The following is a 60,948-nucleotide window of genomic DNA, read 5'->3' as shown; positions in this document are numbered from 1 at the left end:
ATGGCAGGGACTCCTCCACGCAGATAACAGGCCCCAGCTGATGTGAAACCAGAAGGAGTTTCACAATCCGATGCTTACGTGGGTTGCAGAGCGAAGCGGCGTGCACGGGAAATGAGGCGCTCTCTTCCCACCCTAGACAGGTTTATCACAGAGATAAATGCAATCGGAGCGCAAACTGGTGGGTGCTAGTTGGCGAATGTGTGTCCGTGCATGGAGAGTTGGAGAAAATGGCAATAAAAACTGACAGGCAGCGATGATAGCTGGAGCAAACCTCCCTGGAGACTGTGGGACGACTTGCCGGGAAGCCTCTGATGATATATCTCTGCTTTCTGTCAAATGTTGGGAAGTTTTTGAAGTATAGGCAGGTTTTTGTGACCCAGCACCCCGAAATCCTGGCAATGATTGTTGGTTACCCTTTGTGTGACAGCTTTGGGTATCGCAGGGAGGAAGGAGAATTTGTGGTTGGATCAAAAGACCTTTTTCTGGATTTCTCCTTAGTACTTCTGAAGATCAGAGACCCGGGATATTCTGCTGAAATTTCCAACCTATGTTTTGCTGATGCAGAGGTTGCTTATCATTAAATACCACCATGGCTTTCTACTATAAAAGCAAGTGGGATTTGTTTTGGAAAGTCACGACCCCAAGTTGAAAAGGAGACTGTGACTCACGAACCAGACTCCACCGAGGACTGTGACGTGCTGCAAAAATCCCAGCTGCAGAAAATGGTCTACGCTGCTACCATTTCTCTAAAGGCTTTTTTAGCTCTGTATTCAAAGAACATTTATGGCTAACTCACATCCTACTATTATTAGAATATTATGATTTATTTTTTTTTAATTTACATCGATTCTACTTGAAAAGTACATTTATTTAAGTCATGCATGATTTAATCCTGTTCTCTGGGCAACTATCAGCAGAATTCTTTAATGTCATTCAATGCAAGGGTGGGAAATAGGCCCTCCTTTTTCTAACTCTTACTGAAATTATTCACTTCTTCCATTTGCTTTTTGTTATTGTTGTGTGTTTTTTTTTCCCCCCACATCTGATACCAGTTTTATTTTTTTTCGTTTAAATAAACTAAAAAGAAACTTGTAACTTTGTAATTTATTATGAACTTGACTGCATAGCTTCCTTTGGCTGCTCATTTTTCACCCTCTACTTAATATTCGTCTTTGACACCTTACTGTATTAATGGGGAAAATACTTTTTGGACACTCATCACAACTACAAGGGCTCTGCAAAGCTCAAATGTGGAGCACACCTTCCTTTTGGTACATCAGAATCCAGATTATCTGCCAGTAATAGACTAATGAGGGGTTCCCTAATGAGGCAGCTGATTAAAGACAATCCTATTCCCTCAGAGCTCTAATGCCAGCTTTTCCTGCTGTCTTGCACAGAGGAAGAACAGATCAATGCTTCTCCCCTGTCCTTGTGCTCCACCACCAGAAGATCATCTCCTGCTTTTACTGTTCAAGTAAAGAATTGTAAAATGCTGCTGTGGTGTGGGAGAAAAGAAGGTGGTAGAACAATGTCAGTACCATTTGTAAGCAATTGCTGGAAGAAGAGGCAACCAAATCTGCCCCTCTGAGGGGAGCACTGGCTCATTTATTAAACATTTTTAGATAGGGAAGCACTTTCAGGAGCATTTTTTGACTCTCTTCCCAGTAAAATAGATCAAAACTTTATTATTCCTTAGTTTCTGAGTCTCCTTCTCTCCCTATCCCCACTTAAGACCCTCAGTAGTTCTCCCCAAGCACACGATCCTTCATTTGCCTGCCCCATAGCAGTGGGTCCGCACTGTTCTGCCCAGCTTCATGCCTGTCCCCCAAACACATTTCTGTCCGCTGGCAAGCTGATAACCTAATGCTACAGGGGGACGGAGAGTTTCCATGTGGCCAGCCAACACTGATGGATGTGGGAAGTGGAAAAAAACGTAAAATGCTGGTATGGTGTGGAGGGAAGAAGGGTGGTGGACTGGATTCACTGCCTTTGCAGGCAACTAACTGCTGGGAACACAGTCTGCTAAAGTAGGTCATTTACAGGGAAAACCAAAGATATACTCTTCTGCTGAATGTGCAGGGAGCAAGTGTACTTTCAGACACAGCGTTCAATTTCGAGCAAAATAAATCTGAGTTTTACTCTCCTTGGTTTTATCGTTGTTGTCGTCGTTGTTTTTCCCTTGCATTTCCCTCCACCTCCAAGCTGATTCAGACCCTCTCTAGCATGACCTTCGTGCTAGATGGCAATTTGAGGAACTACTTTTGCCTTCATATACATAAATACAAAACAGCTAATAAAGTGCCAGCCTAAAACGCGCTCCTGTTTTATATCCAATGGAAAATTTCTGCCTAATTGCTCTGGGCATCACCTGGTGTAACTGTAACTGGCCAGAGAGAGATTGCAGAGCAGTTGCTCTGCGGTGTTTATTTCGTCCTGGCTGCAGGGAACATTCCTCTAAGATGCGACTATTGAAGCACACAACGGATAAGATGGGCAAAAAGCAATCACTCTGTGTTTAGTATTGCACCAGCCAGCAGCATCCAAGCCCTTGTGTGTGTTACGACAGCACTTGGCCTTATGTTTTTTCTCTTCTTGTACCTTTGTTTCAGGCGGTTTTTGTTGCAGAAGTGCTGACCGGCAAAGAGTGCAAGAGGACAGAGCAGTCCAGGACCACAGAACCACCCATCAGTCTACGGAGCTGTATTTGGAAGTGCAAGTCGATAGTCAGCCCTCTTGGGAAGGGCTCAGTTCATGATTCATTAATCAATCTGCTCTTATCCCTCGTAAGCAAGTAGCAGAAGACTGAAAATGTTGCAATTCTCCCTAAATTTTTTTTTTTAAAGGAATGAAAATGTTTTCCCCGCAGTTATAATGACAGATTCATGAGGTCTGATGGCATTACCTGAGGAACAAGAGCTCTCTGTCACGTGCAGACCCTATCCAGAATGGGGGCTGCAGGGTTAATTGTCAAGTTGGCAAAACTAGGATAAGCTCAGAAGGAAAAGTGCAAAGGCAAACATGTGTGAAAGTTTCCCCAGTACAAGTGCTGTGTGCCACAGCTGGGACAGTCCAAACGGACAGCTTTATCACAGGGATATATCGAGGGATTGCTGGAGAGCCGTGTTTTCTGCGTCTGCCTTGCGTTCTACGAGGACAGTACACAAGACGATGTCCAACGATTCCTGATCTAACACTAACCACAGCTAAACACGAAGGCTTTTCTGACCGTGTTTTATATCCACTGCCTGTGCTTTCTGCCATGATATAAGTTAAACATTTGGATGAGATGCTAGAGCCTACAGTTCTGCTGGCAGCGATCTGGCCACAAATACCTCCAGCCCCGTGGCGGACAGGTTTTGCTTTTGTCACACGTGGTGACAAATGAAGGCAATGTAAAGAGAGCTCAGTGAACCCCGGGTGCAGCACACGCTTCTCCAGACACCCACTCACCTACATCACTTCCAATGTTTCACAAAAAAAAAAAAAATAAAAGCAACTGCAGAGCTGAGTGTACCGGCAGCACAAGAGCAAAGTGTTCCGTGTCGAATTCCACTGGCCACGCCATAATCTTTCCCTGATGGAGTTTTTGCTGTGTTTTGCCACGCACAGTGAGCACAAACAGCAAAGGGACACGCCGCTCCACGTGGGGATGCAGGGTCGGGGGGCCGGGCAGCTGCTGGCGAGCCGGGTGATGCAAAATCAGGGCTTGTTTGCATTCAGGTCTCCCCTCGGTACCTCTGAGTAATTTCCACGTGCACTGATGAATGTGCATGACTTTGGGAAATGCTCCTGGCTCTTTGAGGGTGGGCTCAGGAGGTCCCTGAAAATCCTCATGAAAGATGCAAGGGGACAACAAAACCAAAGGGGGAAGAAAGCGGGCATATTTCAATGGAAGAATTTCATACAGGTCCACTATCTATCCACTAGACAGGGTTTAATCGAGGCATAAAAATGTAGAGGTCTGCACTGTAAGTGCTGGGCAGCAACCAGAGGTTCTTCCCCTCTGCAGCTTGATCACGTGGAACAGAGGAGAATGGCACTGTGAAGCAAAATGCTCTTTCCTCTGCCCAGAAGTGAAATTTTTCAGACTTCCTAAGTGCAAGGCGAGGGACAGTCACCAGTTCATTTTGGGGGGGAAGAGGGGAAAAAGGAGGGGGCAGTAGAATAACAAGGAGTTTGTTAAAATAAGGGAAAACTGTAGGCATTTTCCATAATCTTCTATGTAACTGGTGCTATGCCTACCGAGTAGTTTGTAGATGTTTATTATTCTTTCTCTGTTAATCAAGAAGTAATTTCCACATTTGTTAGAAGCGTCACCCAGGGGCATACATTACGGCTTTGGATTTACTCTTTTTTTCTTCTGCCAAGGACTTATGAGATGATAAAAATTTAAGGAGCAGGCACTTGTTTTATGGCACATACACCATATATTCATCTCTCCTAATAAACTACGGGCAGAATCAGCACTACACTGCCCAGACTTTGTGCCCGCTAGTGCTCATACATCTTTTCCAGTGACAGCATGCTGCTGGAGCAACACTCAGCGTGTGGCCAGGTGTTTTGGCAAGCCCTTGCTAGTGAAAAGGAATAGGAGCAGAAACAGGAGTCAAGCCCTCGTTACTGAAGGGGTACAGCAGAAATGGGAGCTAGTTGTGCAGTTCAGAAAACTGAGTGCAGTGACTTGGAAGCTGACAGAGAAAAACAGGATTGTATAAATTAGATTTGAAAAACAACAACAGTAATATTCTTACTTGTGATGCAATTGTAAAATAACATTCGGATATCTTATTCCAAAGAATCATTTTGTCCAGCAGGGAGTCAGCTGCATTTTGCAGACAGAGAACATCATACATTTACAGCATTTTATGCATTAATGAGACGTGTCATTTTTAAAACATCATCGATTCTAATAGCATTTGCTTGAAAAACTGAGGTGGAAGGGCACTTATTATTATGTGTTTTTCCACTTTCCTGTTTTCATCTTGTACGACCCAAATGTGTTTGTTTTACTGGCAATGCTAAGCCAATCATATGATTTCAAGTAAGTCTTTTGAGCCTGTTTGTAAGTTTTTGCTTTTCTGCATGTCTGCTTCCTCCCAGCTGGGGGCTGGCTGTTGTATGGAAAGGCCAGCCACGTCACGGAAAAGCCCTGTCTCTGATCAGATGGGCTTAATATAAACCAGGTTTGCCGAGAGGGAATTAAAGAGGCAGCCCGTAAGCGGGAGAGGATTTACTTGGGCAGAGCAGCGCGGTGTAGCACGGTCTACGGGGAGAGGAGGGCAGCGCGAGCCGCGGACCCGACTGCGAGCAGGAGCCAGGCGCAAGTAAGACACTGTTGGACGAGGTGCCCTGGGTCTCGTGCAGTGTGTGGTGGCTGCTTTGATAGATCCCAACAGCTACGAGCAGCTTGTGGCACCAAAACCAGCCTGCACTCGGACCGCGATGTGCAGTCGTGCCTTATAAGCCTTGGTCTCGCTAGGATTTGCTTAGCAAGGGATGATAGTTTGCTGGAGGAGAAATCATTAGATGTTCGTGAGCGAGGCTGTTTGGGGATTGTTTATTGAAGGTTATCTTTAGGCGCTGTAGTTTGAATTGGAGCTGGCTTTTCTCATCTGATCTTTTAAATGGGGAAACTCCAAGAAAAAAAAAATTTAAATTGTGGTTAATATTTCCCTTCATTTGTGAAGCAGTCTTTGCTTGCTGCCTGGTCTCCAGTTAGATCTAATTTTGCCTCTAAGCACTGTGCATCGCAGAGAAAATATCGCATGTGTTGTAATAAGTTCAGATAGAGTTTGCTTTTTGTTGGTTTGTTCTCTGACCTGCCGTGTGTTTTTTCTAAGAAGTTTTCAGATAGTGTTGTGTGAAGCGGACTAGTGACTTGTACATGTCGTTTTGATGTGTTGCTGTACTTTTTTTTTTCATTCACCATTTATTATTCAAGTTTGGAAGTGATCTAGTGAATTTTATGGGCAGTTATCCTGCCTACTAATACGGAGAAGAGAGCTGAGAAACTTCAGATATAAAAAAATAAAACACACACACACACACAAACAAAAAAAAAACACAGAAAAATGTCTAAATAACTGTCACTTTGGGAACTGGAATGCATCAAAGTAACTTTCCTAAAAATGGAAGCTGTTGGCCAGTGAGAATGACATCACTGTCCTCTGACTCCAACCAAGGCAAAATAGAGTTTGCTAAATAAAATGTAATTAAGAGCCATGCTTAGACAGGAAGAGCTAACCTATTTAGCCAATTGTGCAGTAAATGAAGTTGTTGATTTAATATCTTTAAATTTATGAGCTTCTCTCCCAGTGCTACCTCCTGTAGTAGCTCAAACCTGTACCTCCTCAGAAAAGCCATTGGGCTTGGCTGTGTCCCTCCTTTTAGCAGCCAGAAAGCCACCACCTGAAGCAGCCGTTGTCCTGCCGTAGGGGAGACCCAAATCCACCCCATCACAGCAAGGCTTGCTTGCTTGGCTTTCTTTTCTTAAGAGTGTTGTCTAAGTTTGTGGGGTGGAGGCAGCTGGGACTGGTCCCTCTGTTTGCCCCCAGGCGACCACGCAGGGTAGGGACCGGTGCCTGCAGGGCTGTCCCAGCAGGGATACAGCAGTGTGCGTGCTCTGGCCCTCCCCATGCCTCCCCCGGGCTGGGCTGCACCTAGCATGGCAGTGAGCTTGTAAAGGATAGGATTTAGCATGTGAGGGTGGCATCATCCCTAGGAAAAAGCCTCTGACTCACTAACTACAAATATTTCTTTGCATACCAGTAACTGCGAAAGAGTGCAAAGCCTCAATTTTCTTCTGTTGTATACTGGATACAAGAGCAGGACGCGCTGCCTTGAGTTAATACGAGGGTGCTAGTGCATTTGCAACTGTTTTGTGGGTAACAAGTGTGATTTCCGTATTTCTCACCAGGGGTAAAAAAATGACCCTCAACAACGTTACCATGCGTCGCACCCACACCAGCAGCCTGCAGCAGCAGCAGCAGCGGTGGAGCATCCCCGCTGACGGCAAGAACCTGCTGGTCCAGAAGGACTCCAACGAGTACAACGCACAGAAGCGATACACCATCAGCCCTGACGAGTACTACAGAAGGAGCTGGTCCTCGGAGTCGTCCGACTCCGTCATCTCCTCTGAGTCCGGCAGCAATTGCTACCGGGTGGTGCTGATCGGGGAGCACGGCGTAGGCAAGTCGTCGCTGGCCAACATCTTCGCGGGGGTACACGACAGCATCGACAGCGACTGCGAGGTGCTGGGAGGTAGGTCATTGTGCTCTGAGGTGTTTGGGTTTGCTTGCAATTGGTCCTGTCGCCAGAAATTGGCACAGAAAATCAGAGAGGCCATTTAAACTAAAATTGATGCAGCGAATGTTTGAATCTAATTGTCAAAAAGTAGATCAAGCTACACAGAGTAAGATGCTCTCCAACAGCACTCTAAAGCCTCTGAAAGAGAACAGTACAGATTCTCATGCTCTTTAGTTTCAAAATACCTGTTGGAAGGCGTTCAGCTTTCATGCTGGTCCAACCCTTGTGTCATCACAGGCTCCATGGGGTCGTCTTCAGCTTTCTATAGGCCAGAGAAAGCCATTGGAAGTCCCCATGGTCTATGAGAGTGCAGTGCTTAGAAATAATACGTAATGCAAAATAAAAATAAAAAACCTGCCCAGTCTTTTAATCACCTTGAAAACATTTGCCGTTAGAAGTCATCTCAGTCTTATGTATAAATGTGTTGCCTCAGTGTAGGCTGTATGGAGTTTGAGTAAATATGCCCACCCCTCCTTCATGCTCCTCGCACAGGTTGGGTTCCCCCAGGAAAAAATAAATAAAGATGCTTCAGCACTGTAGGGAAATTCCTGTTGCCCAAACCAGGGGAAAAGTCAGAAGCTGTAGGGTTTTTTTTAATGCTTCCCCCTTGCTATTCTCCTCTGTGTTGGTGAGGATTGTGAAACCTTCCTTAGTCCCAAAGAGCAGCTAATGCAGAAAGAGGGGTCATGGCACCCAGCTGTAAGGCATACTGTGTAGGGGATGTGGTGGGAGAAGGGTTGTGCCATGACAGAAGTCTGCTGTGGCCCTAAAGACACAGGTGCTGTCACCTTGGGAGGACTTGCAAATTGCTGGGTGGTTTTGCTGGTCAACACATTGGAGTTTTCTCTTCTCTCCTGTATCCTTTCCTGGTGTGTCAGTGCCTGTGCTAGCACAGAGAGTTTCTGGGCTTCTCTTCCAGTCTTCAGTGGAGCAAAAACGCACTGCTTTTTTTGTCTTTATGCTAGGACTTAACACAGTTGGGATTTAATATAGCCCAGGGCTAGGAAGGTAGGAGCCACCTTCTTGCTTGCTCTCGCAGACTGGAGGTACAGATCTTTGTGCCTTTGGGGAATCCGAAGCTCCCCACAGTGCAGTGACCCTGGGTCACTAAAAGCAGGCTTTGCCTTCACCTTCCACTGACTTTTTCTGAAAATCCATCAGCTTCTCAGCCTGGAATATCTCTGATAAAACCTTTCCTAGTGCTGCTCCAGTGACCTGGTTAGGACCCTTGGGCAATCATTCAGAAAACACAGCTGATTTACTTTGCACACTTGTCAGATGGTTTCCTTCTCCTCCATGCAAAGCAGTGTGGTTTCCTCCTTCACTTGCACTCCCAGAACTATTGCTTGGAGTGTAGCCATGACAGATTTTCAAGGTCAGCTCATTGGAGGTATCAGACAACTTGCTGTTGTTGTATTTCTCCTTTTTTTTTTTAGTGTCAGCTTCAAAATAAGTATGAGATGAACTAATTGTTCACTTTCAGTGTGTTTTATATCCTATAGAAGTTCCTTAGGATTGTCCGAGGTGCAAATCACTGCTGAGTATGACCATTTGGGGCACAACATTTTCAAGTACTGTGGTTACATATTTGTAGCCTCTCCTTGTGTCACAGAACAGAGAAGTAGTCCTCTAAATGTTGTCCTCTGGTGCATATGGAGTTTGTTCCCATGCAGATGTTTGATCAGTTGAAGAAACTCCAAACTTTAGCTTGCAAACTGGAAATATTATTACAAGAGTTGACGGTTTCAGGACAGCCAATTCACAGAGGGAATACAGCTGCTTTTGTGGAGTAGTTTTGCTACTGGCAGCGAGATTAATCAAACTCACAAACACAAGTGTCATGCTCTTGGCCTACAATGGAAAGGGCTCCCCTTGATTAGCTTTGTATTTTGAATCCCTCCACTTTAAGCTGTGCCAAACCTGTGCTCTTGTTTACAAAGTTTGATTTTATTTTAAATGTGGAATATTTTTGGCTGATTCTTCTGCATGGATGTAGATTCCTGGCTTTGAGGAAAGCCTGTGATTACAATTTAGGGGAAAGTTCACTCTGCTAATACCCAGCAGAATTTTTATGAGGCAAGAGTTAAGACATGGTTCTATCTACAAACGTGGTTGGGACAGATCCCTGACACAGTGCCATGAAAGGTGTGGTATGCTCAGAAACCCTAAGCCAAACATTTTTCACTGACCAGCAACACAGGACTCAGGATAGGTCCAAACCCCATACTGCTCATCGAAATGTCCCTGGATTTGGGGGAGAAGAAGGAAGATCAGTATTTGAAGCAGAAGCTAGACTGAGATTTAACATCACGGATTGATCGTGATTGAGTGGGAACAGCCACACACACACACACACAAACAATGATCTAAGCAGAACTTAGTCATGTGGTGTTTATAATCTAGATATGAGTTTTTGTGGTTTCGGCACAAAATAATTATCTTCTGTGGTTTGTTGACTCCTTTGCTTTTTGACATCAAAGGTAATGTGGGAAACTGTGAAATAGGAAAGAAATGGGACGCAGCAGTCATTTCAGTCTCCCTAAAACTCAACAGCTCCTGTCTCACAACCCCCTGTCCTCTTTGCTTGGTAGGCTGTTAACTGTATTGCTCTCAGCAGCAGTGACTGTTCACCCGTAAACTGTCCCTGCTAAAGAGAAAGCAAATATTTTCCATTACTCAGCCTCACTGGACTCCGCTGCTCCCATGGGGCAAATGTTCAGCCTTTGGTTATTTCTTCCACTGGTTCTATTTTCTCTCTCCCACATAAGATAAAGAGAATATCGACCTAAATAATGAACATTTCGTTTCCTGATCTTTCTGTCTCCTTCATATATCATGGAAAGTTAGACAACCAGTAATGAGCAGAGGGCAGGTTTAATGCTGATGGAAATGAGGAAAGGACTGAATGTGAGCCAGCACAAAACTTGGCTCAATAACTTGAACTGTGGACAAATTATACATAGTCAACTATTTGTTTTTTGTAATGTACATGATGCCACAAAATAATATATTACCAACATTTCTGATTTTCTTTCCAGAAGACACGTATGAAAGAACCCTGATGGTGGATGGGGAGAGTGCAACCATTATACTGCTCGACATGTGGGATAATAAGGTACTTTTATTTATGTATGCCAATCACATGCTAAAAGAAGAATTGCATATAAATGTGTTAATAGAAAAAATAGGTATCTTTTCCTAAAAAAAGTAGGTGTTTTCCATAATTCAGCATCAGGGAAAATACAGGATAAATTCCCTCCCTGAACCAAGCCAAGCATGCCTAATAGCTCTGTAGTGTGAGCCTGAGAAGAACAAGCCTTTATTTTTTTAATGATAAAACAAAACATTCAAGCCATTTTCCAGACCATGTTCATTCCAGCCTAAATCCAGCACAATGAATTATCTGGGGCAAGTTTTACCCTCCTTTATGATGAAGTATTCATATGGTCACCACTTTGGAATGGCTTTTAGTACAACTGTGATTCAAACCATACCCAGTGCAGCTACAGCAGGAATGTGTTTGGATTCGCTAACATTATATTTTCTAAGTAAAACCTGTTCAGGGCATAACAATGTCTGACCATTTTGTTCGAACAGCGTGAAGGAGAATGGATTCGAGACCACTGCATGAAAGTGGGAGATGCATACTTGATTGTCTACTCCATCACAGACCGAGCAAGCTTTGAGAAGGCCTCTGAACTCAGAATAGAGCTCCGCAGAGCTCGCCAGAAAGAAGATATTCCCATTATTTTGGTTGGCAACAAAAGCGACCTTGTCAGGTGCCGCGAAGTTTCAGTGGCAGGTAAGGAGAACAATGAGGGTAAAAACTATGTAAAATTTAAGAGTCACATAAGAGCTTTTGAACAACATAGGGAGCTCTGGCTGCGTACACTGTGATCAGGACTAGGCAGTAAGAGCAATAAAGCAACAGAGGGCTGGAACAGCGGACAGAGGACTGGGGAGGGTCTGCCATTTTTTTCAGCCTCCATTGGTCAACGGTGTTACATGTTGGATAATCCCTTTCCGAAATTTAAGTTCCATCATACAAGCAGCTTGATTTTTTTCCCTTCCAGCTCCTAGCATAAAACCACTGCAAAATGAGATTGCTCTGGTAGCTAGGAACCCTTTGGGTTTCCAATACATATTTATGCAAAAACCCTTTTTTTCTGCTGCCAAATATCCTCTCTTTGTTTAAGGAGTTCCTTATCCTCTCTGACATTTTACTTCCAGATGAATTAAAATTCCCTCTCACCTTTCATTTCACTAACCTGGGCAGGTATTGCACAGCCTCCTTGGTGCCTTGCTCTGGGATGCTACAGCAGCCCTCCTTCTGCTGCATGTAGGGGGATAAATAAACAGCCTGTGCCCTGCACCCAAAGCACGGGGAGTCCTAAGCCCATAAAAAGGAACAGAGAGACCACCTGGAAAGCTGCTGCCAACCCTCAAGCTCTTCAGTCAGTAAAATCTCTTCTTAGACAGTCCTCCCTGAGGTTTAGGTGGCTTAACACATAGCAGTGCATTAGATAATCTCGTCTTGGCCAGAGCCAACAAGAAACATGGGTTCCTCAGCTCAGCATTCTTCTCTCTGCAGCTGTTCCACTTTTTTATTTCCCAGTTGAACTAGGCTTTTGTTTCACTGGGGATATGCACTCTAGCCCCTGTCACAATTGCTCTAAGTGAAGAGTTTGAGCTGAGGTAGGTCTTTGGGAGCCCAGAGGTGACTGTTTTCCTTCTCATGCCTCTCTGGCCCACTTGAAAAATCCTTTGAAAGACGGCAGATGGATTCATGTCATTTTAGTCATCCTGGCGATGAGTTCACAGCAAGTCAGAAGACAGCGTAAATTGACTTGCATGTGAAAGACAGCTGCTAGGGTTAGTGTGTGTTCTCTTATGTTAAGGATAAGGACTGTGATTTCATATGTACCTCTGAATTTATGGGCATAGTTTTGCCTTTATTTAAGGACTTTTGTACATGCTCACACCAAAACTGATACCGTCTGAAGACCCTGGTTTATACACACAACCTGTGGAGGGGATAGGGTCCTGCCCCCTGTGGTAACAAGAGATGTGCTGTACACACGAACAGCACTGCCACCATCCTTTAAGGTGACCTGGGGCGGTCTGCACACGAGGTGACCAGGTGATTTTGAGTCATGGCTGAGCTCTTCCCCCTCGATGTCTCAGCGTGTCAGTTAGCCCCAGCTCTCTCCCTTCACAGCCGATGACAAGGGCCGGGCTTCTCCAGGGGGAGACTGACCCCCCTCGCTGCGAAGGGAGTGTGACACAGACCAGATGAATCATGGCCTACCAGGCAGCATTAGATGATTAAAGACTTATCCCCGGCTATATTAGGCTTGAGGAATTCCCCCGGTGGTGCTGGCTCCCCGCACGTGGCAGCCCGCAGCTGTGTTGTCTCCCTCCCAGGCTCGTGACATCTCATGACATGTCCCTGTTGCGATTTTGCAGAGGGCCGAGCATGCGCCGTTGTGTTCGACTGCAAGTTCATCGAGACCTCGGCAGCTGTGCAGCACAACGTGAAGGAGCTCTTTGAAGGCATCGTGAGGCAAGTCCGGCTCCGGAGGGACAGCAAGGAAAAGAACGAGAAGCGACTGGCTTACCAGAAGCGGAGGGAGAGCATCCCGAAGAAAGCCAGGCGGTTCTGGGGCAAAATAGTTGCCAAGAACAACAAGAATATGGCCTTCAAACTCAAGTCCAAGTCTTGCCACGACCTATCGGTACTTTAAGAACATTGGACTCTGCCAGAGCTTGTGGCATTTTGTGGACATTATCTAACGATGTTGTGGGGAATAATCAATCTATATTAGATTGGGCTATGAAAATGACTTAGATTCACAGTTGTGATTGTGATGATATGTGCTGGCATAAGAACAGCACAGTGCATGGAAATATCTCTCTTTCTTTTTTTTTTTTTTGTTGTTGTTTTTTTGTTGGTAGTTTTAAAAGTATAGACCAGAACGACCCAAAGTTATGCTGGGAAGTGTTCTGGAATATACCTATTGCTTCTCCTCTTGGCTTTGTATAATAGCTTAAGAACCTCAAGCTGTCATCACTTGGGAAGTAAATACTGCTTTCTTTACTCTTTCTCACTGTCGTTATTCTTTTCTTTCTTTCTCTCTCTTTTTTTTTTTTTTTAAATTGTGTAAAGAGTTGAGGAACTGACCAGGAATTGGTCCTCTGCCAATTGGCTGGTCAGGTTTGAGCACCCACAGCTAAAAAATTTGCATTTCTGTAGAATAGCCACCAAGACACTTGTTTTTATTATTTCAAGGATTGGTTTCAATCAGTTTACACATCTCTTACTTTGAAAATATTTAAAGGCAAAATCCTGTAATCAAACAAATTTTCCTCTCATATTTCCATATTATGGGACTGTTTAAAAACCATGGTAAAGATAAAATTAAAGCACAAGTTGTATCAAAGTACATCAAATGCAAGATGCCAAACCTTTATAAATCACCTGAGCTTTTTTAAGAAACCACATGGACTTCTTGTACCTAGTCTTGGCTTTTCTCTATGCTAGAGCTATGCTGTATTTATTGTCGTGCAAAATAACAAGCATTTTAATGTTGAGGGGAAATGTATTTATTACCAAGTTTCTTAAAACAATAATGTTAATTTTATTACTGTTTTCTATCTAGTATCTTTTTTTTTCAGATATGCAAGTTTTTACTTACATGCCTTGGTATAAAATAAATAAAATATATGACTGCCTTTGAGCCTCAGCAGGAAATCCCTGAGAATTTTTTCAACTTGAGAAAATATTTTGGATGCTTGTGAAGATAGCTGCACCACAACTACCAGGAGGATTCCTTGTGTCTCTGAACACAGAGGCTACTTAGCAACCTAAATCATAAAGCAAGAATCACCCACAGCCTGAAAGTGATTTGTGTACGGTGTCCCTTATGAGCAATTGAGATAAAAATAAGTCATTCTTAAAAAAGGTATCTGGCCCTGAGTCTGAAAACACGTCAGAAATGTAGTTAAGTACCATTGTCCCTATTTTGGAGACAAAATGAAGTGAAATGTTATGTTCAAGGACAGAAAACATCAGCTGGCACGGCATGCCCTAAACCTCAATTTATGTTGGAAATAATGATGTTAGCATAGATTTTCCTCCTGACTATATTGGTTTATGTGGGCACATCTCAGAGTTCCAGGTAAATGTAGAGTCATTTCATTTTGCCAACAGATAGCTTAGAAAAAGCAAAGCTCCAGCCGGGCAGCTTGTCTTCCTTGCTGATGAATGTGAGAACAGGAGACACTTTAAGACAAGAACTGCCTTCCACATCTCTGACTGTGCAGCTTTTATCTACCAAACACTCTGGAAAGGAATGAGCTTGTTGAGTGTTTGCCCAAAACTGCCTCTGCCGAGACGATGATTAAAGGGGCAGGAAAAGAGTTTTAGGGGTAGAAAAAGAGCTTTAGGAGTTCTCCAGGGGTAAAATATCACATTGCAGGGTGGCTCTATGCATGTGCAGCATTCAGATCTCTCTGGAAGCGAATTCCTGATCTAGAATAAATAACAGAAAGCAATATTTTGAATACTGCATAGACAAGTTTCCTGTTATTGGATGTTGATTGAGCACTTCTGAGTTGTCAGCATGCAACTTCAGGTCAATCCAGAGCAGTCTGGAGAATGCAGGGCTCTCCAGTACAAGATTTCAGAACTTTTTAGCTATCAAAACTTGTTGCCTGTTCATGAACAGAAATAAAATGGCACAAATTAAACAGATGTATTTTCAAGAACTGAAAGTGTAGCTGAACACAAGGAGGACAATTCCTTAGCCTGTTCTGTATCTGTCAGCCTATGGACCCTACAGTTCTAAATCAAGCAGGTTTTGAAGAAATATAAAATGTCCACGTTGATCATATAACCACTCATGTTCACAGCATTGCTTCATGCATAGCAGGTATCCATAAAAATTTGGAGTTACCTAGTAAGTTTTCATGGCCTTGTCTCTGACCCACAATAATGAAATTTCTTTTTAAAACCTGTAGGCTCCTGGATTGTCCTAAATTTTTGGGAAGAGTTTCTGAGCATGGGGGAAGCTGTGGGGTAAAGAACCACCAGAAGCAGCATCCCCTCCAGGGAGCTGTTCCTTCAGCTTGCTCAGACACCATCGGGGTATGTTAGTGCCTGACCTTGGGATGTGGAGCGAGAGGGATGGTGCTGAGCATCCACACTCTGCACACTTCAGGGCTTTTCTTGCTATGGATCAGGCCTAGTCTGGTCCTGTGGACCAAATGCCCACCTGGGACTGCGATGCCTTAGCTGCATGAAAGACACCATGTGTTTCACCTGAAAGGGACCCCTGTCACCTGTGAGGTGGGCAGGGGGGAAGGGTCAGGGCTTTCTTCTGCAGTGTAGGAGATGAATTTGATTTACAGTTTTAGCTGATAATCACCAGATTATCACATACAGAAATACTCACTCTATATAATAGCCAGTGTACATGGAATGGCTAATTAATACTAATTTAATCTGTAATGCTGACATTTCAAACCCTAAATATCCACAGGCCATCTGTTCATCTCAGATGTGAGTGTCCAAAACCATGGAACGGATCAATCAGTGATTCTAATCACTGCTCTATTTATTAAGTCGGAGCTGCAATGACAGGTCCTAACGTGATAATTACAATGTCGGCCTCAGAGATCTGGCAGTAGCTGTGGAATACGTGAGTCACAGCAGTGAGTGCACCAAGGCCAAAATGGCAAAACTCAGAGAGTCCAAACAGCATAAAACAAATAGAGAGAGAGAAAAAAAAAGTCTAAGACTAAGAACACGAGAAATACCAATTATAGTGTAATAGCTCTTATAAAAAGCTCTTTTTAGGAAGACGGACCTGATCAGCAAGAGGAAGCAAGGAGCATGTCCAGCTTTAATTAATTTAATCATGACAGATTTACTGCAAGAAGAAAGGTTTGCTTGTGCTTTGGTACAAAACTACACTAAGGAACTATTATTATTATTTACAAGTCTTACAAGGAGCGGCTGAGGGAGATGGGATTGTTCAGCCTGGAGAAGAGGAGGCTCAGGGGCGACCTTATCGCTCTCTATAGGTACCTTAAAGGAGGCTGTAGCAAGGTAGGGGTTGTCTATTCTCCCACGTGCCTGGTGACAGAATGGGCTGAAGTTGCACCAGGGGAGATTTAGGTTGGATATTAGGAAGAACTTCTTTACTGAAAGGGTTGTTAGACATTGGAATGGGCTGCCCAGGGAAGTGGTTGAGTCACCATCCCTGGAGGTCTTTAAGAGACGTTTAGATGTTGAACTTAGTGATATGGTTTAGTGGAGGACTTGTTAGTGTTAGGTCAGAGGTTGGACTAGGTGATCTTGGAGGTCTCTTCCAACCTAGACGATTCTGTGATTCTGTGATTATTACAACACTATATGTATTTGCAGGGTGCTATGTGCATTCAGATTTGGGAGAATTATTGACAAAATTTTGTCAAGTACAAGAACAGTGTTTTCAATAAAATCAACAGATACAGTGTGAATTTAACCTTCACATACACAAGTTTTTCAACATCAGTTCCTTGGAAGGCATTAACCAGAGTTAGCTCACTTGGGCTGCTATGGATCGTAGATATAACTGGGAGAAAGGGCTCCTGACAGCAGCAGTCCTGGTGATGATGATGATGATGGGATCTACAGAGGGCTGCAGCAGAGGAAGGAAGCAGGTTATTTCTATGCACTATTACCTCTAGGATCAGCTACAGCCCTTCTTTCTCTCTGGAAAGACTTCCTGGAGAAAGCACCCAGGGAAGAGATAAGATGGTAAGGAGGGTAAGTGCCGGGTGCTGCGCTTGGGTCATGACAGCCCCATGCAGTGGTGTAGGCTTGAGGAAGTGGCTGGAAAGCTGCCCAGAAGAAAGGACCTGGGAGTGCTGGTTGATGGCCAGCTGGACATGAACCAGCGGCATGCCCAGATGGCCAAGAAGGCCAACAGCTTCCTGGCTTATATCAGAAAGAGTGTGGCCAGCAGGACCCGGGAAGTGATTGCCACTTTGTGTGTGGCACCAGTGAGACCGTACCGAGAGCACTGTGTTCAGTTTTGGGCCCCTCACTACAAAAAAAAAAATAAATAAAAAAAATATTGAGTTGCTTGGGGGTGTTCAGAGGAGAGCAACAAAGCTGGTGAAGGAACTAGAAACAAGACATATGAGGAATGGCTGAGGGAACTGGGACTGTTCACTTTGGAGAAGAGGAGGCTGAGGGGAGACTTCTTCACTCTCTGCAACCACCTGAGCTGTGAGGAGGGTGTCGGTCTCTTTTCTCAGGTGACAAGCGATAGGACACGAGGAAAAGGTATCAAGTTGTGCCAGGGGAGGTTTAGATTGGTTATCAGGAATAATTTCTTCACAGAGAGGGTGGTCAAGCACTGGAATGGGCTGCCCAGGGAAGTAGTGGAGTCTCCATCCCTGGAGTTATTTAAGAAACGTGTGGATGTGGCACTGAGGGACATGGTTGAGTGGTGGAACTCGGTAGGTCAAGTTGATGGTTGGTCTTTTCCAACTTAAATGATTCTGTGATTCTATGAGCACTAATATTGTTTTAATGGCAAGTTCCCCAGACTAATAAATTCTTGGATCTCCAAAAGTGCACCCTGCACGCATTCCTTGCAACATCTCTGAAGACTGCATAGCTGAACATATGACATAAATCATTCCCACATCTGACCCACAAATGTTTTCACTTACACAGGAGATAAGAGTCAGTGAGAGCTGCACAGCTGCTTCTTCTCTGGGTCTTTTCTGGACTCACCAGAGATCATTGCTCAGTCAGGAGCTTCAGGTTGGGTGGTGTTCAGCACACTGCTGGAGCTCAACAGGTTGGCCTTCCACATGCACAAAATAATATTTAATAAGACTAGTCCACCTTGCCCGCAGTCCCCCTCTGTTCTAGTTCAGTGGGATAGCACAGGACAGGACATAACATGGTTTCTTTGGTGGTTGTCTACTCGTTGGACCCAGGCGGTATTAAGTGTGTAGTAGCACCACATGTGGCATCCTGTGTTAAAGTTATGCTAAATATCGCAGTGCTGGCCATACTCCAGAAGCACTTTTAAATGTGGGAGTCTCTGTGGGATATTTACACATTGACCTTTAGGCTTGTAAATGTGGCCTCCTCCAGTTAAAACAGGCATATTATGTCCTTCACTATGTTCCAGAAAACCTGGAGACATTGAAATTCAGTGTATTAATTGTGATTTTAGCTGTCAGACAGTGGAAGGACAATGCACCCACATGACAGCACACCAGTCCTGTGTAGCTTGCTTTGCTGCGCCAGCACTGTCTCGTCACCTGGTTAATAATTTGCTGAGAAAATGGTTAGTGTAGCACACTTCCTCTAAGTTTTGAAAATTATGCCTGAGTAATTTTACAATCAAATGATTTTCTCATTTCTGCAGTGCTCCAATGCAGTGTGAAGGGAGCTCAGTGGCTGCCTCTGTGGAGGTAGGACCTCCAGCTGCACTGAGCTCCGACACTGTATGATTTTTGCTGTATTAATAGTTTGACTTCCACTGAAGTCATAAGTGACCTCCCAATAGTTTTCACATGGCCAGGATGATATTTTTGTATCTAAATTCCTCGTGTCCAACGTGACTTTCAATGCAGTGTGCATATTTCTCTGATTCACAGTTTTGCTCTGAAGGTGCTTGGGATATATTCCCCCTCTAAACACTGTTCCATCACTGAGTGATGCCCAGTTGGATATTTGCAAGCCTTGCCACCATATCATTTTAGTCACTTTTTTGGTTATATTTTTGGTCTTCTGTGCTATCAGATTTTCCTCCTCCCCTTGATGCGATCTTGTAGCATGAACAACTGCATCTGCTTCTCTCCACTTGCTGCTGGGGCTGGAATGCTTCCTTAGTGCTCATGGCAGCATTTTTGCCACCACTGGTACTAGTGTCCCAAACTTTTAATGTCTTCCCTAGGCCAGCTGCTCCAGCCCCTTACCCATGATTTTTTGCCTTTCTCTGTCCCTTCTTTAACAGTATCCCACCTCAGAGGCAAAGGCCACAGCAGTATGTGCTACTCAAGATGCTAGGTTTTAGATAGCAACAAAACATCTTTTTATTTCCTGCTTTCAGTACCCTTTCTGATTAGACCCCAAGGTGTTTTGTTTTGTTTTGTTTTGTTTTTTGTCATTTTGGGCTGCTGTTTTATACAGAGACAATTATTTCAGTCAATGATGATGTGTCACCTAACATCTTTTTGCCCACTCGCTTAGATTTTTCAAAATCCTTCATCACAAAAAATATTTTTAATGTAAATTATACTCTATTTAAATGTACTGTGCAGTTCTTTCATGCATTACTTTGAAAACAACTAGGCAGTTTGTACTGTACGGTTCTTGTCCTAACCAGAGGCCTAAATATATATATGTTTGGTTGCAGGATACAACTCCTGTATTCTAGGTAAAATAAAACTTGTGTTCATAAGGATTATTGTATCAAAACCTTCTTGCAGATAAAAATCTTATATGGAAACCTGAAAAGAATTGTCAAGTTGGTAAAAGACAGCTCTTTCAGTCCTACTAGTGTCTGGCATTATGTCATACATGGAGCATAAAGAGGGATGCCTGCAGCTAGTGTTTGCAATGTTTGCTTAAGCAAGTAGTCCAGCTGATGTAACTCACACTAGTGGTATCCAGAAAACTAGACTGTGTCCTTTCAGGGACAGGATCTGTTATTTCACATGTGTGAGTAAAATGTTATGTCATTCTCCCACAGGAATAGGAAATATGTCATGGTTTCACATGGTTCATCAGATACTTTCATTACGTGTGCTCTTATCTCTGTTGGGTGGGACCTGGAAATGCTCTGCACTTTGGCGCATGCTGAAACAAGATATTGTATTGAAATGAAACACAGACTTCTCTCTAAACGGCTCATAGCTGGAAACATGTTGGATGGAGAAAAAATTACATGTGCAAGTATAATTTTCCATTCAGGTTGTATGGGCAATCTCTTCTCAGCAATAGCTTGCTGTCCAGATTACAAAAAGCTATTTAAAATGCCTAGAAGCCATGAAATAGCATGCAGATATGCTAGTCGACTCACATTTGCTTTGAAAGAGTAATTTCATGCACAGAGTTTGGTTGGAAAGAGGTCTGTCTGAGGCTACAGTGACCTCAGGGTTAAGGACGACATCTTAATTTTATTCTTGATCCTATCCTTTCCTTCAGATCCAATTATAGCCAGACCACAGAAACATGTATCTAAGTTTGCTCTCTGCAGAGAGCAATATTAGAAATATTGCTTTAATTTCTAACCTATATGGTTGAAAGATGTCGTTTCGAATGTCTTTGCAGGACTCGGTGCTACCTGCTGCCTTTTGGCAGAAGCAGTAGGTGGTCTCCGGCCCTGCCAGCCCCCCTATGCAGCACAGTGCCCCTGCTCTCCAGGAACTGAAGGATGATAAAAAACATGGGCTCTGTAACAGGGAGGCTGAGAACTTCTGGGTCTACCAGCTGGGAGAGATCCAAAAAAACTTGCCCATGGTCCAGCTCCATATCCAAAGGGCACTACTTCAATAGCTCCTACCTGCAGAATTTCATCAGCATGGTGATTGAGCACTTCTATTTAAGTAGAAGAGAGAAATGGACATAGTGCTTCAAATGCATAAAGGGCCTCTTGCTGGCTATAAATACTTGGCTCTAGAAGGTGGGATTTGCTGGGAGTACAATACAGACTGTGTGGAACATCTGCATCCCTGATAGATGGCACCTGCTGCAAATACAAGATAATAATGACATATTTTTGCTTTCTAGAGTGGTAACCTGGAGAGGAAAGATGCATATTTCAAGGCCTGCTGTGGGAATCAGAAAATTTTTGTTACAATAGTCTAGACTGATGTATCACATATATAGAGAGGAAACAGTTTGGCAGAACTACAGCCTCAGACACTGTTCAGGCTCCATCATTGTCCATTTACCACAGTGATTTTGGCTATGTTTGGCAAAGTCTTTGCCAAAGTTTACTGAAATACAAGTAAACTAACAAATGATCTCTTCCTTCTTTAATTAAAAAAAGTTTGCATGACTGCAGGCCATTGTATTTAAGATACATACATATATAGAATTGAGAATTTTGACCCCTGAAATTGCATGTCTACAGAAGCCACATCATTGACTGCATGCAATGTGTATTTAAAGCAGTTACAAAAATATTAACCACATTTACAGAAGTAGAATATTATAGTCAGCTATTGACGCATGAGCTAATGTCAATCATAAAAAAACAGTCCACCTATAGAAAGTGAAACAACTTCAAATCTAACTAAGAAAAAAATAGTGTTTTAAAAGGACTGTTCATAGATCTGCAAGGGTTTTAGCATAGGAGCAAACAGCAGAAGCATCCCTGCACAGCACCTTTGACAACCCCTGAGGACACAACCCACAGCCACCACCCAGCTCTGCCTGGTGAGCTCTTGCCTCCCTGAGGTGTGTAAGTAACACCAATGCCTCTCCCTTCCTATTGCTTCTCCCTCCGTTGTGGTCTTTGCTATTTTGCAACAGGACTTTGCATCAAGTTATCGGCAAAGAACATGCAGCCAAAGGTGCTGCCCGGCTGCCAGGCCACCACCTAGGTGGCCTGATGCCAGCCCTAATGGTCTAATGGCAACTGTAATGGTCAGCTGGAAGATGCTCCCTGCTGGTCCCTGCCTGCTCAGTGAGCAGGGCATATAAGTAAATGATTACAGTCTCCTTGTCAAACTGGTGAGCAAGCAAGGATCTTGAGGGCATACAAGATGTACTGCTGTGTTTGGAAAGAAAAATGAAGGAGTGAGCCAGCGACCTGTTGGCTTTGAATTCTCCCAAGCCAGTATAATTAAAGCCCTTGAGAACTTTGTATTTTCTTTCCTTTCTTTTGCTTTTGCCTTTTCTTGCCTTTCTCTTGTGAGTCTTCCCTTTCTGAGTGCATGTAAATGACAGATGTGTCTTGGAACCCTGAAGTACCCAGTCAGAAATTTTCCTTTATGCCTATAACAATAGTAACACAATGATAGAAGTGATATAAATTATTTGAATTAGTAGCAACACACAGGGCCAGCATCTGGCTCAGAAATTATATGGCAGCAGCAGCAGATGAAGGGGACAGCAGACTTGCTCCATGCCAGAAACCCGCTTAGCTCGGCCATGCTGGCTCCTGTGGGTGACAACAGTGCCCAGGATCCCACCCATACGGCTGGTCCCTCATGTTCCTCCTCAAAGCCCTCTTGTCCTCACAGCTAAATTCTCTTTCTCATAAAATAATGTATCAGTCATGTATCCAGAAAGTTTTTTCCTCCTCTTAAATAGCTTTATTATTCAAAAAAAACCTGCCATGTTTTTGATTGTACCAACCAAGAGAACATCCCCAATGATCAACTAAACTCCAGCTTTCAACAATCAGAAGAAACCACCATAAGTCTTGATAGCAGTTGTAATCTGCTTGGGCTTCATGGAAATTCATGCTTTTGCGTAGATCCTCACATAATAGTCACCGTTGTCTAAATACAGAAACAAAAGTCAGCTACAGAAATTCCCAATGCCGTGAAAATATATTTCTGGGGAACTTATGATAAAAGCTTTGTTGTGCTCTTTCTTAGATTGGGTAAAAATTAACAACAAAAATTTAGAACACTACCCTACACGTATTGAATTTTGTTAAAGATAAGAAGTAAAGTGTTGATATTAACCATATAGAGAACTAACACAAATAGATTAAGATCCCTTGCACTTACACATTATACAAAGACCTTGACTATTTATAACAAAGACAATAAAGGTATGCTATTTAAATAGAAGTTATTTAACATTTCCGTAGCACTCCCTCTCATGTGTCAGTCACAGCATTTCTATTATGTCAAATACTTGTGATTGCTCAACAAACTGCTTTCTATTCTGCAAATAACCCGGAGGATGTCTACATAAAAATATACACACATAACTTCCATAGTAGCTAAATATTAAAAGCAAAGAAAAACAAACCTAAAAACATCAAAGTTGACCTTCATTCTTGGAGTACGGCAGAAAGTCTGCAAATGTGGCATATTTCAAACTGGATTCCATTATCAGCCAAAAAATAAAGAACAAAAACTAAATAAGGAAAATAAATTTGCTTGTCTCATCCTCATTAAGGTTAATTTAATAAAAAATTTCAGTGATATGAGGTAAGAATAAATAGTACTTTGCAGGAATTAACTACAAAAATTCTGTTATAGTCAAACTTGTATATAACTCAGAAGTCTAGCTTTTATATTCACCTAAAATGCTATAGCATTCTCAAAACCTGCTTCTTTTGGTATGCCTGTTTTCAATACATAACCAGAATATAAAATACTATGAATGTCTCATGTTCGCATATTGCTTTTCAAGTTAAGATGTTTCTGGAAGCAAAAGGGCTCTTACTTAATGGGGATTTAAAATTACCTAATTTGCATTTTTAAAGTAAAGATAATTCCATTCTTATTTAAAAAATAAAAAAAAAAAATAAATCAAGATAGAATTAATAAAAGTGTCAGTGTCTGACAAAGGTGGTCTCTCAGTTGACGCTGTTGCAGTTTCAGAAAGGATTCCTCCTCAGCTGCCCACTCCACTGGTAATTGCTCTCTTCACAGCAGAGCACAGGGAACATGTCCAAATGTCTCAGACTGTGTGGCACAAAATGCTGCATAGTGCTGTAAATGAAGATGACATGTACATAAAATGACAGTGTTTGCCCTTAAAGCAGCTGAGGCTTAAAGGGAACACCCTGCCTCCAGCGCAGCTAGCTGAGATGAGGAGGGTGCACACAGGCACTCACCTGGGAGTGACTCCCTAAAACACTACCCAGACGTGATGGGGCATTCCTCCTAGTCAGCTTTTCTCAATTTCTAAATATGGGAAGTAAAATATTTGTTAGAGACATTTGCACAGGTAATGAACAAACAAAATGTTTCCAGAATAAATAGAAATATAGTTAAACATAGTTTGGGCAACAAAGAACCACCACTCCCAACTTTTTTAAAAAAAAAGAAACAACCAGCTACCACAAAGAGCAATGCCCTATACTCCTTCCACCTTTCCTCTCTGTGATCTTGTCACAGTAGATTGCACAAGTATCAAAGCTGGACGTGCATTGCTTCTCTTTCTACATTAGATGTTCACTCTGCTCTTTAATTTAGCAACAAAATTGATTCATAAAAATTTACTACTGGTACTACTGTTTCATGAATGCAACTCAAAGTCCTTAGACTGATAACATTTTTTTATCCTTTAGATTACCTAAAAATAGCAGCTCTGTAGTTCCAATCAGTATGCTAATTCATTTGAAGAATACATGGACAGTTCAGACAAAGCTGTATTTTTTTCTTTCAGCACACTGTGTTGAAACAATCTTACTTTTTGTTTTACAGCTCCTACAATTCTATGAATATGTGAAGTTTCCTTTTGTTCAAAAAATTTTAAACTTCATAACTGTAAAGACACCTTATGCATTACACAGCAAAAGGAGAATACAAAGACACTCATTCGTGTTGTTCTTATTAAGACCTTTTTAAACCTATCATTGTATTTTGGACCTGAATTAAATTTTTTGAATTCCTGGAATTTGTGAAAGGGAGATCACTTTTCTTAAAGATATATTAATCCAAGTCTGCAACATGCTTGGAACTCCTAAAATGCATAATCTAAATGTGAATGTACTACTAACCATTAACTGATATAATTTCACCAGTATTCCAAGAACTGTTGTGTCCACTCAGCATTTACAGGTGATACATAGAAAACAAGAAGTTCAAAGTGGCAAACTATTCCTCTCAGGCAAACTATTCCTCAGCAACTTTGTTTTATTGAAGTGCTGCTGAAGTGTGCTGGTCTCCCTTTGGACTGGGAGGAGATTACACGCCACGGCAGTGAGCTTGCTAGGCGCCGGGCACTTGTTTGTTCAGCCCTACCCTCCTGTACCTGTGCTGTGGGAAGTAGCTGTATAGAAAGGAAATGCAAATCTGAAACAGACGAGAGATGATGCTGTGACCTGAGCTGATTGCAACACTTTGCTGGAGCCTTTGGGTTAAAGGAAACAGCTTTGCACTTTTGTTTCTTCATTGAAACTTTTAACCCTGTGGCTTGGCTCCTTTGAAAGAAGTCTGAGTTGCCTTTCTTTTGTCTTTGACCATGAAATTAACCCCTGAATGCAGAACATTTCATTCTTTGCAGCTTTGGTGGTCCTGTATTGCTGTGGTCTGGGTTGTATGTTGACACTGGCACCCTAGGCCAGCACCATTTCAACTCTGCTCACACGCATTGCAATGTTAAAAGTATGGTTTATCGTGTGGCTGTGCTAAGCTTGAGATGCAATAAAGCCAGATATAGCTCTAAACTCATGGATTTATCCTACTGACTGCCCTTTTAACTTGAAAGTTAATGAGACGTGCAAGTTTGAGACTGGGGAAGAGCATTAAGTCATACTATTTCGTAGAAGAGTCAAGCAAGCAGAGGTGTATATTCAGGGAGGCATTTCCATATAAGTCACAAATGAGGTAGGGAAAGAGCTAAAATGGTTGCACTGCAATCTTCAAAATTATGGAAGAACTGAACATGAAGTACATAAACTGATAGCCCAATACCGCAGCTATTTAGTCACAGAAGTAGTCCCCTGGGGTCCCAGCTTGCGTATGGCGTGCCAAGGAAAGCTAGTTATCCACTGCTGGCAGAAGTAAAAATTATGTGGTATTTATGGCATTTTCTATTCTAAGCAGAGGAATTAGTACTTTAAATAATGTTCATCGTAGGTGGCTGCAACACAAAATGTGCACGGTCCTCTTTTGCAGACAGTAGGCCTTATCTTCTGGTGGCTCATCCATGTGACTTGGCCTTGATCACAAAAGTAGGCAACTGAAATAAATGAGATTATGTATGTTTGGCTTGGCCTCTAATGCATGTAAAATTTCCAATGGATACAAGCGAGTTTCAGCATTGATTCAGGTTGGTGATCTGTGCCATATATTTTGACTCTGAAATGAAATTGTCAGATCCCTAAAAGGCTCGTCTCCTTCTAGCACCTTTTTGGGAGTTCATAATACTTTTAGTGGAAGGCACTGATGCGGCTAGACCTTGTGGTCCTGCTGAAATGAGAGTAAAAGAACTTATTTGTGGCATTTTTTCCAGCAGGAATTACATTTATGCCCATCTGGCAATTCCTACTGAGAGATGTGCACTAAAATGAACCTTGAATTTAGACATAACGTACCTTCACTGCTACTCAAAATCAATGCAAATATTCAATCCCTAGCTACAAACTCCTGCTCTTTTCAAAGTCTTTATGGAAGCCAATTTAGCATTAGAAATGCTGGTATTATTTAGGGAAACATACTCTGGGAGCTCAACATCACTAGCTCTTGATGAGCTGAAGTTTGCTGCTTTTCTCCCTGTTACAGTTGCTGGTACTAATATGTATGAGAGATACTGTGCTCAAGGTACCAACTAGCATCTTATCAGGCTGTAAAAGTCCCACCCAGTAATGTAAAGCAGTGTCTTTCTGAATACTGCATACACAGAGGAAAGAAGGGCTAAAACCAAGGGAAAATGAGCCAGGATTACCTGATCCATGTTTAGGGAAAGAGTGTGATTTTTTTAACCCATCCCAGAAGAACAAAGCTGGTTATAAAGAATAAAGCTGAAGCAGTTCTGTTTTCACTGGTCAAACAGTCAGTTTCTTACATTTGTATTAGCATGGCAACAATAAAACCCACCAGTTAGATGACCCATCAAACTTGAGGTGAGGGTGTCGGACTGATCCCCTTGCTGCTTATACAGCCTGGGCAAGGTGAGAATCTGTGAAGTCTGGGAGGCAGAAACTCATTTTGTATTCAAGGGTGTGCAAGTGGAGGAAAGAGAGAAAAACGACATCAGCTTCCAGCTGCAGAACCAGGGCCCGGTTGCTTGTGCTGGTGTTTGAAAGATGTTTTCATTCAAAGGACAGGTTTTCAGGCTTCCAGATGAGCTGTGGAACATGTGGCTGTCCGGCCACTGCAGACGTGTGTGTGTAGTAGAGTGTATTTCGGTTTGGTTTAGCTTCGTACATCAGTCAGCACAGGATATGGTGATAGTGGTTTTTTCAAGAGGTTGAGAACCAGACATAACATTTCTGAGGACCTGAAAAGGGAGCTGAAGAGCACCTAGGTCCTGCTTCAGTTTGCAGAGTGGAGTCTTGGCATCTGGGCTCTGCTCCCGGATTTATTTCTGTTTTTTATGAAGTGGTTGCTATCTGTAACATCCAGACAGCAGTGTATGTGATCACAGTGATAAACACAGCCCTAGAGACTAGATTGTTTTATCGTGCTCATTTCAGTGTCCTACAGGTGGGCATATTCATTCAGGTGACTGAGTGCTCTCAGACCTTCTGCTTCATGGGTCCTAAGGCCACCTGCATTCACATATGTGTTTGAATAAGCAAAAAATTTTGTCAGCCTGCCAGTTTAGTGGTTGTTTCTTGTCATAATATTGTCTTGCTGTTTTCTAAACAGAGTATAGCTGAGAAAGGACTCTGGTTTCCTACTTGTTTTTGACACAATGTTATGCTTTGTATTACATTTTGAGCCTTGCAAATTGTGGATGTGTCTTTGTATGTATTGAGTAATGACCAAAAGATTTTTTTAAAAATTCTTTCTTCAACATTTATAGCAAAAAAATCTAATTTTGAAAAATGCAGGTCATAACTTCGAATGTACATGCCACTCCAAGTCCCCTTGAAAGAGGACACCATCATTCTGGAAAAACATGAATTTCCCTGTGCTTCAGTATGGAGTGCAAGTTTTAAACTCCTTTGGAGGTCTTGCAATGAGTAGTGTAAACACAAGTAATCTCTAGAATATGCATTGTTTATTCCAGAAGAGCTATTTGGTTCCATTATGTCATTGCTTGCATGAAGAAAAAGGGAAACTAAAATCTATCATCTTGACCTGGGCAAGTTTAATAGCCCAGGAGTTTAACAGCATTAGCTCAGCAACTAACAGGGGCCAGGGCCTGACAGCAACAAACAGAATTTCACAATGGGCCCCCTGTTAGCGGTGAAGATGTCAAGCTCATGTGCTCGGTCTGTGTGCTGAGGGAGAGGTCAGACATCTGTGCCTGGTGAGGTGGGGATGTAGCTGGGATCACAACACGTCCGGGGCAACAGCTGCAGAGCTTGGGCTGACTGATACCTTCAAGGGGACACTCCAGGAACAAAGGTGGGGATGTGCTGCCTCATCAGAGACGGGCATGCTGCTGATTCGGCTTCCACCTACTTTATTGGTGGCCACATGTACTTATAAATGAAACCAGCTTCAGATATCTCCACCCATGTCATGGCTGGGATTTACTCAACTGCAGTGTATCATCAGTATCAGGGTGAGCTGGGAACAAGACACTGCATGGGTGAAGGGCTGCAGGAGGAGGTGGTTAGGCTGAGACACAATGGTGGCCAGGAGAATTTAACCAAAGTAGCAGCCATGGAGTCCTCCAAGGACAGGCAAATGAAGGTGTTGGAGACATACAGCAGCATCAGCGAGGACAGAACAAGCCCCTCAGTGTGGTAGAAACAGGCTGCCAGCTCCCTTATGAAGGAAGGACAAAGCCTACATTTCCCAGAAGATGGGCAATTCACGTAGACAGCTCCAAAGAAGAAGGAAAGCAGAAGACATCTCTGTTTCTGAGATGGGAGGGCTTGGAGGGGTGGGGACACGACCCTTTTAGGTACCTCACCTGAGCTCCAGGTGGTCGGTTACCAGCTGTCCCAAACAGGCACTAAGGGTCTGGCCAAGAGCTACGGGGCGCAGTTCAGAACTGACTACTGACTTCAGGGAATAGGGATGATCCAGGTAAGGTTTTCATCATCTGAGGCACAGGCATTATTCAAGGGCTAGTCAGAAGGATATACCTACACGGCCTGTCGTTTTGGTTCTTTTCATTCATTTCAGTGAAAAGCGGTTACTACACACTCTCTGAAATTCTAAATTGAAAAAGTTTATGGAAAGCATCCTCAACTGATGAGAACATTGCAGGATTTTTTAAAAAATGTTTATTCAGTAATTTGCAGTTTGCTGAAAGGCATACTTTATCACTTAAATCAAGTCAGCAGTCTCTTTCTCAGTTATCAAGTACTTTGTAACTGTGAATCTCATGTGACATTTTTCATAGTGTATACTGAACCTTTTACTAGTACATTAGATCAAGTTACTCATAAACTGCAGTTGAAAATCTCAATAAATACATATTTCTGTGTTTTTGTTGGCTAAGCTAGCAAGAAGAACTTAAACTAGGATGAAACTGAGGTGATAGTGAAACCTCACAGTACAAAAACTACACTGAAAACTTGCTGAACAGTCAGTGCTGTCCTTTGTTCCTATCCCGACATGTGCCTACATAGTTAGCCCCCCTTATTTCCTTTACCATGTTGCCTCTTGTTAGAGATTAGATGTTAGAAAAGTCTCACTCAGAGGGTGGTGAGGCCCTGGCACAGGCTGCCCAGAGAAGCTGTGGATGCCCCATCCCTGGGGGTGCTCAAGGCCAGGCTGGATGGGGCTTTGGGCAACCTGGGCTGGTGGGAGGTGTCCCTGCCCATGGCAGGGGGCTGGAACTGGGTGGGCTTTAAGGTCCCTTCCAACCCAAACCATTCGGTGATGCTGTGTGATTCTGCGGATGACTTAGCTCATTGCTTACAATACTGTCCATCTGATCTTCCCAGTTAGTGTTTTTTGTCCAAGTTCCCTTTCCTCAGCGTTGTATCCTGTACCATCTTATAAACATAAATTATCACTATGTAGACAGGGATCTAAACAGTAGAAAGGGCAAGGCTGTGCAAACAGAGTGAGGGATATAAAAGGAAGGCCTGAAGAGCATCTTAAATGCAAGTAATGCACAGCCCCGGAACTCTTAATATGTTCTGAGGATTATGAAAAGCATGGAGACTTGGCTGAATAATATGAGACTGGACTGTTTGTATAGAAGGGTAAAGTGCTTCAGAAAGAACTGTTAGGAAAAGAAGTGAAATGTTCATGGGGATGAATATATTTATTTTGAAGTCCAGAGTACAGAAGATAGGGGTGATGTAAGTGTCTGGTAATTATAACATGATGAGAGTCCACAATCCTTGTAAACGGAGAGAGGGAACAGGAAAAAATAACAATGAACTTGAAAAAATAAGATTTCTATAAAATAAGATTATTGATAAGAAGGATTTCATAGGAAACAAGTCTATGAAGAGCATTAGTAGGAATGACTATGTCTCTGTATAAATGAAATAAAGGGCATAATATGTTCCAAAGAAGAAATAGTATTAGGAAGGGAAGTAAGAATAACCTACTCGGTTAAACCAGAGATCTTCAGTGACCTCAAGCTCTCAAAGGAAGCACAAAGACAGTCATAAGAAGGTTACACTACTAAAAGTGAGCAGATAGCACAAGCAAATGCAGGCAAAATTGGAATTACTGAGGTGCAACTACCAGTGCAGTGAATATACCATTAAAAGTGTTATAACCAAAACATAAGTGCTTCGGTGAGAGTTGCATTGCTCAGGGAATATTGTTTGTAGGAGCCTGTCCTCAGCAGCATCGGGAAGTCTTGCCTGGACAATCTGGGGCACAGCTCATCAGGAAAGGTGGAGAGGATTGAGCAGAGGACAATGATATGCATAAGCAGATATCTGGAAGTGCCTCAGTGGATTACCTATAGAGACTAGGCGTGGCTATTGTTTGCATTTTTTACAATCAGGGAGGTTCTGGGTGTAGCTGGTTCTGCTTCTAGAGAAGTGAAGGAACTAGATGACTAGAAACTTGAGATCCTTTCAAGCATTATTTTTCTACACTTCTTTTTCCTACACTAGTGCATTTTGACACGTATTGATGATGATGTGAAATTATCATGCCCTAAAAGATTAATAAAAAAACCACACATTTTCTAAACAAGCAGGAAGGGAAAGCAGCTGAGGTCAGGGAGTTCTCGTTTTGGAAACTGAAGTACATGGAGAGACATGAGGTGAATCAAAACAAAGAGTAAAAGTAAAAAGAAGGCAAAATGAAAAAGGAAAGAAGGAGGGATGTCAATGCTGATAAATGGGAAGAGTAAAAAGGATGTGACTAATGAAATGGGAAGAGTTGTTTCTGGAAAAACTGACTCGTTGAACAATGATTCACACAATAAACACCTGGACACTTGCCTTCTTTTCATCAGATTTACTCAGAGAAGCAGCTGGCTCAAGGAACCAATCTCAGTGCTCAGTTTCTTCTTGTGATTTTATCTGTGGCACCATGTTATGACTGTTGTAAAGCCTTAAGTGCTTCTGGACTTTGTAATGCTTTTGACATAGGAGATTTTTCTTTTCTGTGTGGCTACAACCTGTAAGCAGTTGCTCCACAGCTGGGAAATTATTTCACCCAGAGAAGGATGCTCAGGGAGAGCAGGCTCACCTCTTCCAGGAGCTTTAAAAAATGTATGCATTCAATTAAGCATATTAGGTATCTTAAATCTGTATTTAAAGTACCTCACTGCACTTCTCAATAACAGCACATCCAAGTAGACTCTAACATTTTAAAGACAAACGTTAAACTTGTTTATGTGACTCTGACTTAATATATGTGACTTGACTCAGCATTTTTTAATGAAAAAGAGGGCTAAAAATGATGTTCAGAACCTGTTTATGTGATTTTTTTTTACTTTAGGCTTAATTTTGAAATGATTGGTCATTCATGTTCAAATAATATACAATTAATCTGCATGTAAGTCACTTAAAGTCAACATATTTCCAAGAAAGTCCAATTCCCTCCCACTTATTATATTTGCTTTGAAATCATTAACAATGACTTCTACTGCTTTAATGGAAACTGTTGTTTTTGAGCTGTGCTCCAAAGATAACTCACTGCTTTCAGGCAGCTTTTGAGAATGTCTGAATCACTCTGAGTACGTGAGCAAATGGAGAACAGTTGTGTTTGAAAGCATGCTGAAAGCACTGTCTAGATGTTTTGTTTTTTTTTTTTTTTCCTACAGAAACAAATACTGTTTTCAACAGAAAAGTGTGATCTGTAGTAGAAACAGAAAGCTCACCCTTCCCAGAATTTACACCTTCCAGCTGTAATTGACTCTAACCGCTTCTTTCTTTGGATGCATAATCCAGAAAACGCTTAATGCACTGCACAGATAATTAAACAATGTTCAAGAGTAATTTAACATACTTAGGAAATTGAAGGCAGAAGTTAGAACCTGGATAAAAATTAACATTTGATGAGAGAATAGGTCTGTTCAAAGCATTTGAAATAAGCATGATATTACAAAGTGAGTTAGTAGAAAGCAAAGCATCATAAGGATTACTATTTTTAAAAAACTTCTATTTATTTCCATATATGATTTAAGTGTAATGTATTTTATTTTATTTTAATTTCATTTCATTTCATTTTATTTTATTTCATTTTATTTTATTTTTACCACAGCCCTTTACAATCCAATTGATTTCAGTTCCCCTTACTATAGGTACTGTAATGCACAGAGTAGCAGGCATTGGTTACCCTGAAGGGCTGAAAACCTAAACAGACATGAAAGATGACACACGAGGGAAAGGTATTATTACATCCTTAATAGAGGAGCATCTGGAAATGGGAAAACAGAGTGATTTGCCCAAAGTTACCTAAAGTAGATTTGCTGCAGAGCTCAGGCAGAATTTGAGCTCTCTGAGACCACGACTGAAGAATTATTCTTACAAACAGGCCGAGTCCTCCCCACGCACAGGTCTGCTGTGAAAACAAGTCACGTTTATGTCCAAAACCTTGTCTTCCACATGCAAACTATCCCTGTGACTGGCAAGCAGCAGACATCTCCACCTGAGGCCCATGCCGTCTCCTTGCCACCTCCTGTCCAAAAGGACAACTTTCGCCCTGCGGCTCCAACCTGCACCCTGCGTGTTTGTTCCTTGAAACCCCGCTGAAAAACTGGATTCAGAGAGAAAACCCCAAAGGACGTAAAAAATACTGAAGGCTGTAAATTATCTCAGAGCTACACTGCTTCCTTCCGTGGCTGCCATTTCATACCACACCTAGTCATTAAGAATCAATAATTCTCCATGCTGTTAATGTTTGAGCCACTGAACCTCTAGGGCGAGTCTCAGAAACTATAAACTGTGTGGAGAAGCACAGACAGACACTGCCAACCTGCACAAAGGTGAACCCCACAGATGAAAGAAAGAAGTATTTTTTAGACCAAAACAAGCTTTTCGTGTTACAGGTAAGGGATGATCTAGCTGTCATTTCACTGCAAAATTGTAAAAGCTGAAGCAAGGGGTTTGCTGAAGGCTTTGCTGGCAATGTTAGAAACTCAGCTGTCCTTGTAAAATGGATGACTGCTGTGCTAAGGCTTAGTCTGGTTTGTATTTCATTTGGATCAATTTCCTCTGTTTTCGCTTTACTGAATTTTAACATCTGAAATCAATCATTTAAAGAAAATTAACTTTTTTTTTTTTACTTTTTTTTTTACTTTTTTTTTTACTTTTTTTTTTTTCCCATGGAACCAAATACTTTTGATTGTTCCTGATCTTCAACCTCTGGGAATATTCTTTGTTCTCTGAAAGTTTATTATTGAAAGTCGCTGGGATATGTGTATGCTGGCTATGCTAGAGATTTCTGTTCAGGCAGAGGAATCAGAAGGGATTATTAGGGATATAGCAGTGAAATGAAACAGAGAGATGAAGGGGAAAATATGGGTCCCGTCCTCAGCCAGATCTCAGGCTGCTTTTAGTTAAGTGAAGCCTATTCTAATCCTGAAACTGTCTATTGTTGAAAACTTTTGTATGAGTTTATATATACTGAAACTCTATTCTGAGTGACGGAGGAGCATGCAGTTCAGGGCTCTGGTCCTTGGCAGTGCCATGACTCGGTGGAAGCTTCCAGCCGTACAGCAGTGGGCACTGAAAACACCCCAGACATTTGGGGTTCAGCTCAAGGGCTGATCAAGCCACTCATCATGGCCATACAATAGGCACTGTAAAGGGCACAATATTAGGGCATGATATTTATATTCAAAGTGGAACTGTAAAGGCACTTCACCCACAACCCAAGAAATGGCTGTATTTCCACTGCTGCGCTTTGTAGTCAGTTTTGGGCGGAGACTCCTGGCCAAGACACAGCACAGATGGACAGCCACATGAAGGAGTGCATTTTCCAAAATTTTCTGTCCCCTGCACTAGGGCCGGACATGTCCCATCTATAAATTTTCTCCTAACCACAGTAGGTCTTACTGCTCCTGTTTTCCCGAAATCTGGACTATGGTATCCCCAGACCTCCCCATACCCTTTTTGCTAGCCTCTTGCCCTTCTTCCCCCACTACTCTCAATTCCCATGTGTCCCACCACTGCTAGCTGGCCAAGGGGCACATATGGATATGTATCTCCCAGAGGGTCAGATGAAACTACTCAGCTAATCTCTGGGTGCATACTGCAGCCTTACGCAAAGAGGGCATGGCTTTGGGTCTTCTGTCCCACCTGCCACCCCAGATCAACAAAGAATTAGTTTTTCAAGGTTTCTGCCCGCTATCAAAGGTAGTTGAAACTGGCCAATGTATTCAGAAGGTGCCAGGAGGAGAGGGGAGGTTGTGAGACAGACAGGAAAAGAACAAACCTCCATACGCTATCTAACTTCAATATCAGCAACAGTTCAAAGTGTCATCTCAGGTGGTTCAAAATGTCTTCTCTACCTCTCAGTCCTGTTTCTGCCAGATCCCAGTTCCTCTGGCTGCAGGCAGGGTGGTGAGGGACCTGACCAACAGCAGCAGTGCCAGGCAAATGCAAGGATTTCCCCTTCAGCCCTACTGTCCAGACAAATATAACAATCTTCCTCATCCCCGCTGGTTTCAAAGGAGTGCCATTTTATTTTCCTCCGGTACCCACTCAGGTAGCTGCTGCCCATGTAATTTCAAAGGGCTTGATTGCCCTTGATGAAGACCTGCTCGAAATGGGATTTGCAAGACAAGGTCCCGTGTCACATACTAAAACGAGTGCTAGAGAAAACAGCAATGTGGGCAACATTTTCTATATTTGCAGGTCCTATTTTTGGTCAGCCATTGAGGAAAGAAAAGTTAAAAAGAAAAGATATGCTGGAAAGCCCAAGCAGGTGGGCATCTAGAGAGAGCTGTGCCTCCACACTGTTCACACTGTTGTTTTTTTTCTCTGTGAGTGCCTCCATGGGCTCCAGGGGCTTTGGTGGCTGAAGGATACCTGTAGGTGTGAGCCAGCTAGCACGGAGCACCATGGAAGACATCAGCACTGTACACCAACCTCACCTCTCTCCAGAACCCGCCTCAACCTTTTTGTTAAAATATAGAAGTAACGAGAAAGCAAGACTTAATTTCTGAGGAACCCATTTTGTTTGCAGGAGGATGCAATATCAGTCACTGCACTGTGTGCTCAGCCTTTTTTTTTTTTTTTCTGAAAATCAGGTTCCCTTGAGGTAGGCAGTGCCCCTTGGACTTGGAAATTTCATTTCCAGTAGCTGGGTTGTTGTAAGGGGTGCAGAGGCCTACTCCCTCTGCCTCTGCAAGCCTCACAGAAGGGATATTTTTCATAATCAGAAGATGGGGGCTTCAGGATGGCTTCCACAAGACCTTCAGCTTCCTGTGGTTATAATGTTCCCTGTGAAAGTGTCGTTGCTTTCAGTAAAGCAGAAATGAAAGCAGGGCTTGTGTGACACTGGTCAGCTAAGCAGCGAGGCCGCATGACTTGAAGTTTCGTGCCGGCTTTAACTTCTTTTTGACAGCAGCTGAGGCTCTCACGGGACCTCTGGCAGCCTAGGGGACAGGCCTGATGGGCACAGCCACCCAGGACACCAGTTCTGTACCCACTCCTGCTGCCCTAGCAAAGGGCAGCCGGTTCTCCAATTTTGGGAAAATTTAGCTGTAACCTCTACGCACGGAGTTGGCCAACTCTATAAGGATTAACTTGACTTTCACATCTTCTTTGCAGGTGCTAAAGCAAAGCATATTCCAGTATGTTCAAGCTGCGTGGACTTCAGTTTCTGCTTGTCATTCAGTGGGTGAGTTGCAGTTTTTCCTTCATTTATCTAGGAGCAAACAGCAAAGGTTGCCCAGGAGCCTCTGAGCTCCAACCTTGAAGGTGCCTGGCAAAGCGGCTGTAACCCTGGGTGCAGGAGGACATCCCAGCCATGTGCATGGTCCCACGGCCAAAAGTTAGGCAGCCATGTCAATCATTAGAAAAAAAAAATAAGAAGAAACCAATTTATCTATTTTGACTCTTGTAGTTCCTCCTTAGATACTACTTTTTTTTCAATAGATATGTTTCACGCTAATTACAATTTTAAAATACTGCAACAAATCACCAAAAAATGAGGACATCTGCATCATCCTAGTGCATTGTTCTGCTTTATGACCCATACATGTGCTGCCATATTAAATACATTCTAGATCATATAATGGCATATGGTTTAAACCATGCATATTAATTATTTAACCTCATTATTCCATGTATGTGAATCCCTTCTCAGAGGATTTTCTCAAACTGAAATGTATTAATTATGCTATTTATGGACCTCGTCTATTAAATTCAGTAGATTTACAGATGTTTCTAAAGGCTTCAGTGACAGCTCCTGCTTTATAATTGAAATCAACAGCAAAGATAAAAAATGAGTCAAATTCAATTCTATGGAAAGAATGCCTTAAAATACGGAGGAGCTGGGACTGGGGCTGATGGGCAGCAGCGAGCACCTCTGTGCCTGGCAGTGCCAGTCCCCATGAAGCCGCACCACAGCCATTACAGCTGTCTTCAACTGAGCTGTCAGCCAGATACAGGCCAAGGGGTAAACCTTAATTCCCCTTCAGGCCCCTGAGGAGTGATTCATGCTGTAGACATACGTTTGGAAATATTTATGGTCCACATAAAGTAATTTTAATTGACAGGAAGAGATATCTTTTACTTGCTTCACAGCCTGCACTTTGAACCTGGTTTTACGGTGTCAGCCTTTGTTCCTCCATGGCGGGACAACTCCCCCTGTCAAACATGACCAAGAAAAACCTCTCCACAAAATGGCCCTGGGAAAAAACTCCAGGAGATTTGTCCTCCTCCAGGAGCCAGGCTGTGCCCACCAGTGCCACATGGGTCAGATCCAGGGTCCTGCTAACCTTGTATCTTGACCCTGGCAGAGATGAGCTGTCAACATTTAGCGAAAAAGCAAAGGGTAGCCATAAAGTACACTTTTCTGGTACGCATAGCTATTACAGGGCTTTTGGGGGTATTCTTCTACTGTCATTAGCATTCACTAGCATCCTTCCCCCTCCCCTCGCATCTCTTTCCCCAGTTCTCACAATGTTCTAGTTTTCCCGTTTGCAGAAAGAATCACAAACCCTTGCAGGCAAAGAGGGCAAAATCTCTGGCTATTAATAAGCAAAATCTGGCATTATTCAAACGCAGCTTGTGACACACACACACACACAGAGCAGTGCTTTAGGGTAAATTGTGCTGAACTTAGCTATGTTTTTGTCATAGCTGGAATTAAGTTTTCCCTTGGTGATATGTAAGCTGTGCTTTTCTGCGAGAGGCCAAATAACTGTCTCAGCAGCAGCAGGACCAAATCCAGGGGAAAAGTCATGCAGCAGAGAACAGGCACTTCCAGAGCCTGACTCCATAGTGTAGTGGACAGTGTGACAATGGCTCTCGGGATCCATACAGCAGAATAAACTCATTTTTCCTCTGGAAGAAAGGGAGGAAAACCCTGTAAGATTCTCAGCAGAGGGTTTTATCTCTGCTGCCTAATGACGGAGCCCTAATTCTGGCAGGTGGCTCTTCAGCATTTCCAAGACCTCAGGGACCAGGAGAGAACAGTAGATGTTTGAGAGATTTTGGTTTTGCCGTTTCAGAAGCAGGCAGATTGTTTGAACTGTAGGCTGAATTGTCTTGTATGCAAGAGCTGCTCTAGGAAACTTATTTTTGCCTTTCTTTTTTCATTTGGAAGCAAGAACCGCCCTGTAACACCAGGGCTTTTAAGAGTGTGTCTGGAGGTCTTCGGGCCCTAGGGAGGGGTTGGCTATAAAACACATGAAAAATTTGCCAGAAAAAACAGCCTGTGAAGGCAGTGCCAGCTGGAGATCAGTAGGACAGCAGTAGAAATTACAAGGGGTGCATCTGCAAGTCCTCCCCTTCTCCAGGTGGGGTGCTGGGTGTTCCAACAGACTGGTGGCCACAGGATTGCACAGCTCCTGGATGGGACGTGGGAGTGGTCCGGAAACGCTTCCGTGAATTTCCTCTTGCTCTTAGTCTACCTTCAGCTCTTCGGTGTGTCTGTCTGCTCTTGAAAGTAGATCAAAACATAGCAGTTAGAAAAGGGCAGGACACAAATGTGTTTTTTTAAATTAACCTAAAAATAACACTGCCTTTAAAAATGGATGCATGTTAAAGAACTATGAGATGTTCAGTGCAAATGCCTCTACCGTTACACCAGAGCAAAATAACTTGCAAGAGGCTCACTAATGGAGAGTTGCTGTGTGTGTGTGACAACAACAGACATTCCTCAGCTGCTCTTCTCCACCGTTCTCTCTCTTTCTCTCTCACAGGCTATGTGCCAGAATCTTGGGGACCTGAATTTAGCTGGGCCTCTGAAAGACATGAATTTCTCTATTCCAGAAGGTGCAGGAGTACGCCCCATTTACCAGGTAATCAGCATCTCTTGGTATCCACTCCATTCAAATTCAAGTCTCTACATGCGAAAAACAGGAGACAAGCCCATCTCTCAAACACAGTTTAGGGGCAAAACAGAGATTAATAGTTTAGGGGTAAAACAGAGATTAACAGCATTCCTTGAGAATGGGTTTCCATGCAACTTGTGTCATCATTTTCCTTAGTCTCTGAGGTTTTCTTCCCAAAACCTTAACCACAGAAGGACAGATCCAGCTCCTAGGCAAATGGAGGATGTGTGTCATTTTTTTTCCGTTCCCATGCTCAGACAAAGTCTTGTCCTAAGCAGACGTTTTCTTTGGAAAGAAACCGCAGTTGGGATTTCCTGCAGCATTCAGGAAATAATGTGAAAAGTTCTCTGTTGCAGACCAGAAGACAGCAGAATTGTTTCAGCAGGCTCTTGCAATATCATTCCTCCAGCCAAATGCACTGTTGGCAACAGGCTTTAAAAGACACAAAAACAAAAAAATTCTTTAGATTATGGTGATAATGCTGAAAAAAAATAATGATTTTTCCCTCTGATTTTTCCCTATACTAGTTCATATCTGAGTCACCTGTGATTTTCAGAGCAACTGGTGAAAAAGATGGAATAATTGACATTGTGCCAAAGACAGGAATGCTGTATCTCAATGGATCTCTGGACTGGGAGACTAAAGCCGTGCACAGGCTGCAGGTAAAAACTCAACGAAAAATAGAAAGGAAAGGTTTTTCATATTCATCTTGCTAGTTATTCCTGAAGACTGGTAGGGTGAATTCCATGGCTAGAATGTGAAAATAAACTATTGTCATCTATTTAGAAAGGTTATAATCTATTTAGTGACAAATGATGTAACTAGATGACATTTAGACACAGAAGTACAGACCTAGCCTCTGTTAGATAGCAGCAGAAAGCTGTTTGGAGATATCAGGGACTATGTGCTTGTCCTGTTACTATATTCTTTCAATGAAGATCTTAGCATGAGCACTGCTGGGAGTGGGACAGCAGGTACGCAGTATTTTTGCCTCAGTACAGCCTTGTGCTCTTCTTCTGTGTCAAGAACGGCATTGCCTTTTTTTCTGAGGCACCACCAACTGAGAAGGAAATGATCATGAGAGGATCAGTGTCTGAACAGACAAAGGACACGATAATGTTTTAGTTAGCCTTAGTTATCTTTCTAAAGAACAAGATGTCTAGCGCTTCAGGTTTAGTAGTTTCACGTTCTCAGCTCTAAAGCACACTTGGATTGGTGAAGTATTAGAGAGGACAATTTCCTAGCCCCAGAAGTTAACTCTAAACTTGGGAGTCCTTTACAGACAAGAAGAAACAATGACAGAACTGAAAAATTATCCTTGGTTAGGCATAAATAATCATGATTTGATCTATTGTGTGCAAACAAAAGAAAGTCCAACAGACATAGTATATACTTGATGCTTTAAAGTCAATCAACTGAAAAATGAGAAGTCTCATTATTCGGAACAAAAATGTCATCAGAACTAAGGATTAAGTTTTATTAACAAACCTTTGGATCAGCCTGCTCTTCTGGTTGATGTTAACAACAGTACGCTTGAGTCCTCTATATCATGTCGGGTTTTCTCCTTTTTCTTTAGAAAGTATCTATTTCTATTTAAAGGAGATCTTGAGGCCTAAGCTATGCAAGAGTACAGGTAGTCTGCTGAGTCTGGAAGTTAGAAATTGCCCTCTGAAAAATGTCAGTAAATGCAGGAATAGGTTATTCTGCTTTGTTGACGTTACATACTATGGTGAATCATCATCAGTGAGCTACTGTGGTAAATTTGTTCTTGTAGATGGAGCCACCCAGTGATGGCTCTCACCAGATTTGTGTGACAGTAGAAATTACTTTGTATTTGACAATCATTTGATTGTCATTTTCATTTAGGTCTTTACATCTCAAATTTATCTATGAGAAAATAATTATTTGTTGTTCCTTCTTTTTTCAAATCAAGGTGGAATGTCTGGATGAAAATGGAGACGTAGTGAAAGGTCCGTATACTGTGACAATATATGTTGAGGATATCAATGACAACCCACCAAAATTTGACCAGCCAACTTACACTGGAGTGGTGAGGCAAAACTCCCGTGCAGGTAATCATTGCAACAATTAAATTCTTTAGTTAACAGGAAGTTAGATAGATTAGTTAAACAGTAAGATAAATTGGATGCTATACTTCAACAAGCTGAAAAAAAAGAACAGTTTTCCCTCCCACAGGATTGTTCTAAATAAAGGTACAAACATGTACAACAGAAATGAAAGTGCAAACAGGTGACCACTGTGTGGTGTAAAGGGATGACTATATTTAGAAATATTTCATAGTACTTCTTGCTTAGGAAGTACTGCTTAATAGAGAAATATAGCTGCCCTCTCCATTGCAAAAAAAACAACAAACAAACAAACAAAAAACCTGCTTGAAGAAGTTTAAAATTTAAAGGTTGCCAAAGATAATACAGACAGACAATGTCAAGAACATGTAAGTCCTTGCACATCAGTGAAATAAAAAGCCAGTGCATAAGTGAGCTATGTGTTTATGACCGATGGTTCTCAGAACCTGGGGTAAACATTAGTATTTACCAGAGAGGCCTGGGTTATGGATTGCAGTAATCCATTCCAGACATAAGGAAGTATCAAAAAGCAGTTTGAGACCTACATCTTGGAAGTGAAACGAAGAACTCAGCCAGATGTTATCACTGTGACCATGGAATCAAGAAGAAACTTTCACTAAAAAATGTGCATATAAGGCTCCATGAGGCCAGAAAATCATTCTGCAATATTTTGCCATGTACTTCAAATGCATCCAAGTTGAAAAGATTTTGAATGTTACATGGGTGCTGAAAAGGCAAAAATGTGGTTATTTTACCGTGCATCTCTATTTATTTTTTTTCATTGTGTGACTGTTCCTTTATTTACAAGTGTGCCACAACTGTGCATTTTTCTCAAGGTGCTCTGTGTTGAACTGCCTTGTATAAGGACTGTGAAGTGTCTTTAAAGTAGTAAGAAACACCAGGTGTGGGCACTCTGGCTAGTAGGTAGCTGCTCTCTGAGTTAGCTCTGCCACTCCTGCGTCTACTGTTTTTCACCCCTATTGTGATCCTATTAAACAGAGAAAATGGACCCGTGGGATGGCACACAGGCTATGTAACCCCCATGCACAAGTATGTCTTACCACAAGAGCTGTGTTATGAAACAACAGCAGCTCACTGTAAGATGACTTCCCTGCTTGTGAGCTCTGCTCAAATGGGCTATGTGTTGAGGTTTCAGTCATTTCTTACAACTGTTTCTTCTCTAATCCAAACAGGCAAACCCTTCATGTATGTCCACGCCACTGACCTAGATGATCCTACAACCCCCCACGCACAGCTGACATACAGCATTCTCCACCATTTTCCCAACCCTTATCCAGAAATGCTTTTCCAGATTGATAGTGTAACTGGAGCAATCTCACCAAGTAGGACAGGTAAGTCAAATTACTCATCTGTCAAAAAACAAACATGAGTTTGGGGGTATACATAGGAAAGAAACAACAACTCTGATGTTAAATCCTAAATAAACTCAGTCAGTGGGACATACTCCACAGAGACCCTGGTTTTGGTGAAGTTTCTTTATGTTTCCCACCAAATTCAAGAGGAGTTAGAAGAAATGGAGAAATTCAGGATCTGAAAATATGTTGAGAAGACAGATAGATCCTCTGACCCTCTGGACTACACTGAGTTAGATCCTGGGGTTAGTTCTCTTCCTTGAAATCTAGAAAACCAGAAGCATTAATGTGAAAAACATAGAGAAAGGTCAGCCAGCTGCATAATCCCACATAAACTGCAATAATTTTAAAAATATATGTATATAGCTTCTGCTAGGCCTACTATGTTGTGCTGCATTGTTCAGAGAAGCCAGATTGTTGAGATTTGGCACAGAGGTCTATCTAAGGAGTGATCCCCGAGCAGATGTAGAAGCAAGATACGTGTAGGAGGCAATGGGCAGGTGAAACATCTCCCCAGGCTCTGCTTCATTTTCTCACAGCTCTTTGCTCTGTCTCTAGGCTCCTATTACTTAGACCCCCAAAAGCAGGACACCTTCACACTTGTTGTCACCGTGAAGGATATGGCAGGGATGACAACAAACGCTTTCACCAGCAGCGCCGATGTGATCATCAATGTGAAGGAGAGCCTGTGGAAGGCTCCCGCCACTGTCTACATTCAGGAAAACTCGACCAAAACCCACCCTGTGAACATCAGCCAGGTAGGGCCCTTGGCCACAGTCCCTGCAATGCTCCTCAGTGCCGCAGTTATTTTCTCTTTTCTCACGGCATTCAGCAATGGATTCTCCAGAAGGACTTTGGCACCTCCCAGTTATTTTCCGTATGGTATCCTTGGGAAATGATTTTTAGGACAGGCCTCATTAACATATTGTTAGGATGAAATAAACAGTTTGACGGGAATAGATTGAGCCAATATAAGCATTAGAGTGACTAGACTTTGCCTTTCAGTTTGGAGAGGCTGGTGGCATCACCTGTGTACAATAATATTCCATGGACAGAGGAAATTTTGGAAAAGGTCATTTAGGTTAGCTTCTTCTGTCTACAGAAGAGCTTGTCAGGTGTCCAGCTCCACTGCAACCCTGTTGTGAGTAGCTCCCCTTACTCAGAAACATCTTCTGTGGCCAGTTTTGTGTGGCACAGTGAACCTGTCATGTCAAAAGTACCTAGGAAAGATTTGAATAGCCTCCTGCAGCTTCCTGCTTTCCCATGGTATTTCTCTTCCTCTGTTATTTCATTGGGCAAACACGAAACGTTTTGCCTGTACCTGGAGAGTGGGAGTGATGTATGTACCAGTAAATATTAACCAACAGGCCAACAGCCTTTCAGAAATGTTTGACTTTGAAAACCACCTTGGCACTGGCACCCCCAGTGCTGTGATCTCCTGAGCATGGCGGGGTTCCTTCATTAATTCGGCAGCCTGTACTACACTTAATTTTATATCTCAAGTATCCCACTGACGATTCCCTGTCACAGACTTTGGGGCATATAAAGAGCTTCCACACACATATGTGCACATAGGTTCTGGATTTTTGTTTTGCTGTTCCACATCACAGAATTAGATAAAGAAAAAAAGAAAAGAGGGATAGGCAGTGTAAGGAGATGGAATAAGTTAGTGTCAGGACATTCAAATAGTAATTCCTTCTCCTTTACCACCATTTACCTTCACAAAACCCTTCCACAAAAAGATAGGCATAATAGCCCATCCTTGACAGCTGGAGAAACTGAGATAAAACGGCTTCACCACAACGGTTCAGAGAGCAGGGATGGATTATTGGTCTGGTTTTCTGAGGTTTATCCCAAGAGTCTGCCAAACTGTTAATTTTCTGGTTTATGAAGCTAACAGGAATGCAGTCTTTTCTGTTTGTGGCCCAGAAATGATCCCTGTTAAATCTCAGTCCACACTTGTGACTTCCTATCCTGACTTATTTTTGTGTTTTTTAGGTGCACTCAAATGAGGCAGATGTAATTTATGAGCTTCTTGAAAAAGAAAAGCTGGCCAGATTCCCATTTTCCATTGATCAGAATGGGGTTATTTATGTGACTGAGCCATTGGACAGGGAAGAAAAGGATGCTGTAAGTAAACATGTACACCCTAACCGATGGGAGGGAGCAGCCAGCTGATTACTGCTGTGGGAGTAAACACAAGAAAGCTATAGAGGATAGAGGGGGGGAAAAAAGAAAAGTTTTGTTTCTTAATAGATATGAAAGTACATTCATAAATGTAAACAGTTTTCAGTTTGCTACCCTAAAATATTTCTCCACGGGTCTGGTGTAGCAATCACCACCCATAATGTTATGCATAACGTGCTACACAGAACACACCGTGCCGGGGTTGTAGGTGCATAAGCAGAGGGCAGGAACTTTGCACATTTTAAACCTAGTTCAGATCCCAGGGACTGCAGCAGAGGAGGAGTTCAAGTTGCAGCTGGAATTTTAAAGTTACACTGAAGCCCTCCATGCTGGGGGCTTCTATGCAGAAAACCCTCTGTCGTTTTTTTCTTGGAGGAAATTTGGGGACAGGAAGGCCAAGAATCAGCTATGCTGGAGGAATCGCATCTTTGTATGTGACAGATTCGTTTGCAAAGTGACAAAAATGAAATGTTCCTGCTTTTCGTGATGTTTTGAGAGAGTAAGTTCACAGGACAGAGGTTTGTTCAGGACTTTTCAGTTCTTTTGAGAACTCAGACCTCAGGCACAAAGGCATCATGGAAAATCTCTGACATAAACAGAGGGAAAATACTGAGCAGACGAATGAGAATATTTCATTTGCATGGAAGGCTCCCATGGTTATCCATTTAAATGCAAAAATGTCACTGTGGACATTCAACACACCTAATCTTGCTACCCTCTTTGCAGTATTCATTCTTTGCGGTCACAAAAGATACAGTGGGAGAACTGGTGGACAAGCCTCTGCAAATTCACGTTATTGTGACAGACATTAATGACAATCCCCCTGTGTGCGAGAATGCCCTTACTATAATTGAAGTTCAAGAAAATGAAGGTGGAGGTAAGAAAACAGCTTCTACTCATTTATACACATCATTCTAGTCCTCTTACTGTTTCCAGCTGGGTGCAAACAGCTAGAATTTCTTAACCCAAAGGGTAAAATACAGCTATCCTGGAGGAACATTCTTCTGTGCCAACAGCCCTGTTGTTTTTGTTCTGAGAATTCATGTGGAAATGATATCAGTAAACTGAGGAGGACAGACCCCAAACCAGTATTTAATAAAATGGTGTTCAATTTAAAACATAGATTTGCATTTTCCCGTAATTGGACTAATGCTTAGAATGTAAAAAAAACAAACAAACAAAAAAAAACTTTTATTATCATTTCAGTTGCTATCATTTCAAGAAATACCATTCTAAAAGTGGCTTGAGCCCTTTTCTACCCATGCCCGTGCTTCTCCAGTGTAACGCCTTTGACTTCAGTCAGCCATTACTGAAACCTATCCCTATGTCTTCACATCAGTTATTTGGTTTCAAAGATGAAAGTGCCTTCTTCAAAAGCACAGTCCTCTTGCACTGCCCCAAGTCCAAACCATCTGTTTGGGATGTTAAAGGAAAAAACTCTAAGAAGTCAAATGATTGTGTCCATCACAGTGCTTTCCACACAGCTGTGTTCTAATCACCACCCTACTTGCATCGGTGTCACTGTCATCACTGTGCACCTCTGTGGAGAAATAAATGGGTACCCTGCATTATCCGGCTGACTCTGATTTCTCCTCTGCCACAGGCAGTACTATTGGCACCCTGCATGCTACAGACATGGATGAGAAGGACACCCTTAATTCTCGCCTGAAGTTCAATATTGAGAGTCAGGTTCCTGCTGTTCCTGCAAGTAATATGTTCTTTGTTCAGCAAGACACTGGGATTTTGCAGTTAAGGGGTCATTCGTTAAACAAGCGAATTGCAGCCAACTATTCCTTGAAGGTGATGGTGACAGATGCAGGTACGTAATGCCTGAAGTTATATGTTGAAGTAGTTTTGTTCATGCTGACATCTCTGATGCTCAGTGTCCAAGGGACAAGAGGAGTCCTAGGGAATTCTAGTATCTGGAGATATTCAAGGCCCGTCTGGACGCTTACCTGGGCAACCTGCTCTAGGGAATGTGCTTTGTCAGGGGGGTTGGACCTGATGATCTCCTGAGGTCCCTTCCAACCCCTACAATTCTGTGATTCTGTGAATTCACTGGAAGCAGCACAGGGATCTGGCTTGTTCTAGAATTGCCCTTCCTTGTTCTCAAGGTGCAGAGACATTAATTGTGATTCATAATGCAAGTATGGAAGGAAACCAGCTCTAGGGCAGTGCATGGTTCAACTGGGCTTGTTCGTTAACAAGCAGATCTCTCTGGTAAGATATTTCCTTTCACAGGGGAAAAAATAAAGAGATCATATGATTGATTGTTTAGATATTGCATTTTCCCCCCTAAAATCTCTCAAAGAGACTCACTGAAATAGCTGAAGTTATTAAACGCAGCTGCCTAGAGAGTCTAGATGATGCATTTAAAAAGATTAAGAGCTGAACTTTATCTTCAAAAAACAGTCTTGTCCATTAGGCAAGTTCCCAGGAGTCCTTTGTCGTTCACTGAATGGAAAGGAAATCAAACTCCTTATTAAAGCTTAGAGCTTTGTGCTGGAGTCCTCAGTCAGGCAAAATTTGTGCTTGGAGGAACTTGCTAGTACATAAAGCAGTGTGATGTATCCCTTAATGAAACAGCATCACTTAGATATGAAAACCTCGCTGGGGGAGAAGCCAGTGAATTGTTTGGGATGCTTGTTTGAATTCCATCCAAATGTTTTTAACTTTCAGCTTATGGAGCACACATGGAAAACACTAAAACTAAAACACTAAAATCCATCTACATTGCAATATCACACAGACAGAGAGAGTATGGTTTCAAAATCACAATTCCCTTGCTATGGTGCCCCTGCTCAGGGAGTGAATAGATTTATGCAGATCTGAGGTTTAAGTTTGGCTACAATGAAAATGAAGGTGCTGTCTGATGGCCCACTGAGAGGACACAGTAGAGTAACATCCAGAGTGTTAGTTTTTATACGTAAAAGTGATGTTGAGAAAGATAACACAGTTCATAGCCAGGATGTGGTTAAAAAAAAGTGAGGGAAATGAAACGAAAGAGGATGGTTCAATGTTCAGAAAACTGGGAAAGTGAATAGTAAGAGAGAGTGAGCTTTTCACTGGTTACAAGATACTGGAAATTGAGTCATTCTTACAGTAGCAGGGCTTTGCTTGATTCAAGCAATTTGACAGGGCTCACTTTTGCACATAGTGAACCCTTCTGAAGCAAAGTTATTTTTGGCAGAAGGGCTGCTGTGACATTGCTTGTTCTTTTACCATGCAGATTTCCAGACAATCTGTGAAGTGCAAGTACATGTCATTGACATCAACGACCAGATTCCCATCTTTGAAAAATCAGATGTGAGTATTTTTAACACTGTCTTTGATGTTCCTAACAAACTTTTGACAAATGTTTGAGCATGCACTCAATGTCTACAGAAGTCAATGGAAAACTAACCATTTACAGAACAGGTAACAGAGCAAACCGCTAGTGAAACTAAGGGCAAGGTATTGCTGGAAAGCCTGCTTATGAGGTCTGTCTAGACAATAAACAGTGGGATTAATTCAAAGTTAATTATGAAATGCAAGATAATTTGCTGTGCAAAAAACGACGTGTATAGAAATAAATTATTCTGTTAAAGCAGTTTATTCCAGAAGTGTACATTCTGGAGGGAAAAGGGGAAAGAAGAGGTTTAAAATTAATTAAAATAGCTAAATGGGCAAAAGCTAACAACTCCCAAGTTCACTTCCAATTATAGTACTAATGCACCCAGAAAACCCCAAAGATGAAATGTACTTTTAGCTGAATGGAAATATAACAGTATTTTCTTTAACCAGAAACAGTTGTCCAGCCATCCATGCCCAAACACAGACCTGCTAGCCCTTGGTTCAAGAGCAGGTGTCAGGCTCTTGCCTCCTGCTCTGGTGTAGGTGCTGAAGCCTGGCAGAGATCTGCAGACCCTCCCTGACTTCTGTCAGCTGGCCCAAATCTCACTGCAGCGGCTGTCATGCCTACATTTAGGTGCTTAAGCTCCCACTGAGCTCAGAAAAGCTGTCCAGCCCGTCAGGCGTAGGTGGCCTCTTGGGGAAGCTGTATTGGTTTTGGGGCTGTTGACTTTCTCATCAGAAGGTCTCAGTTCAGGACCTGGTCTCAAAATGAGATTGCTGGGTTAAGGCATACATCAAATAGCGTAAATTAGGTCTGCTAATATGGCAATATCCCACAGTGCATGGAGCAATTAGATATTTAAGAGTCTCAGTGCCTGGGGTGCTCGGTGGGGACAGAGGTGACCTCTGTGCTGTCCCTGCTGCTGTGAGCATTGCACGTACATGGAGTGGTTCCACCAGAAGAGGTAAAAGCTGCTCCAAATGGTCTGTGACTGCTGCTGTACTAGTAGCTTACCCACTGACAGAGATCCTGTCACCTTCGCTAAATGTACAGCTAAGAAAGGGGATATAGTTTTGCTCTAGTGCCCTTCTTGCAGCTCTAGGTTCCCCCGTGCAGCGAGGTAGCTCGCCTCTACTGCTGAGCTTGTAGCACTCAGCTTTTTATCTGCAGATGGTGCTAGGTGTGTTATGTTTCAATGATCTCTCTCTCCTCAGTATCACAATGTGACTGTTGCAGAAAGTATCCCAGTAGGAACAGTGATATTAGAAATTCAAGCTACTGATATGGATGAGCCTGCCACAGGGAGCTCCTACATCATTTACCAAGTGGAGGAAGGAGATCCAGACAACAAGTTCATCATAGAGACAGACCCTGGAACAAACCGAGGGTTTGTCAAGATTAACAAGGTGAGTAGATGGGTTTATTCTCTTCTCTCTCCCTCTACATGTACATAATTTGCCATATACAGTACTTCATTGGTGCAGTGCTCAGGCACACCTATCCTCCTGCCTTTGTTGTTCCCCACCTGCCTTCTGCTGCTGGCCCCTGCTCTGGGCTCTGGCCGATGAAGGAGCTCTTTATGCACCATGGGGAAAAATGGCATTACTGAGTTTTACTTGAGTGATGTAGATTTTCCTTCCTGCTGGTGATCTGGGCCACTGGTGGTTTTTGCCACCAAGTGCAAGTGAAACTAACTTGTCTCAGTGCCAGCACAGTGAGGAAGTTTGTTCCTGCTGAGGCCAACATTGACTGTGACAAAGCCAAGGTCAATGTGTGCTGAGGTGGGTGACAAATCCCACATGCTGAGCGTTGGAATCAGAAACACAAGGAACGTTTTCCGTTGCATCCATGCGTTTCAGTATAAAAAGGGTCCTCCCTTTGAAATTAGCATTCTTGGAGGCACGTGAACTATGGGTCTGGAAAAATGATCACTCATTTTCCAAGGAGTTACACATAGTTTGCATCAAGTTCATGTGCCACTAGCCAGGCCATGGGTAGTTATCAGTGGATTATCTTTGGGCTCAACCTCGACATCATTTTTTCCCGAAGATGCAATTGTGAGAAACTCCGTGGTGTAACAACCCTTGCAAGCAATTCTGTCAGCCAGAGATCATCCAAGGCCTTCTAGTACAGAACTATAAATACTATTGCTGTAAACAGGATATAGTTATTAAACTTAGGCAGGTGGCAACATTATTAGGAAATGCAGTTGCTGAGGAAGCCTCCAAATGGGCATATGGTTTCACTTACACTGACTGTTCTCAGTGTCATTTTACTCTTGACAGCTCTCTCCTATTTCCTTTATATCTTCCTTGGGAAGAAGAGGATTTTGCCATTTCTCATGGCCAGAAAGGCAGGGATGCTCTCCTCTGCCATCCAGCAGGGACACTGGGGTCTCTGCCTGTGGGTTGCTGCCCCATCACGGGTCAGGCACGCTCAGGTGGGCTACAGATGGGAAATGAGAACACCCTCACATCTGCCTGGTGCTTGCTGAAGCAGACAGCGGTACCATTGCTTAAAACACTTTTTTTTTTCTTTCTTTTTTTTTTTTTTTTTCTGATTTACCCAGGCTCTTGATTTTGAAACAGCTGAAGTGCATAACCTGGTGATCAACGCCACAAACCCCGAGCCTCTGGTGTCAGGAGTGCAGTACAATGCCAGCTCCCGTACCCTCTTCAAAGTTTTTGTAACCAACGAGGATGAGCCACCTGTCTTTCAAAAGCAAGTTTACACAGCAAACGCATCTGAAGACATTCCTGTAAACACTCTGCTAGTAAAAGTGGAGGCCTATGATCCTGAGGGGAATAATGTAAGGTAAAAGAGAGTGACCAAGATTTATTTATTGTATTTAAGATTTAGAATTTTTTCCTAATAGGGGTACAAGGAAAACGTACACAATATTTGGCATAGAGGAAAAGTTTTTTTTAGAAAAGCTTGCCTATGCTTAACTTCTGGTAGAAAATCTGGTGTGGTTGGGTGGTGGCTGGTGACTTACCCACAGCCGACTGCTGGGCAGTGCCTTTCTAATCATCTTTCTGTCTGTGTCGTGACAAGCATCACCAGTGGGGCCCTTGAACAAGGAATCTAAAAGTGAGAAAGCCCAATGTATGTCTCCAGGAAAAAGTCAGAGCAGGTTTGAGAATAACAAGGTTTCCAAATACATCTTACCAAATGCCTTTAAGAAATTAAGCATGTACTGAAATGCTCTCAGGAACCAATAGAGCAGTAGCCAACTTTCACATCATTCAGGACACCGCAAAGGGCTTTTATCCACCAAAACACACAACTAATAGCGAAGCTCAAGTTCGTGACAGATAATTCATTCAGTTACTTTTCTGTCAGAGACTAAAGGTCTACCTCCACCATGGATGCAAAGCGCTGTGCAAGCCAACTCCTGTGCTTGTGAGCGGGATACAAAACCTCAAACTGGCTCATTAGGTGGACCAACACTTTGTCATAAGGTCACCATGAGCCTCTGCCAGAGCACTGATCCATGCAGGAAGTTGTGCAGCATGGTATAAATGTATCTTTCCCAGTAGTGTCAGACAGAATTGTTTGTGGTTCTTGCTGCATGATTCCCAGCTAGAATGCTGAACAGATCAATCCAAAGCAAACCGTCCTTGAGATTTAACTAAAATTCAACAAAACACCAAGTAGTTAATGGAGTTGCAGAATATGACCATTAGGCCGCCTGTGGATTTTTATTCCCAGAGGTTTCTCATCTACTTCCCCCTAACTTTTGGGAACTTAGCATGTTTGGCCTTCTGTCAAGCTGGTTAAACAGTGAGCCACATAGTCCAGAAGCTCTGGGAGATGATGACAGAGACAGATGACAGAAATTCATGTTTACATAAACCACATCTATGCTAAAAAATAGGTTAAAAGAAGTATAATAAAAATTATAAAAAGTAAAAATTTACAAGCATGTCAGCATGCTGTTTTAATGCAATGGGTACTGAAAGAGCAAAAGAATGAAAAAGGTCACATATAGTCAATAAATGGCTTTGTTTTAACTGGGTCATATGTTCATGGTTAAATTTGTATAAGTAAATACCCACAGACCCTGTGCTTTTTCTGCCTTTTTATTTTTATATTTTTTAAACAATAATATACAGGCAATTATGTGGTGATGTTTAAAACACTCCCAAGTTCCTATGGTAATCACAGTCTGCTCCAGACTGGCAGCAGGTGACCTCTGCAGTCTATCTCAGGGTGCTTGGTCCCTCATTTATGCAAAAAAGGGTGCCTGGCTGCACTGCTCCTCCCACCCCACACACTTTGGCTTGTATCCCCATCAAAACCAAGGCATGGCAGACGTGATGGGGAGGGTGAGACACAGGGTTAGGACAGAGCATCCCTCTGGACCAACAGCTCAGGAATGCCATGGGTTTTGCAGTTACAAGGCAGGTAGAGATGTAGCATATATAAGCTGGAGGAGCCGTGGCATTCCCATAGTTCTGCTCTCACCCTCTAGTGTCTGAACTTAATCCCCACCAGAAATTGATGGGTTTGGCCTCCCTTCTTCTGTCTGTCCCTCCTGGGTGGCTGTACTATTAGGACTCTTCCAAGAACCCTCTCTTCAAGTACAATAGCAATCTAGCTACTTGCATATAATCAATAAAGTATATGCTTTGTCAACATTTTTTCCTGGTTTGGAATAATATATGTGATTTTTTCCTATTTCCTTCCAAAGATACTCTTTAGAAGGTGACGTGAAGAAATGGCTGAAGATTGATTCAACCACTGGGAATATATACACTGCTTCCACTTTGGATCGAGAATACAAAGAAGTGTACAAAGTTGATGTTGTTGCATCAGAGACAAGTAAGCAATGCAATGGCTACACACACACACAGAGGAATCCTCTGCCCTTACTTCTTTTTGAGGAATTATTATACTTCCCATGACTTCAGGAGGACAGGGCAGCAAAACTGAGTGCATGGAAAGTAGAGGAATATGTGATGTATCTTTAGAAGATACATTCCTTAAGAATTTCACTTTCTTAAAAGACATTTTGGTCTTGCAGATAATGAAGATTAAAACAGCTTTCATGCAGTTAGCTATCATATGCCATTATATTTGCTTGAGCAACATGGCATAAGGTGAAGGCCTTAATTTCTTCAGTGTTTTCAGCATCAACAGTTTTTTACCATTTTTTCCTCTACACATATAAAGATTTAATCTTTCTTGTAGGTATGTTTAGGCTTCCTGAAAATATATATGAAGAGTAATTTGTAACCTTTTATTATAAACAAATCTAATACCTTAGTTAGTCTGAAATACATTAAGGCTCCTGGTTCCAGTCATTTGGATATTTCATACAGTCCACCTGGGGAGATTTCATTGTGTATTTTACATAAAATAGGGGCTAAAAGTCTGGACTACATTTGACTGAATGAGGTGTAAATATTGGTTTCCCTTACTAAATACAGATAAACAGTAATGCTGGCCACTGTTTTGAGGGACCTGGGTAAAGATGCAGATACTGTATGTCAGGAAGAAGGCATGTTTCCTCAAACATTGAGCTGGTGTGGGGCTGGTCCTGCAGGAATGGGCAGGAGAAATGACAGGGCTCTGAGAGCTTCTCTTGGGTCTCTTGTCATGGCCCTGGGGCAGAATATTGACTTGAATTTCCTATATACAGAAGAGAGATGGGAAACTTTTGGAGTTTCACTCTTAAAAAAGTGTTCCAAAGAGTGAATGCTCGGACCTTGGATATGACCACTTACCAGATATGATAGTCTAGCTGTCTCCTTTTGCTTGCTACTGTTCTGTAGATAGCTGGGGAAAAATAAACCATACTTTTTAGAAAGTGGAAGTAGCTAACAGGAGTCTCTCAGGACCTCCTGAGACCTTACTTCTGTGTCCTGCAGAAAAAATACCACCTCCCACCCCTGCCCGATGGTGTACCAAGCGATACGATGGTGTATCATATAGGTGATACATATACGATAGCTGCAAATGCCACAATCCAGCCTGTAAGTCCAACCTGTGACTTTTAACTTTGCATTCTGTTAAACTCTGCAGATAACGCTGCTCAGAGATCCAAAATACCCTTCGTATTACACTTAAAGGATGTGAATGACAACCCTCCGCAGCTAGTTACGGATTATCCTACTTTCTTTTGCCACCCGCTTCATGGAGGAGAGAAAGCACTAATTCAAGCTACTGATGTTGATGAATATTTATATTCCCCCAGAATTACTTTTTCTCTCGGGGATGATGCGGATACAAGAAATAATTGGGAAATCTCAAAAGTCAATTGTAAGTTAATAAAGCTATTCTTGTAATGATATGGGATTCTCTACGTAATCTGGGAAACCCATAGAAATGTTGAATTCCTTTCTATTCATACTTTTGCATATCTAATATTTCAGGTAGAAAAAAATGTAAGTTATTAAGAAATTCCATACATTTTGGCATGTATTTATTGGAACACTTAAGTCATTTTTTTTCTTCAAGAGATAACATTTAGTATGCTGCAAGCTAAAATTTTTCTAGTACTTAGGAGAGAAGAAAGATGTAAGAATGAAATGTACTGCATGCTTAAAAGAATACAAGATGCTGGCTTAAAGGGACCTTTGGACTGACCCCAATGGATGTTATACTCTTACATTTCCAAGTTTTAAAGCATCTTAGATGTGGTATAAGCGCACTAGAAAAGTGGTCTCTCCTACTAAACTATCTTGGGAACAGTTTAAGTTGGTTATGGCTTATAAAAGTATGTGATGATTCTCTTGGTTTAGATGTGATCATACCACTGTAGTACTGCCCAAGATTAGATTTGGCCCACTCCAGAAATTAAACAGGAAATTCTTTGAGCATATGACACAGAAGGCTAGACTAAGCATTCAGGCAGTCCGTTTTGACTTGAAGTCTGCAAACCAGTGAGATCTCAGAAGACAAGGAGGGAAACAAGGAACTACCATCGAGAGGAAAGCAGCCTTAAGAAAGAACACTTGCAGCTGTAATGAATGTCGACCTAAATTTTGTGCTTGAGCTGACACAAATATCCCATTTTTTACTTACAGATACATACGCTCACCTCTCTCCAAAACATAGTAACTTTGAAGAGAAGGTGTACATTGTTCCAGTGATAATTAATGACAATGGAAAACCACCTTTGGAAAACAAAGTGAATCTTGAAGGTATGCTATGCACAGCTATTTCAATATGCAAAATATTATTTCAAGACAACTGTAATACATAAAAACAACCAAGCTGCACTACTAAACTTCTTGTTAACTTCATGGCATTTCTTTTTGCAGTAAAAGTCTGCCAGTGTTCAAGTGAAAAGTCATGTTTTATAAAACTAGAGCATGAGAACTCCAAGCCAAGCGTCGGCCAGGCAGTTGGGATTCTTCTTGGTGTCCTGCTAATTATTGGTAGGTGACTTCTTAGCTGGTATGAAGCCAGGTCTCTGAGATGGTGCTGCTGCTTTTCTGACACTGATTCACTCCTTCGGTGAACAGATTTTGTGAATGTTGCAGAATGAGCAAAAAAGCAAAGATCTCATATCTGAGATCACGATTGGTGCAAACTTCAAAGGTTTTGGTCATAGGGATACCTTTCTTTGGACTTTGCTTCTGCATATAACAGCAAGCAGTTATAACAAAAAGACAAAAGAAAATGCTGCACTTGTAGTACACTGTGATTTCACTGCTAAGTACCACCTTTTTCCTGTCAGAGAATGGATTGGAACCCCATCGTGGGCTTTCAGAGTATCATGAAAATAGCAAAGCATCCAAGAATGTCATGCTATTTACTGTCTGTAGATTTCCAATCAATTGCTACCCATAGCTTATAATTATGCTTTCTTTCACCTACTTCAGCTTTGCAGGTTTACACATGCCAGTGGGAGAATTGCTTTGAGCTGTGGGAAACTGGCATTTACGTTAACAAAGTACGATTATATTGTTAAGCAGTACCGAACAGTGTTATGTTCTTATAGGCATGAGCTGATACAACTTTGACAAAAGGTTTAAAACTTTTTTCCAAAACAAGACAAAATCTCTTTTTGGTATTCTTTTTATGAACATATGTGCAAAAGTAGTGAGCACTGTTGATGGGATCCAGTTCCCTAGGAAATGAAAAGCAAAAAGAATTCAGTGCATAATGCCATGTGATTTTTGACTGTGAAGATCACAAGCTCTAGACTGGGGGACTGACAATGAGCCGTGGAGAGGGAAGGGAGTGTGAAAGACCCATGGAGAAAATCAAAGCAAAGAAATTAAACACTTTACAGACCTCATATTCAAAAGAGTAGGGTGAAATTAGAGCATAAAGGGGAACAAACAAAAAAAAACAAAAACCCCAATAACTTATGTAAATAATAATTAATCCAGTTTGAGAAGAAAAGAGAATGAGTCCCTGAGAACAAGTTCCTGTTCAACACCTAAAAAGACAAAGACAAACCTCTGTGCTAACTTTTCTTTTGTAATACATAAACCCCTAAAGCCAGGGAAGGTGCTCATGCATATTTGATATGTGTTCATCTTTGGAAGATAAAAGGAGAAAAAAATTGATTCAAAGAACCTAAAACAGAAGAAGCCATTCGCAGACCAAGCAATTGACAGAGAAAACCCTCAATATGCATCTTTATCATTTCTGTTCAAGCTTCTCAAATCACTTGTTTTCTCACAATGCCTTAGTCTGATCCCTTGCTTAGCATGGAGTCATATAATAGTGAAAATTATGTTGGGTAATTGACTAAAGTTATTTTCATTGCAAGAGAGCTGGCCAGCTTTAAAGAGCACATTGAAAATTTTTTCTGCATTGTAACTAAGAAAGAAAAATGCAGTGTATGTAGCTCATAAAGGATTTTTAAAAGAATTCCTGAAATGAGTATACAGGGTTTATTTTTCAACATAAATTTTTCCACTTTAAAAGCAAAATCAGATGATAGTCTCTGGGGTGGACTTAACAGGGATCTGGGATCAGATATGGGCAAAGAGAAAAGAATGAAGGAGGTATCTAAAAACTTTTTGAAACCCGGGGATATTACAAATGTTGAGTTTGACCTTGAAGCTCAGAAGATATGACTGTAAAAACAATCATATCTTGGAGGCCTGTCTGACACAAGAATGAATTCTTGCATGAGCTGAAGGTTGTCTCAGACCTCAGCACCTGTTGTGACATGCACAAGGATCCTCTGTAGTTTTACTTTCTTTAAAAGAAACACAAAGCATAGACATTGGAAACCAAGATACAACAAACCAAAAAATGAACCACAAACCCTCAGCCAATCCAGTCTGATGGGACTTTCATTAAAACAAAATTCCTTGCTCTTGGAAGGCGTTTCTCCCTTTGAGAAGATGGTGGGAGAATGACAGAATTACAGAATTGTTGAGGTTGGAAGGGACCTCAGGAGGTCATCTGGTCCAACCCCCTGCTCAAGCAGAGACACCTACAGCACAGGGTCCTGTGCCCAGGACCACATCCAACTCGGCAGAAACTAGGTGTGTTCTTTGATCGACTGCTCAGATACTACAATATACAAATATGAACAACTACAGAAGAGATATTCAGAGCAATGAAGGGGGGGAAGGGGAGCAGCAGGGCACTTCTCCATAATTCAGTACAGGACAAACGGGATGTTGAAAGTGAAAGATAATCTAAGACTGATAAAGAGGAGATAAATTTACGTTCAGTGCAACGAGTTCATTTTGATTTTAAAAGGATCAAATATATATATGTATTATGTACATAATATGCATATTTTCTGTGCATATATACACACACATATATATGATTAATGAAGACATTCACAGACACCTTAGATTGGATATGACAAGTGATGATAAAGGGTATAAATACTTCTAATTCAGGCCAGAAGCAAATCCCACTCATTCTCAGCCATAGGTGAAGAGATCTCTGAGATCCATCAGTTATTATTAAGAGATATAAAAGCGTTCCTTAAGGAGAGAAATTTCACTGTCAGTAGTCTTAGCTTTGCTGTAACAGAATTGCCATTCCATTGGGGGAAAAAACAAACAAACAAACAAACAGGGACTACGATTCATGACAACAAATCGCTGCTCAAAGGAAGGGGGGCTGAAAGAAACATCTGGTCAGGTACCAGAGGAGAAGTTCTCCTCCAGGGGAAGTCTCCTGAGTGCTGAGGCATCTCATTTTCCTCACCAGTGCCTCAGGTCCCTGAACGTGCTGTTGACCCAACACTACGTGGTCATTGTCCAGAGCCATTTGGTTCCATTCAGGATGTAAAGCAGTGTGTATATTACAGTATGAGTGTCAGACCCTTTGCTGAAATACCTTCTCAGAATGTTTTCTCTTTGCTTTACTGATGAGTGCTCTCTTTTTTTCCAGGTGCCGTTATAGGGGGGGTATTTTTTCACATGAAGTACAAACAGAAAAATGAAAAGAAGAGCCAACAGAAAGATGTAAAGGATCAGACTGAATGTGAAGTACTGAATAAATGACTGTATGTTTCATAAAGAGAAAAATGCCCTTTGGGTTGGGAAGAAGTGGCCTTTGTATCTCCCAAAGCCCTGAAGTGTGTTATCATCCACTGAGGATACAAGCATGCAAAAGCAGGCTCCCAGGGTTTGGTCCTCACTTTCATAAGTAATACTATTCAGTCACATAACCAAAACCAAAGATACACTTCAGCAGCAGCCATTACTCATCAGCTTTGACAAGTGCTAACTCATGACACCACCAAATGCTGAGCTCCTGCAAGGATCAAATGCATGGAACCAGTCTTTGTTCGGCAGCTAAAGTAAGCATGGGCTTTCCAGAGGACTACACTTTATCTGACTGCATATCTACGGCTCTTTATATCTCAGTAAGTAACTGAATAGCAGAACAGGGAATAAGGTCCTGTGCTACATTTGAAGATGTCCCATGAAGTGACAAGAGTCTCTGACTGTCAGCAAAGTTGCTCCCAAGCATTGTAGTCTGTAATCTGCCCTGGGTAACGCCTGCTTACGTTATTCTGGTGACTTTTTGCTAGCAATATTCACTAGCAATGTGACATTTCAGCTATGATATCCAGAGTATAACCTGGATAACCTGTGAAGTGCCATGGCTTGTCATTACAGTTTTGAGGTTAAAAAACACATGTTGACTTGTGGAAATTGGGTGATGTGCTGTTTTATCGTACTGCTGCCAATATTTTGCTTGCCCCCTACATACTTGATAAGAATAAAAATCTTCTTTAAAGGTTTTAGAGTCTATTTATTTTTAAGAAGAGAGAGAGAGACAGTGCATGAGAGCAAACCGTGGCTGCTTGATTATCTATTGTATTTAACCTTTACTTTCACATCATACAGATGCAAAATGGCTCTCAGGCCGGAGTGGTATATGGCTGTCTGATTCTAGATGCAATGATTGCTGGAGGCACGTGTATATTGGTTTTAGTAAATGTATTTGGGCCCAGGATGACACTCAGGGAAGGAAAGCCTTCCTCCTGACAGCATGCCTATAGAAGGGCATTTCTGGTGACAATTTGAGGGAGACTTTTCTTTTAAGCTATAAATAAAAGCTGACAAATATTGTGCTAAACTGAAAAGACAATATACTTTTGAAAGCATTGTAGAAAAGGTCATATGGAAAAGAGTATGCTTGTTTATGCAGTTTGTTGGTTTTTTTAATAACTTTTGCATGCAGCACAGAACTAGAAAGAAAAGAGCGCTTTTTTGGTAGCATTGCATTATAATAGGTTTTCCTAGAATGCTGCCAGCAAAAACTGTGCTTTTGGGCTTCAGCGACACAACCCAATTGTTGTATCTCTTACCCCAGCTTCCCCAGCTGTCAGAGCTCTGTTATTTGCTGTGGGGCTCGCTGCTGGAATGTATTTATTTTATGATGGGAATGCAATCCATTATATTTGGAAAGTATGACATTCAATTACGTCAGTGTGTCCAGGGACTGGGATTAGTATATTGTTTTATAAATAAAGGAGCCAAAGTTCAGGAACCATTGTACTTGTGTATATCAATACGGCTTTATCTGAAGATGGGGAAAATGTGCAGCTTTCCTCTTTGTTTTATTTCCCTGACCTGTCCCGTTTGCTTATTTTACCAAACAGAACCTCCTATTTTCATCAGTTTCTTTTCTGATAAATAGTCAGAAAATCTCTTGCCTAACTTACCTGCATTCCTGTCACCGAAACACATCACTGTGGGATGGTGAAAGGAATGCAGGTAAATCAGGCAAGAAATTTATTGCAGGACCTCACCCCTGCCCTTAGCCTATGGAGGCATTGCAGCAGTTTCCGTATCTCAGGGGGTAAATCCCCATAGCCTTTGCCCCAAGATCCATGGACAGCAGAGCTTCCAGGACAAACAGAAAAGTCCCCTTTCCTCAGGATCTTGACCACACCTTCAGTCCTGAAGGCTTTGGTGTACTTTTTTCTGCCTGCAGCAGAGCACAGCTGGGCCCCACACCGTCCTGGCCACCTCACCCCACCACCAACCTGCACCTGAAGCCCCCTGCCGCCAAGGGACGTGTCACATCCATGCTTGCAGGGGCACCAGCTGACTGCTGTGACAGCTTGCTAGCCTGTAGCTGGGGCAGGGGGCACAGGGCACTTCTTAGTGCTTCTTGTAGCACATATTAGCCCTACGCTCAAACAAAAAAACAAACAACAAAAAGAAAAAAAATTTCCAGCTGTGCCCAAGTAGTCTCATTTCCTTCACCCTGTCTGCCTGCCAGGACTTCATTCCCAGTCCTTTGAGGGTTTATTTAACCCACTCCTGCTCTGGCTCCTCCATTTTTCAGTCTCTTTTGGGAGCCAGACAAAAGCTCTCACCCAGCCTTAACCTTCCCCTGCAGTAGGCTGCTGTCCCTGGCCTCCTTTCCAGGGGACAAATTCAGTTTTCTTTGGGTCTCTGGAGAGGGAGAGAAGCAATGTTTGTTACTGTTCCTTCCCACCATGCTTCTCCACCAGCCCCAGCTGGTTCCCAAGTCCCTGCAGGAGCAGCATATACTGGG

At 42.2% G+C, this 60,948-nt stretch overlaps 2 protein-coding genes across 2 annotated transcripts; both read left to right on the top strand.

Annotated features, from left to right (window-relative positions):
* Positions 1–5,147: 5,147 nt before the first annotated feature.
* On the top strand, positions 5,148–14,048 carry GEM (GTP binding protein overexpressed in skeletal muscle). The gene is made up of 5 exons (XM_013172353.3): positions 5,148–5,324; positions 6,917–7,260; positions 10,344–10,420; positions 10,903–11,107; positions 12,772–14,048. Exons 2-5 carry the CDS (start codon positions 6,927–6,929, stop codon positions 13,047–13,049), a joined length of 894 nt encoding a protein of 297 aa, XP_013027807.1. The 5' UTR covers positions 5,148–5,324; positions 6,917–6,926; the 3' UTR covers positions 13,050–14,048.
* Positions 14,049–33,470: 19,422 nt separating this feature from the next.
* Positions 33,471–59,179, top strand: CDH17 (cadherin 17). Its single transcript, XM_013172549.3, has 18 exons — positions 33,471–33,553; positions 36,282–36,351; positions 38,882–38,980; positions 39,541–39,675; positions 40,947–41,085; positions 42,294–42,452; positions 43,032–43,231; positions 44,472–44,603; positions 45,387–45,537; positions 46,264–46,479; positions 47,890–47,966; positions 49,209–49,400; positions 50,564–50,808; positions 52,688–52,818; positions 54,022–54,258; positions 55,026–55,142; positions 55,263–55,379; positions 58,321–59,179. The coding sequence occupies exons 2-18, from the start codon at positions 36,307–36,309 to the stop codon at positions 58,431–58,433; spliced, it is 2,505 nt and encodes an 834-aa protein (XP_013028003.3). The 5' UTR covers positions 33,471–33,553; positions 36,282–36,306; the 3' UTR covers positions 58,434–59,179.
* The last annotated feature ends 1,769 nt before the right edge of the window (positions 59,180–60,948 follow it).

This window comes from Anser cygnoides, chromosome 2 (assembly GCF_040182565.1).
Source record: "Anser cygnoides isolate HZ-2024a breed goose chromosome 2, Taihu_goose_T2T_genome, whole genome shotgun sequence".
In the NCBI taxonomy this organism is placed as follows: Eukaryota; Metazoa; Chordata; class Aves; order Anseriformes; family Anatidae; genus Anser; species Anser cygnoides.
This window is presented reverse-complemented; position numbering and strand designations above follow the sequence as displayed.

Bases quoted from the DNA above. Each gene is read 5' to 3' on its own strand.
- GEM (XM_013172353.3), top strand. From the start codon at position 6,927: ATGACCCTCAACAACGTTACCATGCGTCGCACCCACACCAGCAGCCTG. The intron at 7,261-10,343 runs GTAGGTCATTGT...TTTTCTTTCCAG, and splicing joins CGACTGCGAGGTGCTGGGAG to AAGACACGTATGAAAGAACC. The intron at 11,108-12,771 runs GTAAGGAGAACA...GCGATTTTGCAG, and splicing joins CCGCGAAGTTTCAGTGGCAG to AGGGCCGAGCATGCGCCGTT.
- CDH17 (XM_013172549.3), top strand. From the start codon at position 36,307: ATGTTCAAGCTGCGTGGACTTCAGTTTCTGCTTGTCATTCAGTGG. The intron at 41,086-42,293 runs GTAATCATTGCA...TAATCCAAACAG, and splicing joins GAGGCAAAACTCCCGTGCAG to GCAAACCCTTCATGTATGTC. The intron at 49,401-50,563 runs GTGAGTAGATGG...TGATTTACCCAG, and splicing joins GGTTTGTCAAGATTAACAAG to GCTCTTGATTTTGAAACAGC.